The sequence below is a fragment of the Leiobunum rupestre genome, chromosome 1, assembly GCF_980474605.1.
Source record: "Leiobunum rupestre chromosome 1, qqLeiRupe1.1.hap1, whole genome shotgun sequence".
NCBI lineage: Eukaryota > Metazoa > Arthropoda > Arachnida > Opiliones > Sclerosomatidae > Leiobunum > Leiobunum rupestre.
This window is the reverse complement of record NC_143384.1, coordinates 93,820,561-93,892,386: the sequence shown is the minus strand read 5'-3', so window position 1 is coordinate 93,892,386 and position 71,826 is coordinate 93,820,561. Positions and strand designations below refer to the sequence as shown.

The following is a 71,826-nucleotide window of genomic DNA, read 5'->3' as shown; positions in this document are numbered from 1 at the left end:
AAACAGGGAAAGCTTGTAGAATGTAGTGCAACATCCTCACCGCTAGGAGCAAATTCAATGCCAGAAGAAAATAATGTAACATCCTCAACATTAGAAGTTAATTTGGTCCCAGAAAAAAAAAGAATCTTCAAGCATAGCGTATACCGATTACATTCAGTACCTTGCCGGGAAACCTATGCCCAATGGATGGGTTGTAGGAAAAATTCAGGATGCTGTTGTGTTTTCAAAAATGAATATTGAAATGGGTATAATCATTGAATCTTTTACAATCAAAAATGGCTCCTCCCAGGGAATTTTTAGGGTTTATGGTAAAAGCCTAGAAGAAAATACATTTATAAAACAGATTCTTCCCGAAACACATGATGTTGACACACTGTTGGTTGTGTTAGAAATAATTGATTCTTTAGAGGTATGCTCAGGAATTTTTGAAACTCCACTTGTAGAACACTTTGATAATAAAGTGAAAATGAAAGGTAATAAAAACTTAATTACGAATGCTGTTCACGCGCAAGACTGCAAATTAGTTCTCCAAAGTGCTAGAGGGTTCAATGGGAAGAATGATTCAACCACCAATTTATGTCAAAGTTGTATAAAATACCGACAATCATTAATAAGGGGCAAGATACGAAGTAAGCAAGAGAGCCATGAAAAAAGAAATAGTTATATGTCAAGAGCACAATTAGAAAAGAAACTAAAAGAACAGAAACAAATCAATTTAAAATTAAAAAGGAAGATTAAATACGTGAAGAATCGGTTGCATTTGCTATTGAAAAAACATGGCCAAATATTAAATCCTGAAGATTCAGATTTTTTTGCAATTTGCTTGAACAGCACAAAAATTATCTTCCTAAAAACACTTTCAAAAGGTTATTTGTGGAACAACAAATATCTGCATTACGCGCTAAAAACAAACGTCTTAGACGGTGGCATCCAAAAATATTACAGTGGTGTATTTATTTATATCGTAAGTCACCTGCTGCTTATCCTTCAATTGTATCATCAGGTGTAATTGAACTCCCATCTAAAAAGACTCTATACAACCATTCTTCTCACATTGGATTGAAATCTGGTTTCAATACCGAATCATTTAAAAAAGCTAATCGAATGTTAGATAAAGCATGCTCCGAAGAACATCAGCGTTATGTAAGCTTAATTTTAGATGAAATGAAGGTTAAAGAGGATATCATATGCAAAGCGCATACCAGAGAATTAATTGGCTTTAGCAACCTTGATGATGTAGGAAACCAGTTATTAAAATTGAAATTTGAAACAAGTGACTCTGAAATTCCAGAAGTAGCTACTCACGTTCTACAATTAATGATACGCAGTGTCACTGGAAAATTTAAATTTCCCATTTCGTATTTCCCATGCAAAAACATGGACAGCGACAATTTAAACACCATCATATCAGAAGCTGTTAGTAAATTAGAATTTTACGGCATCAAAGTGATATCTGTTATTGCTGATGGTGCAAGTACTAACAGGAAAGCTTTCAAAAATTTTGTAGGAGATGATTATAAATGGAAAAACATATATGCCCAGGATGAAGAAAGATGGGTTTATTTTATCTGCGATCCACCACATTTATTAAAAACTGCCAGAAATGCTTTTGCTAACAGCAATTTTCATTCCAAAACAAAATATTTGTATCGCAATGGTGAAAATATTTTATGGACGACAATTATCAAACTTTTTGAAGAAGATTGTGCAAGATTAAAATTTAAGCTTCTTCCCAAGTTAACGAAGGACCATGTTTTTTTTGACAGCTATTCAAAAATGAGAGTCCGATTAGCTGCGCAAATCCTATCAAAAACGTGTGCTGATGCCATAGAGCATGAATACGGTGCAAAATATTCTGAAACAGTTCAATTTATCCGTCTAATGAACCGTTTCTTTGATCTAATGAATACGAAAAATCTTAAAACAGGCCTGTTAAAAAGAAACCAAGATTTGGAGCCATACAAGGATCCGTCTGACCATCGTTTAGAAGTAAATAGTCATTATTCAATAGTTTATTCCTAAAACCTTTAAAATAAAAAATATTTGCTCTTATTACAGTGGCTGGAAAATGAATTTATCCAATATTTCAAGGATTGGGAAAAAGAAGTGGCAAATAGACCAGGTGAATTCACCGCACAAGAGAGAAAAAAAATGATTATAAGCCGGGAGACAATAGAAGGTCTAGTTATAACAGGTAACTTTTACCAGAAATTGTGCTACTTTTGAAAATATATAATACTCATTAAATGTTTTTTAGCCCAATCTGTACCAGATATAGTGCGTTTTCTATTATCAAAGAATGCCAAGTTCGTAATGACATATAATTTGTCCCAGGATGTATTAGAACAGGAGTTTGGAAAACATAGAGGTGCCTGTGGAGGAAATACAAACCCAGATGTACTACATTATGCGCAAAATGTAGACCGTTTCATCGAATTAGAAAATGAAATAATTGCCCCAAAAGAGGGTAACACTTTAGTCAGCAGTTAAAAAAATATGCAACTTTCATTCAAAATAAATATTTATTTACTTTCAATTAATGTACTTTTTTTCAATGCCAATGTTTTATGTAGGAACTCATTTGAAACAAGTGCTTTTTATTAGGAACTACTTATTATCACAAGTACTTTTAACTAGGAACTCCTTATTTTCACAAGTGCTTTTAATTAGGGACTCCTTATTATCACAAGTGCTTTTAATTAGAAACTCCTAATTATCTGTCAAAATTTCCACATAAACAAAAATATAGAAACTAAAGTAATAGTATGTATCAATTGTAAAAACTTTAAACCCCTACTTAATATACTTTTTTTAAAAGTTATTGGCAAAAAAATATTTGTACTTTAAACCCCTACTTTAACGAAACTAAAAACTACGTTTTCTCATTTCCAATCAAACCTTTTCGCAAAGCTGGCTCTGACTTCTGTCGTTTGTTAATTTTACTAAAATGTTTTGCTCTTAAGTATAACATTAACCCTTTGCCTCGCACCTTAAGAAAACTTTTTTTTTGATACCACCAAATCGCTAAAAATGTTTTTCCATTCCTGCTGTATTAATTCATTTTCAAGCAGGGTATCGCAAGCTCGCTTTTTTCCATCTGAATTAAAATCTAATAAACTAAGGCCTTGTCTACCATCATAAAATTTATCAACAGCATTATCCATTACCTGGAATAATTTATAGGTATTTTTGTTAACATAAAGTAAACCCCCTCGGTTAGTTTTGGTAACCCACGCTGTAATTTGTAAATTAGAAAATTCTTTGTTTAAGTAATCTTTAACAGTGTCATACGATCCGTTTAGAGCTACGTAATTCCGAAATTTATAACTTTTTGAGTTACTAAAAACAGATCTAACGGTCGCTCCAGCAACGTAATATAGAATTTGTTGGGTCTTTAAGTCATTTTCTGGGCTTCCCACAACAGGTTGATGTTCATCTTGATGATTTCCAATAGATTTCGTACTTTCCATTTCATTTTTCGTCATGTGTATTTGCAATAAGACTAGAATTAACCTCAAAAATTCTGCTCCGCATGACCGTTTTAGGTAATTGCCCAATATGTTCTTAGTAAATAAGACAAAAGTTTACTGGTGGGGCTATTGATGATATGTATGTAATAGATTCGTGCAGTAGATAATCATTGGACTGTACTCTCTGAGCTTGTGACCAGAAGTTTTTAGATGATTTAACATCACTAAATTCATAGTAAATTACATTATACCCTTGGTTCCAAAATTTGGCTTGCTTTTTTTCCCCAACTTCTATTAATTCCTTGAAAACTAAAACCAAATCAGTATTTGGAGTTTCCAGTAATTCGGAGAATTTTGTCAAACTTTCATTTATCATTTCTTTAAATTTGTCGTCTGTCAGAGCTATAGAAATGGAACAGATATAATTAAATTTATATTGAAACTAACCCAGAATTAAATACAGGTGCTCAACCTACTTAGAAGAACTCCAGATGGTTTAGGTTTTCTTTTCATTTGAATACCCTTCGGTTGATCAAATACTGGGGCTAGAACAGCTTCCTTTTTTTCAAAACTGGATATTTCAAGTTTAGATGAAATATCAAGGTCAATGTATTGTTCTTCAATTACATAAATAAATTCTGGTTGATGATTCACCACTCCAAGGAAATTTTCTTTTGATATATTATTGGAACTGTAATCTGGAACGTATTTCCTATAAATACATAAATATTTGGCAAAGGCTTAAAATAAAACATAAAAACGTACTATTTCTAGAAATATTTTAATACATATCTAATTGGAAAAACAAGATTCTACAAAAGTAAAACTAAAAACTAACCTTTCTGTATAAAAATGGTCTTCGTGCGGCTCATTAATCTTCTTTTTTGCATTTGGAAAACTCGACACCTTTCCAATGCGAGCCATTTTTAAATTTGGACGAAACAACCTTGAAATTACTAATTTTTATGTACAGCCAACAAGTTTTGGACGCGCGAAGTTGGCCGCAAACGGACTCTTCTATTGACGAATAAAATAGCTGTATAACCCGTCCCTTTAGATATAATAGAGTCCATGATTTAAACCATAGAGATAGAAAAGAAATAGAGGCCCTATTGTATCTGACGAAATGACCGCGAGTGCCGACCCCCTTTTCGCCAATGTAGGCAGCCATGAGATGGGCAGATTACGTGGCGCCATCGATGCGCGGTGAAATGAAATACATTATTCCTTTTTGAAAATCAACTGTCATTTGATGCAAACAAAGGAAGGATAGATGGCGCTGCAAATTCTGTCCATCTCCGCTTTTATACATGCGTGGGGGGGGATGAATTTTCCCGGTCAAAAACAGGGGTGCCTTAACGCGGTAATCTTCCCTCTATTTATTTTCTATCTCTATGATTTAAACTATCCGTATAATCCGTTTCCATTAATCTAAAAACTGAACACGATCGGCTAAAACTTCGACGGACATTTATCTACGATTATTACTACGTTAGTATCCACCGGACTCAAGAAAGTTAAATTCGTATTTAAAAACTTGGTTAATACTAATACTTTCTTCATTTATAATTATAACCGATTTACCGAAAAATCTTTTCCTAAGGACTGAAAACCGTGTGCCGTGATAGAATAAAATAAAATCAAGGCTATAAAATTAACTAAAAAGGCGCCCTCTGGAACTCCTCAGGGCCGTGCTAAGTCTCAACAAATCTTGTGAAATGATATTTTTTTGATTTTTTCAATCTTTTGGAATTGTTTTTTTAATTTTTGTGGGGACCCTCTTTTTCGTGGGGGCCCTCTTTTTTCGTGGGGGCCCTCTTTTTTCGTGGGGGCCCTCTTTTTTCGTGGGGGCCCTCTTTTTTGTGGGGGCCCTCTTTTTTGTGGGGACCCTCTTTTTCGTGGGGGCCCCTAGGCATGTGCCTAGGATGCCTACCCTCACTACGAGAAAAGACTAAACGTTAACAATTACTAAAAACACGAATTTTTTCTTGAGTGAAAAATGCCCCCCCCCCTAAGTACGCCACTGCATGGGATAACGTTATTATAACATGTTTGAATTTTCGGGAATAGAGAATATCTATAAATTATAAAAATCCATTTAATTAATTTTCACGGTTAACATATATAGGATAAAAGTAAATACAAATTCGAAGAAATACCCGTGAATTAAGTATAAAAAGAAAATTGCAATTTTATTTAAAAATTGTTGAGATGTTTCAAGCCGTGGCTCGTCGTTTTTAAATAAAAATACTGGTTTATTTTTGTCCTCAGTTCACGGGTTTTTCTTCGTATATTTATTTACATTTATCTTAATAACTATTGAGGTTTTAAAATGAAATTTTCCTGTCATAGCCTAAGTAGAATCGTAGAATTTGCACGAATTAAAACGTATTATCTATAACGGTAAATTAGTATTACATAAAAAATATTATTTCGTCTTGTGTGGTCGTGCACCCTACTACATCATAATTCATTAAAAAATATGGAACGTTTGAGGGAATTCAGGAAAACGCTAAAGATTTAGTTTCACTTTCGAATACGTAACGTCCACGGTCCACCCTCGTTTGGCTTTCGATTTAAAACGGTTAATTCAGGATTATTACACTTTGAAAACCAATTAATATATGTATTATCAAAATCATGTAAATTTAATGAATTAATAAAAATACAGAAAATAACAAGTTAGCAAACCAAAATATACCTCTCCTCGAAAGAATGGTCCATAGTGGTATTAATTTCTCGAGACGACCCTTTAAGATATCTCCGCAATTCAGAGTTATTTACTAAAAACGTATTCTCGGTTCAATCCCGCCCAATATAAAATTTTAATTTTAATTTAAATAATTGAGACGAGTTTGATTTATTCAGAATATTATAAATTAAGTAGTTACAACAGCGAGTTAGACTTACTAAAACAATGCACAATTGAATTTAACCCTTTTTACAGTACATGTTTATCAGTTGAATATAATACGAAGCAAATTTTAATGAAAGAAATATCTACAGATGGTATTTGTATTTTTCTCGCTTACGAAATACTTGCCGCATCTTTAACGCTCATTTTATTTCAACACTCGTAGACTTCCAGTTGACGTTGTGACACATACCGCATGAAAAAGACCAATACCATCCAATTTCCAATATCATATAATGACTGCGTTAGAAATCGTAGATATCCAAATATCCACACCAAATATATTTACAAGAAGCAAAAACCTTACCATCAACAAAGCACAGAGAGCCAATTTACTAACCGACAGCTCTTAAAGCAATAAGAGAGAAAACGCCCATACAAACTCAACATCCACAACCATCATAACACAAACTCAACACTCACAACCGTCATAACACTAACACCACATCCACAACAATCATAACACAAACTCAACACCCACTCACAACCGTCATAACACTAACACCACATCCACAACAATCATAACACAAACTCAACACCCACAACAGTCACAACACGAACTCAACATTCACGACCTACAACATAACAATAACGAAATATCCGGTGAGCGTTGACGAAAAAAGACCAACCAAACCCAACCGCAAATCAATCCGTTAACGCTCACCGTCACACGGTGGTTTCGCCAACCCTTCGAGAAACTGCGTACGCAGTGATTACACTTTGCACCGAAAATGCGAACGCGTTCGCAGGCTTGACAGACAGACCCACAGACAGACACGGTGGTTGTATAACCCCTCCTAGGGGACATAGTCTCCTCGGAGAGGTAAAAATAACTTACAAATATAAATGTCAGCTAGTGACAACTGCCAAATGAGTGATGTACAGAGTAAAGAGTATCGAAATAAAACTATCTGTATTTTCGGTTTCCATTATAGTAATCTAAAGACTGAACATGTTCGGCTAAAACCATAGAAATCTCATAGGTAACTAGAATGCTGCCGCCTACGGCCGAGCTTGTCGCCAGTTCGTTTTGAACCTTCAGCCAATGAGAGGCCGTAGAGTGGTTCCACCAAGGAGGATAATAATCCTCCTTGGTTCGCTACTATCGCGGGAGATAGGTGACGTCATTCTCTCTGGTGACATTAAATTCTTGGCAGAACCACTCTTTGAGCTCTGATTGGCTGAGATCTGGCTATCGTCTGCCAGTCCATTTGCCAGTTACACGGCAGCATTCTAGTTACCTAAGTTGGACGGACTTCTATTTCACGGTTATTACTACGTTAGTAGCCGCCGGACCCAGGAAAGCCATATTTTTATTTGGATAATAATAATATGGATGCATTTATATATATGTTTTATTATTTTCGAGTTACTCACATTGGTTTTATTTAAGAGTTTTGGTGAAATATTTTCATGGCCCGAAACTTTTTGGCCAATTGACCCTAGGGCGATTCGCGATCGGGGGAACTATGCTCGGCGCTTTAGGGGCGCCGAGCCCTTTTTTACCCTTGGGGCGCACCGGGCGCGCGCCCGATCGCCCTTATGGCCAGTCCGGGCCTGCCTTAAATCAATTTTAGATTCCGTGATTAATCTTTGATTCCGTGATTCGAACGAGATTCCGTGATTCACACGAGATTCCGTGATTCGTATGTGATTCGTCGATTCGAGTAGGATTCCAAGATTCCGAAGATTCGAATATTTTAGATATTCCTGATTCAGTGGCGTAGCCAGGGGGGGCACAGGGGGCACATGCCCCCCGAAACGTATGGTCGTACGTAGAAATATTTTTATTTTTTTACTTTTTTTTACGCCACTGTCCTGATTCGGAATCACGGAATCAAGGTCCGTACGAGATTCCTCGAAGTGACGGACCCCTCGGAAAAACAGCGGAAGAGAGCGCGAACCGATCAAAAAAGGGGGGTTGCTGCATATTTTGTGGATTTTTTCCACTTGGTGGTGTTTTGTAGCGGACACTCTGAAATCGGAGTTATAACGTTGGCATTGTAGTCCAGGCCCGGACTGGCCAGGTCGGCTGGTCGGCGATCGCCGAGGGCCCCGGCTTAAGGGGGCCCCAATTGTTTATAATAAATTTTTCCTAAAGGTCCGTTAGACGCGTTTGACTTTTCAATTACTGTGCACGTAGAATCTAGTACACTTTAACTAAAAACGTTTAACCATTTAGGTTTTTATTCCATACCCCCATACCGCCCGATAAGGGGGCCCCTCTTCAGTCTCTAGCCGAGGGCCCCCAAAGGAGCCAGTCCGGGCCTGAGTCCAGGTGTAAATAATCTTAGATTTGACAAAATATCATTTCATCAATAGACACTTCAATAAAAGTAATATTTCCCAGAGCCAGGACCTGTATTTTACGGTTTATATAGTGCTTGTTGAAATAATGGAAACTTTTAACCAGTACGGTATGCAACAAGCGTTTCCTTGTAATCACAAAGCTATTTGTCGATATGTTCAGGCTTAGCGAAAACACGGCGTTCTATTTACAGGTGAAACGCTTCCAAAATTGGAATACAAATGTTTGGGAAAAAAGTGAAGAAAGGTCGCGACGTTTCGCACGCCCTCCGATAGAGTTCACTGCATCCCGTACAGAGCTCAACACGTCAGCTGAGAGCAAAATACACGTAATTTCGTAAGATTTGTATACATTTTTACGTGGATTTTGCTCTCAGCCGATTTTTACAGCTACAAGCGGTGTCGGTGGCCCGCGGAAGGGGGAGAATGTGCTTTGTTTCGAAAGGATTAAGATTGTCAGAAATCGAGTGAACCGAATATGTCATTCGAGTACAGTCAGCTTGTAATAGATGGACTTGACTATATTGTGAGTTGTTTATAAAATAACTTTGGTTTATTAGTAATAAAAGCTATTATTAAATGCAATCCATTCTCGTTTGTTCAGTAAGATAATTCTAACCAGGAGTAGAGTACGATAGATAATTTACATGTAACCGATGGTCTCGATTTGCTCGCTTTATTATTGAAGTAAGAACAGAGACCGGTTGCATTTGGCACTCGAACTGGGGCTCGAAAGGATTCCTGGTTGGTTTAAAATTAAGAACGAAGATTAAAGTGGATTTCAATGTGTTGGCCCAAATGTTGGCGGCCGCCTTACAAACGAGCCGAGGTCTACCTGAACCACCGAGAGATCTGTCCTATAGATGAAAGCGAAGCGAAAACGCGCCTGAATTTATTATGGCCCTAAATGATTTTAATAATTACAAAGGCTTATCAGATGAAACCATGTGGCGGATGTTACCCTTAGTTTTAAAAGATCGCGCTTGAGCCTGGTATCGACCAAGGTTCGTAGAAAAGGGAACTTCTAACCCTTCAGGTTCACTTTTCCCCTACATACTTACTTTTTTTTATTTACCTTTGTTATTACATTTTCCCCACACTATGACTACCGCTTCTCAAAGACCCCGAGTCAGACCTATCTGGTCTTGAACATATTGTTTGGTATTAATTTAATCAATTTTAATAGATATTCTTGACCCCTCGTAACGAACCATATACCAAACGTTTTACAATTTGAAGTTCTAGGACATAATAATAACCCCCGCGAGTTAGAAATGATTAAAATTAATCTAAACTAAAGAACTTAAATCATTTATGACTGGTACATAGGAATCCCGTATAATTTACGTAGCTCATAGGATCTGGTCTAACCTACCCTTAAATACAAAAATTAAGTGAATCAATTAAACCGTTCTCTTAAAATAAATTAAAAACTAAATTCCTGCCTTCAGCAATACTAAGATTAGAGCCTCGCATTATAGAGCTAATTGGCGTGTTTCCCTTCGTCGTATTACCGTGGTGCAATACCTTCCGAGCCATCTCGAACCAGATTTTTCCCAAAAACTTTCCAAACTAGACCAATAATATCCCCTCAGCTAACAGCGATCCCATGGAAAACTTATCATGTTCGCGAGCCTCTGACCCACTACCAGGTAGTGATAACCCAAGGCCAGGCCGCAGAGTCGAAACGGCGCCCGAACATTTCCGCTTGGAAACAAAAAAATCAGGAACCTCGAGATTCTCTGGCAAGAAACCCCCCCCCCCCCCGCAACCCCGAGCGACCTTTTAGGTCAGACGACGTCATACGTCCCATGACAGGACACGAGTCCTAGGTGCACCAATGACCCAAATAAACTGGGAGGTCACCAATTACTTTTCATTTCCGATCCGCCACACAAATCCCCGGAACAAAACCGAGAGACAGAGCCCCAGGTTTCAAAATAGAGAAGTTCGGATTCTCTCGAAAAAACACTCCAGGATCCTAGATGAACTTCCGCAGCCCAAGTCCGGAAAGACCGTCCGCTAAATCCATGCGCGGTCTCGCCCGTCAGATCCCACAATACCGCAAAAGCCACCACTGATGGAACAGAATCTCCGAATAGTCAACCAGAGCCGTTTCATTAGTCTTTTCGAACGAGTCAACTCACAGCTGACCGCCGATTCTCCGATGATCCCGAGAATAAGCATCCGACGATATGAGATCCGATCCCTCGCCTAGCCAGATGTTCTAGATCAAAACCCGAAGTACCCACGCCCGCTTGTAAGAAGTTCGTCGTCGTCATCCGGACATCCCTACCGTAATCCGGCTCGTTAGTTACCGTAATCCGGGCATCCGTGCGGTAAGCGAGATGAACGGACAGTTTGGAACTGTCATCGCGAAACAAGAAGTCCCCCGTCGAGCCTCTCCAAGAAAACTCGTGCGCGTGTGTCTTGCATAATCCGGAACCCCGTAACCCGGAAGCTCCCGTAACCCGGAATCCCGTAAATCGAAGAGCAGCCACGAAGAAAATCAAGTGATAAGTACCAAATTTCGTTCCCCCGCCCCCCTTGTAGAATACCCATCGTCAAGTCTGAAATAACTGTTTAGAACGTATAGAGAAAATGTCTAAGAAAGGTGCAGTCCCTCGCTATTGTCCGAGGAAAGGTTAAAATAGACCCCCGAATTCGAGAGCTCATATCCACTTTGTATCGTTGTACTGTTAGGAATAAATTTTGCCGTTCGTGTTTTTCCCCTCGCTGTAGTATTTGGTCAAGTTTTGGAGTCAGCCATAATTGTAGTGTTTCATTTTAATTGTAGTTATCAGAGTTTAGTGTATATTGTTTATTTTATTTCCCCCCACTGATCAGAATGTCAGAACGAAAAGAAGTTGGAACTGACCCTATTGAGAATCGTAGGAAAAACTTTTAATTAATCAGTTAGTCAGAGGGTTTCATTTTTTATATCTATTGTGTATGTTACCCCCCGCTTAAAAGTTAAAATAATAAATAGTAATAGGGATGGCCTAACTATCCTACTAATAAAAAGAACCATAATATCTGATTTCCCCCAAATTGTATTACTTTGTGTAGTGTTTATCCTATAGGCGTAAAATAAAGGGTTTCCATTCTGAATTCGAATCTCCCCCAATTTTTCATTTTTTTTATTTTCCCCCTATGTAACCCCCTTTAAATTGCAAAACCATTTCTGGCTGAACAAAACGATCGAGTAATATTTAAACAACTTTACAAATTAAATAAATTATCAAAATATCAAATCCAAACTGGTTTCTGCGTCCTCCTCAACGCGATACCAGTGGCACCATCTCTTATCCGGATCCTATGGGCATTTCCCCCCAGAAAAATTATTGACTTTTTGAAAGAGAGACGTCTCTCTAAACTACTTACGACACTGACACTCGTCCAGCTCGCGACCGAAGTAAGTATATATAGTATATTATCGTCCTTGGTAGTAATATATTAATTTTTGCCTTGGGCATATTTAGACACTGTGCTGAGCTAAACCTTTACTGCGCAATAACTCTGAAAATCAGTTCGATTTTAATTTTTGCTAATTGTCATACTTATTGGTATTTAGTTACTTATGATGTTATTATGTTACTTATGATAGTATTAAATTAAAAAAATTCACAATTTTATATTTCCAAGGTCGAACCTTGGTTACGGCATTTTACTTCATAAAAATAAACTACAGATAAATTTACTTTTTTTAAATTGTCTTTAAAATAATACGCTGTGACCGATTTATTTAAGTTCGTTATTAAGGTCCTTTTTAATTGGCGATTCATCTGGAGGAGAGTCGTCATCAGATGACTGTTCTTGCATTGATAAATGTTTTCGTTTCCTCAAAATGCGGTCAGAAACATCAATAGTTTCCGCTTTGTTGGCAGATTTCTCAGTACTGAGTTTGGAAGTATTTTTAAGTTTTTTCGAGAAACCAGAGGCAGTTTTCTTATTTCCCAGTTCTTTTTCACTAGTAGATTTCTTAACTTTTTTGGGCTTGATGCGAGTTTTCTCAGGGGAATTTGAGCTTCGGTTGCGTTTCTTATTGGAATGAGACGGTTTAGAAATAACCTTGGACTTCGAATTGTCCAGGGTGTCTGCGTCACCCTCTTCGTCACTAATATCCTTATGATGTTTTCGTTCATGTGTTTGGACGTAATAAGCAGCCTTGGCTGTGTAATTGCATTTGCTACATTTGAAAATTTGTCCGTCCGAGTGGCAGATTTTTTTGTGAGTGTACAAGTATCTTGGTTGTTTGAAAGATGCACCACATTCATCACAAAGATGTTTTGGACCATCTATGTGAGTTTGACTGTGCTGATATAATACCGTTCTTGTTTTACCAACAAAACTACAAAGCTTACAAGGGTATTTGTAAAAGGAATTCTCAGAATGCTTGTGTGATCGTTTGTGTTTTGTTAATTGTTTCCCATTTGCATATTCTTTCCCACAAAACTCGCATATAAAAACACGATTCTGATTGGTGGAATGAGATAATTTGTGTCTAGTAAGATGATTACGGCTTATGTAACGTTTTCCACATACATCACAAAATAGTTCTTCCTGTTTGCGGTGTAGTGCTTTATGAGCCTTTAGGCTTTCAACCAAACTGAACTTTTGACCACATTCTTCGCAGTAAAATGAGTTGTCATTTTGCTGGTTAGCTGTCCCGATGCTTTTAATATTCTGCTTGTCAATACTTATGCTAGTTAATTTTAAGTTATCATTATTCTTCAAAATCACCGCATCCAATGGAGTTTCAGAGGGCTCATCCACACATTCTTCTTCGTCTAGAATAGGCTCGTGGACATTTTTATCAGCACTTGTTGCTGTGACATTTTCAGAAGAGTTAACTACATTTGACTGTTTGGATAGGTGAACCCTGTGTATGTGGTCCTTTAACTCAAACTTGTTAGCGAAAGAAGAACCACATGCTTGGCATTTATTCCAATTTTTATTTCCATGAGTTTCCAAGTGATGAATTAAATTTTCAAATCTTGCAAATAGTTTTTTGCACTCTTCACAGCGAAACCATTTGGGTGTTGTGTGTGCTTTTTGATGACTTGCCAAACGGTCTCGCTGGTTAGTTTTAAAAGCACACATGTCAGAGTACAAAGACTCTTGATCTACCAATGATGATTTATTGATATCAGTCGAATTAATGCTGTTATCATTTGTCAATGAATATTGGTTTTTGTTAACAGCTGAACATGTGTGTAGCTTTATGTGTGCTAGTATTTCATTATGGTCTTCAGTCTTGAAATTACACTTTTCCTTTTTGCATAAATAAAAAATAGCCGTATTAGAGTCACCGGGGTGTGCCTTGTTTACATGGTCGAGTAAATTACAGCTCTTGGCATAAACTAGATCACATGATAAGCATTGATACATTTTCCTATACAAATGGTTCCTCATATGACGATTAAAAGAATTCCAAGATACAAAATTCTTAACACATTCAGCACAATGAAGCTTTTTCAACCTGTAGTGCAAAACTGTCTTTTGATTAGACAATAGTTTATCTTTGACACCTCTGGAGATACTAGTTGTTTTTTCACCTTGTTTCACTTTGGTATTACTACTGTCAACAACCATCTCACTTGCATTTTTATCTACACTGATAGGAGCATCTGAGTCGACTTCTACATGGTTCATTGGTTTCCCCTTTGAGTGAGCAAGTTCTTTATAACTTTCAATAAAGTTCAATTTTTCAACCTTCTCATTTGGGTGCACCTGACGTATGTGGTTCCTTAAATAAACCTTATTGATATAAAGCACCCCACATACCGGACATTTAAACTTTAACATATTTGAGTGAATTCTTATATGTTTCTTTAAAGCACATGTTTTGGTGAAACATTTCCCACATACATGGCATTTATTGAGGCATGAATGCATTTTCAAGTGACGAACTAATGCATTCAGGTCTGAGTACTCTTCATCGCATTCTTGACAACGTAATACATTAACATCATCGGCTGGAGGGGTTTTGTCAAGACTTGTTTTTTCCCTTTTTAATCTGGCATTATACAGTGTTCTCTTTCTACCTCTTTTATCTGTTTTAGAAGATATATTGTCAGAAACATTTAAGTTACTGACTCTTGAATTTTGATCTTGGTGTGCTGTTAATGTTTCGCGGTTCAACAGATAATTTTCTTTCAAATGAGAGTATTTGTGGTGCATTTCCAATGTTGAAGACGAAGTAAATCCAGAGCCACATTCTCCACACTGATATGGTTCATCAATAGTATGGACTTTAAATTTGTGTGTGATTAAATTTTTTCGTTGCTCTGTGGTGAATATGCACCCTGTGTAGTTGCAGGAGTAGTATAAAGTTTTTAAGCTTTTATCTGCAGTTTCAATACTAAAATTTAAGGTTTTTACATTATTAATGGTATTAGGTAAGTGACATTTTAAGTGGGAATTGAAGCTATCAAGTAAAAGAAAACTATTGCAGCATTCTTCGCAATAAAATGGTTTATCCTTCGTGCGAAGTTCATTTTCTCGTCTCCGAATGTCGTTTATTTTGACATCAACTTCCACCTTGGTTGACTGATCAAATACTTGGCTTTGTTCAAAAGAACAGCTCGAGACTTCTAGTAAATATTCCTTATTAGAAATATTTAAGTTCCTGACTTGGTTCCCTTCTTTGAGTGCTTGGTGGAGCTCTGTGTGTGCTGATAGATCTTCGTGGTTCACATGAGAGTATTTCTGGTGAACTATCAGAGTTGAAAACAAAGAAAAACCAGAACCACATTGTCCACATTGATATGGTTTATCAGTAGAATGAACTTTAAATTTGTGTGCTATTAATTTTTCTCTTTGCTCAGTAGCGAATAGGCACTCCGTGAAATGACAGGAGAATTTTACAATCCTTAGGCAATCAAAGTCATATTTACGGTGTGAATTTAAGCTACCAAGGGAATCAAAACTTGTGCAACATTTTTCGCAATAATATGGTCTATCGCAGGCAAGAATTTGTATTTGCCGAATGTCATTAATTTTTACATCATCCTTCTCCTTGTTTGAGGAACAAATCACTTGTTGATCAGCAGGAACAATTTCTTTTTTCAGGTGAAAATCGTTTTGGTGTTTCTTAAGACATTCCGAATTAATTGTAACGAAATTGCATTCATCACAGTAAAATGTCTTCAATAGGGAACCATTTTGATGTCTTTTTAAATGATTAGAATTATTTGTGGTGTAACCACACTTCTTATTCGTTGTTGTTGTAACAACACTGACATGGTTGCTTTCTTCAATTGATTGATCAGTGAGATCATGCATAGACTGGTGCCTCAAAACAGTACTCAAATGGCTCGAAGTAAAATCACATTGGTTACAAGAAAAGGGCTGAATAGTGCTCGTAGGAATTTTGGTATTTTTAAGAGAACAAACATCAGCTGGGGTTAAACCAACTGCTGGATCACACTCATCCCCAGATGGTCCTGAAGAATTAACCCCCTCATTCCACTCATCACCTGAAGATACTTCCTCGCTACTGTCTTCATCAGAAAAAGTCTCTTCTTGAACTTCCTTTTTGTTACCATCAGTATGGCCATTTTGGTGACTTTTCAAACTACCAAGGCGCCTTGTACTAAAGCTACACTGATCACAAGTGTATCTCTGAGCACCAATCGGTACGCTGCTCTCCATCTTCTTATCTTGGACACGGCTGTTTTCGAATGGTATATTTTCTGTACTTGAATGTTGGTTATTATTATCATGAGAATTTTTGTGTTCTTTGAGAATCTTACATTGTTTTGCATTTTTAAGGGAACAAATAGCAGGTGGGGTTAAACCAACTGTTGCATCGCACTCTCCTCCAGATGACGCTGAAGAATTAACCTCATCATTCCACTCATCACCTGAAGATACTTCCTCGCCACTGTCTTTATCAGAAAAAGTTTCTTGAACTTCGTTTTTGTTTCCATCAGTATGGCCATTTTGGTGACTTTTCAAACTACCAAGGCGACTTGTACTAAAGCTACACTGATCACAAGTGTATCTCTGAGCACCAATCGGTACGCTGCTCTCCATCTTCTTATCTTGGATACTGCTGTTATCCGATGGTACATTTTCTGTACTTGAATCTTGGTCATCATCATTGTGAGAATTTTGGTGTTGTTTTAGAATCTCACAGTTGTTTGTGCTGAAACTGCACTCGTCACAGTAGTAAATCACAACAGCACAAGACTCAGTTGTTTCTCCCATTTTGTTTTACGTAAGAATTGTTAAGGAAACTTTAATCCAAATTCTGTTACCTGAAAAACAAAAATTCAAATAAAATTTTATTGTTTAGAACTAGGCACATAAAACTAAACAAATGAATCAAAGTTTAACGCCTACGATGCCGCTTCCGTGTTGGTTTGGAAATATAAGGATAGGCTTGGAATATGTTTTAATTTTTGATCAGAAGCGTTGCTGCCTAACAACCGAGTTTTAATTTAGTACGTCAAAGCTGTTTGCTCGTTACGTCAAAGCTGTTTGCTCGTTACGTCAAAGCTGTTTGCTCGTTACGTCAAAGCTGTTTGCTCGTTACGTCAAAGCTGTTTGCTCGTTACGTCAAAGCTGTTTGCTCGTTACGTCAAAGCTGTTTGCTCGTTACGTCAAAGCTGTTTGCTCGTTACGTCAAAGCTGTTTGCTCGTTACGTCAAAGCTGTTTGCTCGTTACGTCAAAGCTGTTTGCTCGTTACGTCAAAGCTGTTTGCTCGTTACGTCAAAGCTGTTTGCTCGTTACGTCAAAGCTGTTTGCTCGTTTAAGATTCTTTCAGTAACAGCAGCTGAAAGTTTCATTATAGAAAAATTTCTTAATTTATAAATAGTCTGGCATTTATTGTATTCCCATGGAACTGTTGTAGACTGATATTGTTTTGGTGTTATTATGTTCCTTATGGTAATAGATATAATAATGTTATTTATAACATGCACAAGATTATTTGCAGTGCTGCTGTGGGTTTATACCATTTGGAAGAAGAACTTTTTAGGGATACCACGGCCCCCACTCAAATTTTCCATTTCTTTACAGGAAAAATAGGATTATATTTCTAAAAATATAGGTCTATTTTTCAAAATAGGGCCATATATGCTATTTAATTTACTAACTTTATGCATTTAAAAACCAAATCTATATTTAGTGTAATAAATCTTTGATTTTCACTTAAACTATTTAACCATTTTATCACAAAAATATACTAGTAGCTGCTAACCATGCTTACAGTCACAAAAGGATAGACTAGTATAACTTTGTATAGGAATTTATCCTTCAGCTAAATCTAGCAATTAACAGTGTTTTTGAAATGAGCAAAAGACATTTGGGGGTTTTTGCCAAAAATAAAGCATGTTATAGGACATTTTTTTAAATATAGGACAAAATTATTATTAAATTATGATTTCTTTTTGTAACCATGGTTAATACATATTTAAAATCTTTTTTTTTAAATTAACTGAGCATACTTCATAATTTCATATAAAATTATATTTCAAACTCGGGAGCTTTCGGAAAATGGTCCTTCATATAAATAAAACCACAAAGTAGCAGTTTCTTTAAAAAAAAAACATTTTAAATATGAAATTGATTATGATTAATGGGAATTTTGAACAAATTTCATAATTTGAAATTTTTTGTAGCCTAAGATTGAATTTGTATTACATACCAATCATGCACAGGGACACATTATTGTATTAACTAAAAACAAGAATATATTTATTTATAATTTGGGATTATGACTTTGTTAAGACTGGTATCATTGTCAAAATGTTCTCTGGCACAAGAGGGAGCGCGGGAAAAAAATTACACCAATATTGTGCTTTAATCATGTCGGGATACCTAAGTTTGTGAAATTAATGAGATACCAGCTGATTTGAATTTTTAAGGGTGAAAATTAGTTTTGTAGAAGAAAGGTTTTCAAGATATGCATTCACCAACTAACTAAAATTTTCTTTATTTGTGAGGCTCGTTAAGAAAATCACTCTGGGTTTCCCTTTGTGTATGTATGCACATAAATGATTGAGTGGATAGCACTTTCACCTCGCAGCAAGAGGAGCCCGGTTCAATCCCTACTTGTTTACACTCGAAACCCCCGGTCTAAAAAAATGATCAAGCTTCTGAAATCTGGCGTACGTGGCGCGGCCAATCACTCTTTAGGGTTTTTAAAAACGTTCTTTGGTCTTACGCGCTTAGTGGCCAAAACCTCTCAGACCTCAAATCCCTAATAGCGATTTCCACTGGGCGATTTCGAGCGCTTTTCGAGTGTTCGTGATGAGATTTTGTCCTCCACTGGTCAAATCGCGAGCAGCTCGTGACCAGATCCGCATCTTCCACTGGCGAACAGTGATGCACAAAAAAATTTCTATCTATCTTTTTCGTATCTTTTTACATAGATGGCAGCAGTTATACTATACTTTCAATTTTTTCCCTCTGAAATTTCTGTAAATATCATTTTATTTTTGATATTTTTGAGCATAGATGGCGACAAAATCATTCACAATCTTTCATTTTATTCAGTTTTGGCCCTTTGATTTTTTCACGATCTTTCAAATTTCTTTAAGATATGAGAGTTTCAATTATTTTCAATTCTTTTTTGCCCTTGCCTGAAAAATTTCAGAAGAAATCTTTAAAGATTTAGATAAGTATCATTTCAAATACTTCTTTAGTTTTCATTATTTTGAAAAGTATATTTAAAAATATTTCAAGTACGTTTCACGAGAAAGTAGAATCAAATTTTTTCATATCAAAAGTTCGAAGTATTAAAATTAATATTTCAATTTTTATCTTTTGATTATTAATTCAGTAGTAAACCTTCCAATATTTGATTTTGATTTTATGGATTAGAATCGATCTTAATTTTCGTATTTTCAAAAACTAAATTATGGAAAATAAATAAAGCTATTGCATCGCCACAGCCCACGCTGCCAGTTTGCAACACACGTGACACTCTAACTGCGTGGGAGTTGGGACGGTGGGAAAAATAACTTTTGGAAGTTTTGGTTTTAGTTTTGAAATCGCCTTTCAGTCTACGCGGCGCAGCTTTTTATCGCTAGAATCAGTCTTTGCTTTCCCTCCTCTGTCTGCCTAGGGATAGAGGGAATTATCCCCCCCCCCCGTTAAAAAACAGCCAGAAAAACGGCGCGACCTTTGACCGCTCCTCTCCCTTCTATCACTTAACATTGTTTCGGGTTTGGCTATATTTCGGTATCACGTGAGATACGTTCGCCGCTCAAATAGTGTATATCGGCATATCTAGATGGCGCTAAAATATTTCCTCTCAAATACAAACAAAATTGAAGATAAACCAGAAAAAATCTATCGTGTAATTTCTAATACAAAAAATGGAAGCACTAGCTCTATTCCGCTCTTTTTTTCGCTAGGCTAGGTAAGAGAAGAATCTTTTCAAATATAGTTCGCTCCCGAATTTATTTCTTCAAAATTCTATCGCGATCATTTTGCAATGTAGAAGATCATATCAAAATCGTATATTTTAATTTTTATTTTTCGGATAAAGTATCATCTCGTATCCTAAAAGTATCCAAAGATACGAGCGCGCCCATCACTGCTGGCGAATATGCTCTCGCATCGAGCGCTCCGAGAGCGAAAAAGTTGATCCGAGAAGACGGTGCAATAAATCTCGAGCAAGTTTAGGGGTTTTCAAAATGGCGGAACGCAACATGCAAAGATATATTCGTGTATTTCACTGAGAAAATGCTCGCTCGGAAATCGCCCTTAAAACGAGGTTGAACTTCACTGGTAAAAGTCGATTTTACGGTGCTCTGAGAGTTGCCCAGTGGAAATCGGTAAATCACTAAAAGGCAAGCAATGTTTTCGAATGGTGGCGCGCCAATAAAGAACGATTTCCAATCCTTGCCAGAATATATCTATCGGCACCTGCATCCAGTGTTGATAGTGAAAGGCTACTTAGAAAATTAAGAAATAGACTAAAGCCAAGCCTTGTTGAAGAACTTGCTTTTTTAAAGGGAAATGTCCGGTTGTGGAAATAAAATATTATCATAAGGTAGCGGAAGTAAAAGAACCGAAGTTATCAGACTGCTTTACTCCCCATATTGGAGGCGTTTTCTTTATGAAGTTACATTTTTAACTGGAATTTGAAATTTTGTTTTGTTTTTATGAAACTATTTTTTATACATAGAAATAGCTATACCAACAATTCCCAAGTGCAATTTATCACGTTAAAAGACGGGGATGGAAATTAATTTTTATTAGACTCGATTTTCTTATCATTTTCATAAGGAAAACTGGAAAACGCCCTCCGATTCTGAGCGCTATTTCAATAACTTCGGTTAATTTACTTCTGAAGGTAGTTAATCGAGTATTTTATTATTTTTAAATCTTTTTCCAGCAAATATTGTTTGAATACCAATAGCGGCCAATATCAGCTTCGTTTAAGCCGATATTGGCCGATTCCCGGTATTAGAATAGATATATCGGTGCAATATCTAGCGAAAGCAAAAACGCATAGAAGAAACTAAGAAGTATGTAAGATAACATTGTCCCCTGCTACCATAATGTTCCATTTCTTAGAATGGAAACGCCCCCACAACTGTCAGTAGCGCCATCTGGAAAATGCAAAAGTGGCATATTTTTTGCCCACTCTGATTGAACATTCATAAATAGGAAGATAATTTATTCAATTTTCATTCGGTGACTGAAGTATTACATAGAATTATAAAATAGGAAAATAATAACAATAAATACAATTTTCCATGAATATATGAATATGAAGAGACTAGAGTTTGAGAAGTAGAAATTAATGTTGCCAGTATTTTCTATTTTCATAGTTCTTAGTTACTTCTATGATTTCTGGCTCAAAAAAATAAGAAGCAGACAACAATTAGAGACGAGTCATCACTGCAGATTCAAACCGAGGTTAGGAATGCACCGATATATCAGCCTATTTTTCGGATATCGGTATTGGCCAATATCGGCTTAAACCTATGTAATGCAATCAGAAGTATCGGATTATTTTACGACTTTATTTGTTGAACGCAGCCAACATATGATAAGTGCCTGCACGATTTTACCAAAGATAATGTAACTACGTACCCTAGATTCGAAATCACGGCGTTTCTCGATAGCGCGTTTTCTCGTCAGGCTTTTACTGAGTTCGCGCCGGAAGTCGGAAAAATCGTGCTCCATAGCAGGGTGAGAAATAAGGAATTTCCATAGATAACCCAAGATTATATTACTCACCTTGAGTTTTCTTTCGTTTAGAAACATTTTTACAGCTACAGGCATGATCCATTATTGATTTAAAACAATATAACGCAAAAATATCTGGTATCTTGAAAACCGCAAGTCAAAAACCACGGCGCAATTTTCACTAAACCTTTACGTTTTAACTAGATGTCGGTAGCCCCGCCAGCTCCATGGAGGCAGTTTTTCCCGAGTTCCGCCTGCTTGATTTCGAATCTAGGGTACATATCTTTGATTTTACGAAACGTAAGCAGTAGCAGTAGCAGACCATGTATTTTCTTCTCGCGACCTTGAAAAAAGGTAGTATTTTTTCAATTTGCTATGGGAAAATATATTCGCGACAGAACCGAGTCAAGGTGGCGTATCGGCGCTAGCTCCTCCGAGGTTGCGACCAGCCTTGGAAATAACGGTGGTCAGGGGTCAAAGACCAGTTTATTAAAGGGAAACGGCCAAGCTTTTCCAAATAGCGCCTTATTTGCATATCAAAAGATCAAAAAGACGTTCAATATACTTACACCTAGGAGCAACAAACACAACACCCCACGCAAGGAGAACGCAACCCGTCAAAAGTCGTGGATTTTCTTGTGTACGGTTTTCATTGGTTAGACGCTTTAGCACCTGCTACCGTCGGAAGGGGAAAATTCGGAAATTGTCTTCCCCCCACCCGCCAGCAGTACCTTAGTGAGCGATTTGCGAACTATCCTAACTTTTAAAATCGCGCAATTTAGGCTTAGGTGTCGTATAACTGGAACACGCCGCGCTTGCAAAACAAATCTTTCGCGTCTTCAGCAGCGCGCGCTTTTAAGTTGTTTTTCTGTCTCACCAGGTGTCGCAGCGGACGTGCGCTTTTCGATTTCCCGAAAGTTCTTTATTTTATTAAAAATTAACCGTTTAATATTTTTATATGCGGTTTTCGCCATAAATTTTAGTTTTTAACGGGCTATAGGGCTATCTAACCGGTTAAAGCTTGACCGTTCCCCTTTAATTGCTCAGACCAGTTCACTTATTTAGAATTTGGGGGATCACTGGTTATTAATTCGAAATAATATAAAAACATTGGAGATGGCCAGTTTATTAATTCAAGGGGTCTCTCACGTCAAGGCCCGTTTAAACAAGAAGTAACTGCACATCTTATTGGAGCCATACCTGTAGAAATACATTTCTTTAATTTAACTTTTTAAAACAAAATTATTAAAACTCCGTTAACGCCAAGCAGCTAACAACGACGCGACGAGTGCGGCGCCTCAAAAGAAAATAAGCCGTTTTTACTCCGGCCGCAATGTGAATCTGGCGCTGCATTCGCTTACTATTTCCCCCCCCCCTTTTTTTGGGTCTAGGAGAAGAGTTTCACATCTCCTAAGAGCAGCGTATTTATTATCTCTGCAGCGTTGCCAGGCGTACCATAATTATGGTACACTTCAATAATTTTACTTCGAAATCTTGGTCGTACCATAATTTAAGCCGTGTACCATATGGTACGCTTTTATGCAATAATTTCCTTAAGATGTACCATATTTTCAATAATTTTTACATAAATCGAATATTATGATTTTTATTCATGTACAGCCCCATACAAACAAAATTGTCTGGAGCTGTAACTCACAACTAAAGTTACTAAACTCAGTGGACGTGCGGCAGTTTGACAGTTCTGTAATCACTACAAATTAAATCATGATTTGAAGGTATCTAGTTTTTGCGATTTACAGCTATTATCAATTGAGAAAGTATTGTATATTGTAGGTTTAGATAAGGGAAACCTAGAGTTATATAATTATTTTTAATAAGAATGAATAATTATCTAAATAATATTATAATTTAATCCTACGTATGGAATGAAACATTTTCCCGTATTTTTTCTTGTTGAAAAGTTATATCAATGCGTAAAAACACAAATTTTAACCATTTATCCCAAATAAAAATAGATTTTCAGAAAAAAAAACATTTTTACTACTTCTTTTTAAATAAAGAAATGTCAAAAACTTGGGTATTTAATTATAAACATGTTACCTAAGTCATAAACGTACTACCCGTTTTTCAAATTCACCGCTAATGTTTTTGCGTCTGATTTTAAACCCGTGAAATATTCTTAAGCGTTAGGTGGCGTTTTACACGTAGTACCCCAGGAATACGGACCAACTGCCGGTTTTCTGCTAGTTATCGCTCCCATGTATTTTTCTAATCAAACTCCGAGTGAGGTGTCTATTTCTTTATTATGTCTATGGCTACGGGGCTTAGAGGAGATAAGAGAGAATTGACATATTTCAAAATCACGTTTTTGCACGTGACAGTACCTTTACATCATGAGGTATAGCCATAGAGGTAGAAAAGATATAGAGGCACTATTGTATATGGAAAAGTTGACGGCGAGTGCCGACCCCCTTTTCGCCTATGTAGTAAGCCCGAAGTTCTCAAAAATGGATAAAGTTCGTGAATTACTAAAAAAAGCCTTTTAAATTAGCAACCACTATTAATAAATTTACAAATTTAATGATTATTTAAACAGCGGTAAATAAATTTAAGACTTGAATTGGACTCGTTAAAAAAATTCCCGACTCGTATTGGACTCGAAAGCTTAAAAACTAGATCTTTAGAACTCGAGGACTCGATCAAGTCCTTAATATTTGGACTCGAGGACTCGCGAGCCTAAATTTTTAGGACTCGAGACTCGACTCGAAATTCAAAAAACAGGACTCGCACACCCCTATGAAATATACTCATAAACTTTGCTTACTAAAAATTTATAAATAACAAATCCCATAATGTAGAACATTGACTTACCTCATAAACATAACAGAATTTTATGGTTTGTAACCAGAACGTAGTGACTATTTTCTTCATAGGTGATTCAATTTTTTGGGCGTAACAATTTTCTAATGTACCATTAACAAATCTTCGAAAAATAACCAAAAACGTTTTACAACTCACAGCTACGTGGTGAATAGTCAAGGTTAATAAGAGTCGTTATTTGCTTTGACCATATCGCAGTCTAAAGTTTCACTACAGATAATCGAATAATATCTAAATAAGATAACACCCACATTTTAAGTGTTTTGAAAAGGGGGGGGGTTGATAATTTTCCATATAGTTAAGTCAAACCCCCCCTTACACACAATCTGCCATATCAGCATTCGATAGGCGTTTCCCCCAAGTTTACGCAGAGAGTTGATTGGTAGAATGTTCGTTGAACGAATCATCAAAGCGCCGACGAAAGCTGGCGGGAAAGACAAAAGCGCCCTAAAAATTGGACAAAATCGATCCTAGGCTCCTACCGGAAAAAAATCGTGAAATTCGTTGAACCATGGACGTAATATAAGAGCAGGGCCGGCGGATCGTGTTAATCTCGGGTGGGTAGTCAGACGAAGGTGGGGGGGGGGGGGATTTATTGGGTTATCCTACATAAAAAGATAGGCCTATATAATACTAATTAAGAGAAATTGATAGAGGTAAAAACTGCAAAAATTTTGTATTAATCAAATTTATTATTACATAGTATTAATTGCGCCATGCAAAAACTGTACTGCGCTTTGCATTTTTGGAAATGAACTGATTCAACAATTTTTCCAAATATTTTGACGCGTGATTTCATGTAGCTCTTAAAATCCATATGACTCTACGTGTAACGATGTTTGAAGGATCTGAGTACTAATATTTAAACTCAATTATATAGAAAGGTAGAGACAACGTTATAAAACGTAGTACTGACAACTGTGGGTACTTTCCCTACCCCAATTTGTGGTAGAAAACGTCGTTCCTTAAAATTAGGCACTGATTATTTAAATTACAATTATTTAAAAAATAAATGGAGACTTTATGGCTTTGGTGTCAAATAAGCAGTTTTGGGAAAATCAGTTATTTATTATTTGAACACTTACATTAGAGCCCACTACTAACCGAATAATAAACTCAATATCAAATATGTAGTATACATTTAGTATCGTTTACCTTCTAAAAGATATAGTGTATGCATTGCACTTATCAATCCTACTTCACAACGCGAGTTAGAAATGTAACAGCTAATAACTATTTCATATAAATGTTTGATACAGAGAGACCAATGACGACAAACATTAACGTTTAAATTCATTTATGAAAATTATGCTTTTATCATTTTATGTATTTTAAATTTGGATTTTGATGATTTATTTAATCTAATTTAATCGGGGCAGTGCTGCGTGCATAGTGTTCAACAGCACCGATATCTAAAGCACGAGATAAAGATAGTGTTGTATTTAAAGGGATCCATCACTCACAACAGGGGAGGCAGAGGGGTAACATAAAATCCAGACTTGCAGTGTGCTTCAAAACCAGTGTTTTTGTGACCCCTATGCCTTCCCCTGTTGTGAGTGAGGGATACCTTTAACTTCCGCATCACTTCCCGATATAAGTCAGTCTTTACCGTATTTTCAGAAATAGAAAGGGGGTTGACGCGAAGGAAATAAAAAAACTTGTCAAAGGTCTATGTTTAAGTTGTCATTAGCCCTTTTGCGAAGACTGCGATTTATTATTCACGCTTGTCTCATTAGAATTAAAAACTAATATTTAATAACCTATTTTACAAATTTACTTCTGCAGTTTTTATACTGAAAAGTGTCACTTATCACCATAGAGATAGAAAAGAAATAGAGGCACTATTGTATCTGGCGAAGTTGACCGAGAGTGCCGACCTCCTTTTCGGCAATGTAGGAAGCCTGAGATGGGCAGATTACGTGGCGCCATCGACGCGCGGTGAAATGAAATACATTATTCCTTTTTGAAAATCAACTGTCATTTGATGTAAACAAAGGAAGGATAGATGGCGTTGCAAACTCTGCCCATCTCCGCTTTCATACATGCGCGGGGGGGGATGAATTTTCCCGGTCAAAAACAGGGGTGCCTTAACTCGGTAATCTTCCCTCTATTTCTTCTTACCAGGAACTGAAATTTCACTGCACAACGCGTTACTCGGACCACGGCCAACTTTGATATCTCGCGCTACAGCGGCTATCTCATTCGTTGACGTTTCTGTGTTAACCTATGAGCAAAAGATGTGTATGACGTGAGCGCCCCTAGCGGATTATTAATTTTAGAATAGTTTCTACATTGAAGCCATTATAAAAACCGAGCGTGGCGCTGAACTCCTACACGTTATAGTACAGTTTATAGGGGGAAAATCCCTGCTCGCGGAATTTCGACGAATGTGTTGGCCGCTGTAGCGTGAACAGCGCATGCCGAGCTCGGACTCACTCCAACCATGGACTAATCAATACAGGGACGGAAGGCAGAGTAAGAGTTCCCATAGAAAGCCGCGGCCAACACTATTTTACCCCCTTTCACTGTAGTTTTTGTCTCAGAAAAGTTTTTGCTGAGTCAAAAAGGAAATAGTATTGCCGTTTGTCGTCTGCTATATAGCCTGGCTGTTGAAAGGCCCAAACTTTGCTCTAACGGTTTCTAGTTGACTTTAATTACAGAATTACGGCGGAAATATTATATTTTAATAGTTTGATTGAACATTATTACGTAAAATTCTCGTTTAAAATATGAGGAAAAAGTTATGTGTCTACCCGTTTTGCAAAAGTGATTCAAGGTATAAACAAGAATGTATTTATTTATACCTAGGTGGGGGAAAGACAAAACGTCACCGGGATTTGATTACCATCGCGTTAGGTGACGTAAATTTTAAGCAGCCAATGAAATACCGGGACTATTCGTTTTATTTTAAGCGGAGGAGCGTAATGGAGGGGACCAACGGGTGGATTGAGAGAAAGGCTAAAAACCGTCTCGACGAGGGAAAGGCGTTCAACGTGCCCGGCGATTGTCGCAACATAATTATTCTTCCTAAATATAAATAAATACATTCTTGGTATAAATCTGTTTTATTTATCTTTTATTCGGGTGAAATAGAGAAAAAAGTTTCGTATGTATATGAAGAAAATTTCATATTTCTAAATATACGACTTAATCTACATGAAATTAAAAAAATCAACCTTACACATCGCGCCATGCTTGCTTTTCAAGTTGACTAGAATTCCCCTACCCCCCTTTCGTTTCATCCCCTTGACTCATTTTGTCGTTAGTTCCGGAAAACGCCACCAGAGCCCACATTTAACAATCGCTGTCCACGAAAATGTATCTGCCTTCCGTCCCTGTATTGATTAGTCCATGCTCCAACAATCGGGCGAAGAAGAAGGGGGGGGAAAACCGGGAAAGCGGTTCTTATCTCAGTAACGAATTTTTAATTGTGGCCGGTACAACAAAGGCCATTAAATACGATCCCGTTTATGAACTAACTTCATCAAGGAAAGGATAGGAAAAACACTTAGTCCCGGAAAAATTGTGCAAATATTGTAAGCGCTCATTTTTGAAAAGGCCTTGCAAGGCATATTCAAAAATGAGCTCTCACAATTTTTGCCCACCTCTGGGCGGCATGGCTCTATTATTCGTTGTAAAACCGTTTCGAGGAGAGTGGAAACCTAGCTATTCTGGGACAATGGCCGTGGCTCTATCCCCAAAGTACCGACTTTGATGACATCAATGGCGCGTGTTTTTCGGTCCTGTGGATTTACGGAGAGTAATAAAAAGCCCAAAAATAATTTATACGCAATTAAATACGTATTATTATTTTCTGATACTATTATTTAATGCTAAACAAAATAAGTTGATTTCAAAACGTATTATATAACTTTATGTACGATTATCTTCTACAATTTTGTTAAGCCTTACATGCTACTCAGATTTTCTTTTAATTTTGATATGTAATTCTGTTTATAGGCCCGAAAATAAAGAAGAAAAATTAGAGCTTACGTCCATGATTGAACGTCCAACTTTATACTTCCTTTAAAGGAAAAGTCCAGGTTGGGTAAAACTTGGGCCTATTTGAAAGATCATGTTTAAATATACTCAAAAATATCAGTCGTAAAATTGTATATTTTTTTAATGACGATAAATTAATTTTTAAAAGAGCGAAATTTACCCGTAAAGCGAGCTGCCATTTTCTTTCGCCTTCCCCCCGCAGACCGCACACGGAGCAAGCGCGCAGTGAACAGAGCGCTGTGCTGTTATAGACTCTTAAACGCGCCTTCCCAATCGACCGCCATTACCTTACAGTCTACGGGGAGGGTGATGAAAAAACCGGTTTTGGGGGGATAAAATGTCTGTGGTAGAGGGCTGGCTCGTTGGTTGTCTGTACGATACAACCAAATTTTGGTAACTTGGAACATGTGAGTCTCAAAAGCCTAATTTTGTATATTATTGTAAATCTAACCTAGTTACGGTTTTGAAAGACCTCGAAGGAAAATTTCCCAGAATTCTGAAACGTACTCAAATTCTCCTTAAAATTTTAAAAATGTACTTGGTTATTTCAAATCGTACCGAAAAAGTACAAATGTACCAGTTTCGGCAACACTGTCTACTTATCTGTGAGCAGCCTTGGAAATAAGGTTTTTTATTTAACTGGTCCTTATGAACAGTGACCTCCTAGATTATGAAATATTAAACTGGTCTTTGTGACCACTGACGCCCTAGATTATAAAATATTAAACTGGCCCTTATGACCAGTTACCCCTTAGCTTATGAATTATTAAACTGGTCTCATAAAATGTTCTAATGTTATTTTATAAGCCTAAAAAAACGGCATGGAAAATCCTAGTACTTTCTCACCTAAGACTACTGCCGAAGCCTACAAGACCATCTGAACTTCCGGTATTCTCTCTCTATCTCTCTCTCTCTCTCTACTCAAGGGAGATTGTTCTACTCTAGGTCCCGTAGCATGCTCCCGAGTAGTACGCGGAGTCGCGGACGCGGTACATAAATATCCATTGAATAGGGAAATCAAAATTGACAGAAACCTTGAACTAATAAACTGGTCACCTTCTATTTTTTTGGTATTATTTCGAATTAATAAACTGGACACGGAGACCATGATTGATCCCCAAAATTTTTAATAAATGAACTGGTCTGACCAATTCGTAAACTGGTCACCTTCTATTTTTTGGTATTATTTCGAATAAATAAACTGGACACGGTGACCATGATTGATCCCCAAAATTTTTAATAAATGAACTGGTCGGACCAATTAATAAACTGGTCTTTGGTCTTTGACCACTTGACCACCGTTATTTCCAAGGCTGTCTGTGAAGCCAAAGATAATATAAACTCGTACCCTAGAATCGAATACTGAGAGCTTTCCCATTGACGGTTTTGTTACGAAGCGTTTACCCTTTTCCGGCACGTGACGTCAGAAAAATCGGGCTCCAACGGTTGCGGTAAGGCGCAAACCATGGAGTGAATTTTTTCTGAGTTCCGGCGGGAAGTGGGTAAACGCTATCGGCAACGCGCGAGAGAGTGATTTCGAATATAGGGTACGAGTTTAAATTATCTTTGGTGAGGCCTATAGGAATTTATAATGACCAATGAAAAATTTTGAAAACCTCTTTTAACTTAAACAGGTGTGGCCCGTGTGGGGAATAATTTACATACTTCGTTAGTCTTAGACTTCCGACGGGAACTCAGTAAGAGCCTGCGTTCAAGTTCAAGGAGCTTAATTTCGAATCTAGGGTACGTAGTTATATTATCTTTGATTAAAATGAATAAAGGTAGGAAAAAAATGAAGCTCTATGTTTTTGGAATGAAGACTTTCATGGTTAAATTAATTGTGATAATATTTACGAGCATTTTAATGTACCCGATCACGATTATATATAAAAATATGTAAACTTTGATGCTGTAGTTCGATTACTGACTGTCTCTTTTATAATTACAATAAAGATTTTATAGGCTTTGCCTGGTTAGGTGCCATTTATTTTCGAATATAATATGGAGGAATAAAGAGAGATTAAAGAACATATAAATTTAAACGAGGGGGGAGGGACGAAAAAGGATGGAAGAGTCGAAAAAATAGATCGGCGGAGGGGTCCGGGTCCAGTGGACTCTCTTAAAAATATACACTATTTACAAGTCTGTAAACCGAGCTTCAAAATAGCTACCGCAGCGCCATTTCGGGAAGAAACGAAATTCTTCTAAAATAATTATTACATTTTCTAAACCACGCCTTCGGTTGGCATTTGGAAATTGGTTGATAATAATTGTTTAAACTATTTTCAGAGAGTGTAAAAAAGCGTACTAACTTTTTTTATCAAAAATGTCCACTACTACCGTAAGAGCGATGGCGCCACCAGTGGCTCCGGCTCAAAGAGTGCGCGTTTCGGTGTTAGGTTTAAAAGAGACGCAAAAACTTTACTGATTTTTAATGCAAGTTTTACAAGGTTTTTAATTAGTTAAGTTTGCCTGGGGTATATTGTTCCGTTTCAAATTGTAAAACATTGAAAACAAGAAATCCTCATTAATCTTTTTTTAAGTTTCCAAAGAAAGAAGACCGGTAAATTCGCATTTTCATTAGATAGGCTTATTGGTATATTAACTTAATATAAATTTTGTGGCTGAAAAATGTAAATAATGATGGGCTTACAAATAAAACTACGGAATATTTACACGTTAGACATCGCATTTGCGCGAATCATTTCAAAGATGACAGTTTTATGAATATTAGAACTAAAAATAGGCTCACACCATCCGCTGTTCGAACAATTTTCAATCTTAATGACTCTACAACATTGGAAATTTAAGAAAATGGTAATTCAAAAGAGACTTTGTATCCCTGATAGCTATCATATTTTAATTGATAAAACATTACAATGCCTAAAAAGAATAAAAATGGAAAAATAACTTTGGATTTAAACCCGGATTTTACAGAGACAGTTAAACGCGTACAACTAGATCACAGTTATAGCTTTAGCGATCCAACAAAAACAATCAATCCAAATAACACCTACGTAATAAATAACCATATTGAATATGGTATCATAAATTTAATTTTTTAATTTAGGGCATTTAATTAAGGGCTTTTCAAATTATTTACAGCACATCTAAATGTAAGAGCCGAAGTTGAAGTTTCAGTGAAGCAAAGCAATGGTCAGGCTGTCCAAGCAAGGATCCTATATGTTAGAAGGATAGGTAGCCCTCCGGCCAGCCCGTGTTTTCAAAACGCCGGCAGGGCCGTCGATATTAAGAGAGCCTCTACACGTGGGACGTCTTGTTTCTACTCCCTCAAGGACAAATTTTGGCGGTGCTTCCTCCATGTTTTGTCCTTGACGGAATCTAAAGACGGATTCTCTATCGCGCATGACCCACCGACGGCGCTGCCATTTTTCGTCCCTCGCCTCATATCCGTCTAACATATAGGATCCTTGGTCCAAGTAAAAGGATTGAAAACAAAAGGAGAGTCAAGACTTATTAGAAAAACAATATGCAAAATGCCAAAATTCAAAGAATAAAGAAAAACTGGCAGACAATGAAAAGATTGGCTGGTTTTTCGAAAGAACTCTTCGATTCAGAGTTGAAACTTCGACAAAGAAATAAAAAGGGAAGGCGGTATTCCACAATGCTTAAAGGGCCCCACCGGCGTTTGAAATTCGTCAGTTTCCCGCGCGAATCGCGGACATAGGGAATGCTACTTCACGTCGTCTGCTACCTGATTTTCTGGGTGAATTTTTGAAACACCGGTGGGGCCCTTTAAGAAATGGTCACTTTCTCTATTCTACCATAGTCCCCAAGCATATAGGATGTAGCAATCTGTATTATGTCTTCCAACGAAAAGGACTTTGGAGAAATGGCTTGGTCGCGTGAAAATTCCTCCTGGTTTTGCGAGAAATGGCTTGGTCGCATGAAAATTGCTCCTGGTTTCGATGATATAACACTTGAAGCCTTGAAGATAAAATTCCAGAATAAGAAACTAAGTGAAAAAGTGGTTTTAGTTTATTTTGATGAATTGAGCTTAAAGGAAAAACTCACCCTTGACCAGTGCAATCATATTATCGAAGGCTTTGTTGATTATGGGCCATATGGAAGAACCAAGCAGTACGCAAATCAGGCCCTTGTCTTCATGGCTTAAGGTATAAAATCAAATGGAAACAAACAACCAATTGGTTACTTCCTCACTAAGGATGCTTGCTCTGGGCAGGCTTTGGAACTGCTCCTTAATTAAAGAATGTATAAAACACTTTGAAAATATTGGCCTAATTGTCAAAGCCGTAGTTTGCGACCAACGAACAGGCAACCAAAATCCATTTAAAAATCTCGGATTAACCACAGAAAAGCCTTACATTGAAATTGATGGCAAGAAAATATATTTCTTCTTTGATCCGCGTCAGCTCTTAAATAGCGTTAGAAAAAACTTCAAGAAATATCCAATTATGGTAGAAGGCAACATAGTTTATAGGAAGGACCCAGAATTGTTTTTTAGTTAGACCAAAAAATTGGAAAGTTAAAATCCAAACATGTCAAGTTACCGGCATTTTCCAACATGAAAGTTAGCTTAGTAGCCAAAGTTTTCAGCCGAAGTGTTTCCAACTGTATCCAAACAGCGTGTTCATTGGGATTAGGAAAACTGACATTAAACAGCACATTCACAGCCGAGTTCCTTCTCCACATGAATTATCTTTTTGATTTATTCAACAGTAGGACCCTTAATAATGAAACGCTGTGTAAGAGAGGCAGAAGCGATTCGTCAATTCACTTACAATGCGAGCTCTCCTAGAGAAACCTTCCAACAACGCTCCCACCTCAGTTCCAAAAAAAATAAATATGTGCATACTGTCCCCTTCCCCGTTGTAAATAATGTACATACTGTAATCCCATTAACTATTCGGAGCCGTGAGTCTATCAACGGACTTAACTCCACCAATAGTGAAACTGCCTCTCCGCACTACATGAACAGGCCTTAACCTATTGGCTAAGCCCTTTCTTCCCCAACTATGCACTCTAACCCGTAACCCCACTGTGCCCTCTACCTGCGTTTCAACGTTATAAGCCCCCACCTACTTTACTGTGCTCCTCTCAACTCGATTCCCCACGCTGCCCTGCTTGAATCCCTACATGATGCGGGAATAACTGATGATGCCCTCGCCTGGATAGAGAACTACTTAAGCGATCGGAAGCAACGGGTCATTCTAAATGGGGTGTTGTCTGATTGGAGTGACGTGGGTAAAGGGGTTCCTCAGGGTTCGGTCCTGGGTCCCCATGCCCTTTAATGTCCTCATTAATCCTCTACCTAACGCAATCCTCATAGCTCTCATCCTCCTCTTTGTGGATGACTCCAAGCTCTTCAATAAACTTAAGGATGTATCTCACTGTCAGGAGTTCCAGGCTGATCTAGACAGGGCCTTCCACCTAGGAACAACAAAAACAAGGAGAACGCAGCTAGCCTTGGAGACTGACCAAAAATCGCTCCAAAAAGCCCAGAACCAAATTACTAAATTGGCAAACAAAGTCTCGGCCCTACCAGCACCCGTTCGAGCACAGGCTCTTAAAATCCAACCTGTTATGACTCGTCACAACCTCCACAACCTATGCCTTATACACAAATTTTTCCACAATAACTTGTTTCTGGGCTTTTGGAACTACTTTTCCCTCAACACAGGTTCTCGAACCAGGGGTCATTCCCTCAAGCTAGTCAAACCCCGTGCGATAACCACTCGACGGCTAACTTTTTTCTCCCACTCCGTTAATAGTGATTGGAATGCTCTCCAGTGGTGTAGTCCTAAAAAATAAGAACCGGGGCGCTACCTACGTACAGCCAACTTCGATTTCGCGCGTAATCGAAGGTGGCTGTACAGGCAGCTAAAAAAGTACATCCAACTTCGATTTCGCGCGTAATCGCAGCTGGGCGTAAATAGGTAACTATTTGAAATTGTTAAGGTATTTTCCTGTGGACAAAATTTATAATAAATTAACACGCCCTTTATTCCTGGCAAGTTAAAAAAAGAGGCAGGGCGCCCCCTGGCAAAATGGAAAAACCAAGCCGGGGCGGCGCCCTGCCTTTGAAAAAAGCACCGGGGCGGCGCCCTGCCTTTGAAAAAAGCACCGGGGCGACGCCCTGGCCCGTCCTGGCCCGACTACACCACTGATGCTCTCCCACAAACCGTTGTCCGAATTACTAACTACGCTAAATTTCATTCCGCCTTAAGTGTCCACCTGCAAACCACTTTGTAATCTCTTATTTTATGTATGTTTACCATATCTTCTCAGTATTTCTTTATTTTACTATATTCTGAATTGTTTCTTTATTATAATATTATTTTGTACTGTAACGGCTTATCGGCTTGGCAGGCCTCCATTAATCAATAAATAAATAAATAAATAAATATGACTTGTTTACTTAGACGTAAGGAGAGTGTAGGCTTGATCATGTTGAAACCAGTGTGAAAAAGAACATTAAGTCACGGCACCCGCTAAAATGCGCTTTGCCATATAGGACGAAACGAGTCCGGAGTCGTCGAGGAATTATCGGCTCGTATTAATTGCTTTCGACTATTAATTTTTCTGAAAATAATTATTTCCACCAGGACATTTATATAGCATAACGAAGAGGAAGTTACAAAGAATATTTAGCACTATTTTTGGGAACGACAGTTATTGAGGGCAGCTATTCTAGACTTCACCCATTAACTAACAATGTAAGTATAGCCATGCTTTGGTGTCTAAGGCCTTTGACCGACACCATGAGTTTGTTTTAAAAAAAAAGTATAGCCAAGTGAAGACATTTAATTTTCTGATGTCAATGGGAATAAGGCTTTGAAAATGTCTCTCGTTACTGAATAACACACTAACACTTTCTTAATAGAAAACTTTCCCAAATATATGATTTGGAGTGAGATTCTTTCTTAGTCCCTGGAAGCGGAATAATGATTGACAAAAGCCGCTTTTGAGACGGCTGATGAAAAAACCGCTTTATCCCTTCTTATCCATCGAAAACCAAAGGGAAAATTTTTAAAAAATTTAAATTGTTTGTATAGTGTTTGTTGAAATAATGGAAACTTTTCACTTGTACGGTATGCAAAAAATGTTTCCTTTTAACCGGATAGATTTTTATTGACATATTAAGGCTTAGCAAAAATACGACGTTCTATTGAGTAGTTTCAGTTCGTAGCTTTGGCTATGGCTGCCATTTTGTGCGGAATTTTTTCTCCATGGGAAAAAGCATAGGTGACGTCGTGTCACGTGATACTGAAATCACTGTTTCCATTTTATTAGAGGGAAGAATTACTACTACAAGTCTGTTTGTACTCTCTAAAGTCATGACCTTTTACGAAATTAATATGAACTTTCTTTTTTAAATCTTTTAATTGTACAAATTACCATTACAAATAGTTCATAATGATTATATTTATTATACGTATAATTTTAGTTTAGCGAAATCTTGACTTCAGAAATAAAAAATATTTTTCCTAAGAACGTGACTTTAGTAAATGTTTTATTGAGAGCTATTACCAGAGTAACTTATATAGAAAATCTATACGCGCCGTTAAAGGTTACATGAGACGTGAAAGCGAGCGGACACAAACCAGCGATGAAGCCCACTGTAGAATTTCAATCGTGAAAAACTCTTAGTTCGATCAAACTAATATTCTTGCTTCACCACAATTTTTGAAAAATCACTGTCGGCTGTTTTTTCACCAGAATTTTCAGTTTTTATGACAGATACAAAATCCACATTAGGTTCGACTGCCATATACCTTCCATTAGTTATTTCTGACAAGTTTACCTTATGTTCTATGAATTTCGGACTAAATATCTGTTCATCCACTTCCTCACTTACTTCCGATTTCACGACATTAAGTAAGTCCTTGCGGTCATAATTTACAATAACGGAGGCCACACTGTTCTCGCACTCCTTTATGTTTCCAGAATGGTCCATAGATGGCAAATGCGTGCCTTCTTGTGCACTTGGAGCAACGGACTGGTCAAAATCAACATGGGAATTATCTTGTACAGCTTTCTCGGGCAACTGCTCATGGCAATTCTTTCCCTGTTGAAAGACGTCAGTGAAAGTTGTAGCGTTACTACTGTCAGAGAGCCTCGATGCTAAATCAGATTCCTCGTCCAAATACTGAATTACTGCTCGTTTCCGTGCGGGCTTCCTTAAATTTCTACTAGATGAAGGATTATTGGTCCAAATCTTCGCATTCTGCTGAGAATCTCGCGAGACGATACTGGCGTCTGAAATTTCAAAATCGCTTTCCATTGTATCACTATCGCTTTCCTGAAGTGAGGTCGAACACGAATCGTCATCTGTACCTTCCCGAAAAGAGACCTTCGCTTTCCGTTTCCTCAAAACGCGGTGATGCAATTCAACTTCCGGAACCTCGATTGGCAACTTGGAATTGTTGGACATTGACTTTCTACGCTTAATTGGTTTGGTTTTAATCTCTTCACTAGCCAATCTGGCGTGCATTTTCTTATGAGTCGTTAAATTACTAGGGTTGCTGCAAGAAAAATCACAGATTTGGCACTTGTAAGGTTTTTTGCCCGAGTGAATCAGTTTGTGTTTGTGAAGATTGGACGTTATCCTAGTTTTGTAGGCGCACTGATCGCACGAATAAGGCTTCTCGCCTGTGTGACGTAATTTGTGATCGTTCATACGCAGCTTAGTTTTAAAGGTAGCGTGACAAACATCACACTCGAATACTCTATTTTTAGCAATCTCAGTGTGCATTTTGAATAAGTGTATCGACAAATCCGGTTTAATGTAAAAGGCTTTGTCACATTGATCGCAAGCGAATTGCGGTTGGGCACCAGAATGAATGAGAAGATGCTTGTCGTACGCAATTCGCGTTCTGTAAGACAATTGGCAATCTTCGCATTTAAATGGCTTTTCGTCAGTGTGACTCAGTTTATGCTGGTCCAATTTTTGTTTCGCGATGAATGATTTGGGACATTGTTCGCAACGAAATTCTTTGTGTCCGATGTGAGTAGCTCGATGATATATTAGCGGCGCCCTCATCCTTGATTCAAAATCACATTCCGAGCATTTGTAAGGTTTTTCTCCGGTATGGATTCTTTCGTGTCTCTTCAACGCGGAACTGACCCGGGCGGAGTAGTCGCACCAGCAACATTGGAAAGGTTTATCGCCCGTGTGGATTCTGGCGTGGATCTTTAAGGTATACGGTCTCTTACTGCTGAAGTTGCATTTGTCGCATTTATAAGGCCTCTCGTTCGAATGACAAACTTTATGCTTTTTCAAGATTCTACCATTTTTGAAGTGCATGTTACACTCTTCGCAACCGAATGGCTTCCGGTTGGTGTGGACGAAATTGTGCTTCGTCAAATTATTTTGGTACTTAGTCGTGAAACTGCATTCGTTGCACGAGTAAGTTCGAACAGCTTCCGGTTCACCATCCTCAATGTCTGTGGTATCAGAATCAGACATTTTCTGCATTCGAATATCTGTAATGAAGAATGTCATTTTTTAAATGGCATGATGAGATTCGTGAATTCACTGGCTGAAAGCTAGGAGCAACATTTTTCATTGGCTAGACGCTTTGGCGCCTGCTGCCGTCGGAAGGGGAAAATTCGGAATTTGTCTACCCCCCCCCCCCCCGCCCGTAAAACGTTCAGCGTAAAGGCTCGTGACGCTCGTCCAATGAAATTCGTACAAAACCCTTCGTTAGCGTGTTTAAAGGCTAGCTGCGTTCTCCTTGTGTTTGTTGCTCCTAGCTGAAAGCAAAGACAATACAGACCTCGTACTCTAGATTCGAAATCATTGCCTCGCCCTTAGTCAATAGTGTTTACCCACATCCTATCGGAACTCCAAAAAAATAGCTCCCTAGTTATATTATCGTAACCAAGTGCCGGAAGTGGATAATCGCTTCGTTACAAAACCATCATTCGGAAAGCTCTCTGAATTCGAATCTAGGGTACGGTATTCTATATTATCTTTGCTGAAAATGTATTCTTTAATTTTTATTCTATATTATCTTTGCTGAAAATTGATCGAAAAAGTAGCTAGATGGATCAATAGATATGAAGTGGTTTTTAACGTTGCGCCGTCGCGGTTTTGGGCATTTTTCGAACGCTTCTTTCACGGGAAAACTAACTCGGTTCCGCTTTTTTGGAATCTCTCCCAAATCTACTCGAGTGATTTCGGTGCGCTCTCAGAGTTTCACCGTGACCGTGGCACAGCCAACTTCGAACGCGCGTACCGCACATTAGCGGCCGTGTCACTCGCCTGAATTTAACGAGTATACCCGCTACCTAGGGTTCATACAAACATGGAAATCAGTGAAAACCTGGAAATATCATTTAAATTTATTTAAAGCAAAAATGTCAGGGAAATATCAGGGAAAATGAAAGTTATCCTGAAAAATCAGGGAAATCGGGGAAAATAATTGTGAGAACTCCAAATTATGTGCAATGGACCTTTCTATAAAGTAACATTGGCCTTCTTGTTTAGATGTATCGGGCGCGTCACTCGTGACGTAGAAGTGACGTTTCACTATGAAAATTCGACGAGTCACCCTTTTCAAAAAGATCTAACCTTCAAAACTGAACTGAACTCCTACGTTTCTCGTGACGAAAGCGACAGACTTGGAATTAGCGGGAGTCTTGGGGCCATAGAAATCTCATAGGTAACTAGAATGCTGCCGCCTACGGCCGAGCTTGACGACAGTTTCGCCTTGAACCTTCAGCCAATGAGAGGCCGTAGAGTGGTTCCGCCTAGGAGGATAATAATCCTCCTTGGTTCCGCTACTATCGCGGGAGATAGGTGACGTCATTCTCTCTGGTGACATTAAATTCTTGACAGAACCACTCTTTGAGCTCTGATTGGCTGAGATCTGGCTATCGTCTGCCACGGCGTTTGGCCCATTTGCCAGTTACACGGCAGCATTCTAGTTACCTATGAGATTTCAATGCTTGGGGCCAATGGCTCTTAATAATAATCAGTGGGCTCTTAAAATAAATCATTCGAACGTTGGTTGCGGGCCACCGGGGCTCTCAATTTAATTAAAAAATATTTATTAAACATTTTACGGAAATTTCTGGAACATGATTTGTACGCCGTTTTTGAAACTGTTTTACTACCCTATACGAGAGCGGGATCTAGCGTTACAAATCATAGAGATAGAAAAGAAATAGAAGCACTATTGTATCTGGCGAAGTTGACGGCGAATGCCGACCAGCCTTGGAAATAACGGTGGTCAGGTGGTCAAAGACCAGTTAATTAATTGCTCAGACCAGTTTATTTATTCAAAATTTGGGGGGTCACTGGTCACCGTGTCCAGTTTATTAGTTCGAAATAATAACAAAAAAACAGAAGGTGACCAGTTTAATAATTCCAAATAATCAATCAATTTTGATTTCCCTATTCACTGGATTTATATGTACAGCGACTCCGCTTACTAGCGCCACGGGAGCACGTCGAGGTTTTATGTAGAGTCCCTTCGCTCGCATCTCTCGAACGAGTCGAACTGTCTAACCCCCCTCTGGCCTCAAACCCTCAATCCTCTAGTCTCGCTTTCCCTGGAGTACGGTAGGCTACCTGGCTACGCGGTAACGGACCGGAGACTCTGGAGTTACGGGGCCTAGAGAAAGGGAGATAATACGGTAAATTACGAGCGTCTTCTAGGCTATGGTAGTAGTCTTAGGTGAGATAGTACTATATTGTACTATTCTTGTGGTACTCATAAAATACAGTTAACTATTTTGAATACGTGTAAAGTTAATGTTACCAACATAATATAACTTCTAAACATGTAGTATAGGTTTTTTAGGCTTATAAATGACATTAGAACATTTTATATAAGACCAGTTTAATAATTCCTAAGCTAGGGGGTCACTGGTCATAAGGACCAGTTTAATAATTCATATGCTAGGGGGTCACTGGTCATAAGGACCAGTTTAAAATAAAACCTTATTTCCAAGGCTGGTGCCGACCCCCTTTTCGCCAATGTAGGAAGCCATCAGATGGGCAGATTACGTGGCTCTATGTAAACTGAAAAGGCTAATTGGAGCAATCGTAGTAGCCCAAAGAAAAAGGACATAGGTTTCGTGCGTAATTTAAATTTTGGTCATAAGCAGTGTTGGAAATAAGGCGGTGGCGTCGGTCAAAGACTAGTTATTTTGGGCTATGACCAGTAAATTAAATGGAATCTGGGGGGTTAACTGGTCATAATGACCAGTTTATTTTTAATAAAAGTATAATTCTATACCGAAAAGAGAAAATGATAAAAGCGTTGCGCTCTCAGCTTCTCACAGCCAATGAAATGGCGGATTTTGACTAATTTCTCCTAAATCTAACGTTTTTCGTGGCATCTGGCAGTAATGCAATTTGACGTTCTTCCGATACAATCAGTCAGATTCGTCGAGCTAAATGTGAAACATCTAGATCTATCATTAAGAATTTGTTTAAGAAACATAAGCATAGAAGACATTGATGCGTATCCTGCAATTTCTGAAAGTCAGAAAGGAGTAAAACTGTTTTTAATCGAAGAACTAGAAGATGATGTAAAACTGTAAATACGGAGAAGTTTTATTCAAAGAACAAGAAGATGATGAAATATTTTTTAAAGTTCCTTAAGAAATGTGATAAATATCAAAGCTCTTTGGTTTCTGATAAAAAAATTATCATTATAGTTCCTAATCGCTATTAACAATTCACTTTCAAAAAAAATAAAAGAGGGAGGGATATAAGTGGGGTTGAAAAGAGGGGTCATGACCAGTAAATCATTTTTTAAGTAGGGGGTATTGTGGTCATATTGACCAGTACTTTTAAAAAGCTTATTTCCAACACTGGTCATAAGTATCGTTGCCTACCGCCCTTAAATTGAATATACGAAAGCTGTCTGCTCGTTCAAAATTCTCAACAGAGCTGAAAGCTCAACCGAAACCAGGGGGCCTATTCTGTAAATATTCGAAATCCAATTTTCGATCGAAAAATAGATTTCGAACTTCGAGATCTCGACGAATGGTATTCGGTAAAGATTTCGAATAAGCACAAATCAATGTTAATTGTCGAAGTCGATCTCGACATGGTATAGGGTATCGAGATCGAATACCCATTCGATTTTTTACAGAATAGCCCCCCAGTGTGAGAAATAAGGCACTATCACAGGCCAATCGCCAGTTTAAAAATTAAATGCTTGGGGTGTTAGTGGCCCTGGTGACCACTTAATTAATTCAAAGTTTTTTCCCTTCAAGATTTTAGTTCAATAAAAAAAATACTATATTAATCCCTGAAATGAAAGCCTGATTTTGAAAGTTAAGAATGGTAAGCGGCCAGTGGCCAGTTTTTAATAAAAATTCCTTATTTCTCAGCCTGGCCGAAACCATAGACTAAGGAAGGACATATTCGATATTTAGTTGACGGATAGTAAGCCAGATCGGGCTATGTTTCCTAAGCTCGAAGCCGTCGATTTTTAATAAAATATAAAAGTCTATCAGGAATGTGTGGTCATTCTAGAAATAGTTCCAAGTACAAATTTCAATATTTATTACCTGGAAATTTAGTTATGTGACATATACTCATAAACTTGCTTACTAAAAATGTTGAAATAACAAATCCAATAATGTACAACATTGACTTACCTCATAAACAGAACAGAATTTTATGATTTGTAACCAGAACAAAATTCGCAGTGACTATTTTCTTCGTAGGTGATTCAATATTTTGGGCGTAAAATTTTTTCTATGTACCACCACGGTATTATCCTTCGTACAACTACTTACAAATCTTCGTAAAATAACCCAAAACGTTTTACAACTTACAGCAACGTGGTTAATAATCAAAATAAATAAGAGTCATTATTTGCTTGGACCTTATCGCAATCAAAAGTTTCACTTCAGATAATCGAAAAATATCTAAATAAGATAACACCCACATTTAAAGTGTTTTGGAAATGGAATTTTCCAGAGACTTGAATGTCAAACCCCCCCTTACACACAATCTGCCATATGATTGGTTACAGTGCAAATATACACTCTTTTTCGCACCATTTCCCCTCTCTTATACGCCCCCCGCGCTTTCGCCATTACCTATACCAAAGATAATATATAACTACGTACCCTAGATTCGAAATCACGGAGTTTCTCGATAGCGCGTTTTCTGTTGAGGCTCTTACTGAGTTCGCGCCGGAAGTTCGGAAAAATCGGGCTCCATAGCAGGGTGGGAAATAAGGAATTTCAAGAGATAACCCAAGATTATTTTACTCACCTTTAGTTTTCTTTCGTTTAGAAACATTTTTAGAGCTACAGGCATGATCCATTATTGTTTTAAAACCATATAACGCAAAAATATCTGGTATCTTGAAAACCGCGAGTCAAAAACAACGGCGCAATTTTCACTAAAACTTTACGTTTTAACTATATGTCGGTAGCCCTGCCAGCTCAATGGAGGCCATTTTTTCCGACTTTGGCCGGGAACTCAGTAAGAGCCTGCGTTACGTTCAAGGAGCTTGATTTCCAATCTAGGGTACGTAGTTATATTATCTTTGCCCAAGGTTCGTAAATCGTGCATATGATCTTTGCCTATACCCTCAGCGGGGACTCCAGGCTTGGGTCTTTAGTCGGTGGATATGGATAATGGGGGCTAAAGGGGAAAACTCCAATGGAGGCGTCCAGCAAAATACCGTAAAAAAGAGTGTATAAGCAAATGATGTAAAGATTATATTAAAATGCAAGTATCATTATTTATTAAGTCAAATTTACCAACAGCGATGAGGAAAAACTAATACCGTCTGCTTTAGCTGCTATATCTATCTAGGTTTCAATGGCGAACCATAGAGGGAGTAGCGATAGTTTTCGGTTGCGAATTATAGAATGCAAATATCATCCTTTTATAGCTTCTATTTCATCTCCAGGAATCCATACCTCTACTTAGAATGCTTATTGCGGCAGATTTTTTGACGTAACTATGGTAACTTAACAAACAACAACTTGAGAGAGGAGCGCGCAAAGGGGATTTTTCTCTAGCGTCAGAGTTATCTTACCATACGCGATACGGCAGGATAAGCATTCCAAGTAGAGGTATCATAACCCTCTAATACCAAAAGCGACGCAAAACACAAAAGTGTGTCAGCCCAACTTTTGCGCCATTGGAAATATACCGACTAAAAAGCCAACTAGATGGAAATATATTGAAAGCTTTCTCTTTGGTCTATGGGCTAATTTATATTAAATTTATTTTATTAAATTTAATTTATGAAAGATGTCTACTCGTTCCAAATTACCTTCCACAACAACTGAAAATTCCACCGAAAAACATAGAAATTCCAAAGTCGTCTGCTATTTCTTCACATGTTTAATTGATGGATATTAAGCCGGATGGCGCTAAATTTCCTTAACTCGAAGCCGATACGCCTAAATCGGGTAAATCATTACGCTACTGGCTAATAGCGTCTGCTAAAACGCTACCTACCTTGTTTTCGAAGTCCTAGCGATAGTTTTAACTCGCAAACTTACCACTGACGCGTTTTAAAATAAAATTAAATAAAAAGAATCCATGTAAAAAAACAGTAAAATGAGAAGGATTTTTTACTTCGACTAGGCTGAAGATAGCGCTACACAACGTTAGAGGGTTTTCCCGCTTCTATTTAATAATACCACGAGACGCATGCTTCGCGGCGCTTTCTAATGAACACGTGACACCCAACGTCCATCGTTATTAAATGGAAGCGGGAAAGCCCCAGTTTCTAATAACAAAAGTAAATGAACCAAAGTCAGACTGATATACTCCGCATGTTGGAGGCGTTTTCCTTATGCAGTTACATTTTGACGCGCTCCTAGGCCGAAAAAAAACATTTTGTTTTTATGAAACCATTATTTATACATAGAAATAGCTATATCCACAATTCCCAAGTGTAAATTATCGCGTTAAAAGACGGGGATGGAAAATAGCTTTTATTTGTCTCGATTTTCTCATCATTTTCATAAGGAAAATGCCCTCCGATTCTGAGCGCTATTTCGATAAAATTTTGATTAATATTCCCAACTCAATGGTATCGTTATGAGCAATCGTTTAGGTTAAAACTAATATTTACACGAGGAGCCACAACGGGATACTCCTGTGTCCGAACGCAGCCTTCCTTATCATTACAGGAAATATTCTAAAATATCTCTTGCAGCCTGGTTTTCGAAGTTAGTTGCGGACTCGTGCTGCAATGCCAGATTCAAATGAAATTAAAAAAGAAGAATCTGAAAATGTCAAGAAAATAATACATTCGTACCCATTAGTCAAAGTATGCTTTATTTTTAACAATTGATAATTTAACCATCTACTACGATAAAATGTTTCTCTGTGAGATACGATACTCAACTTTACTCGCGCTAATAGATGCGTGACTAAACGTAGCAACGGTTCTTGATTTTAATTTCAATTACTTAAACGCACGAGCCAAAGTAATTTATCAAGCGAAAGACGAGCAATATTACTTACAATCCACCTGTTTTAAATTAAGCAAAACTTACTGCAAACTAGGCTTAGCAATACAATCGTAACAGCTCAAGACTTGGAACTATTGCTACATTTAGCTACTTCTAAACAAATTGACTAACCTTCTGGGCCTTTGTCTGTCAAAAATAATCCTTTCATTTGTCAGGAAGAACCAAAAAGCACACCACTTGAATTTATGAGATAGTCACCTGAAATATCTTTTTCTATAACTAAATTTGGCTTAATGGGCAAAACCAAATCGCTATCATATTAAACTAAGGAGCAGATAACTTCCTTCGTTATTAGGACACGATTAAATTTGATCATATTAAAATTGCACTTTTTATATACAAATATTAACCAATAACTTAAGTGTCCAACTTACCAAGTCTTAATATAAAAATAGGTTGTGTTTATAAATAAAGTGTTTTCTCATCAATGTGAAATATTTAGTTCTATACACAATCCTGAACGAATAAATTATTTTTCTATTATTTCTAGCACTGTGATATGAATGAAGAAATGACAGTTGAAACTGTTGAACTTTGCGTTACTGCTTGCGAAAAATATTCTTCCAATAATGAGGTGAATAAAACAACTTAACCTTTTTAAATCCCTATCAGCGCCAATAGTTTGATCAGCGATTTCAGGGGCAGCTCATAAAAGGGATAAATTATAAGGTTTTTGAGCCTCCAAACCACCTATGAAATCGCCAATTGCGTGTATTGGCATTAATAAGGAATAAATCATTAATTTTCAAGCTTTAACTTTTTTCAAAATATAAATAGATGGCTGCAAAAATAATAAAAGAAACTATGGATAAAAAGTATGGCGTTGCCTGGCACGCTGTAGTGGGTGAAGGATTTGGTCTGGAAATTACTCATGAAATAAACAATGTTCTTTACATGTTTTTTGCTGGAAATCTGGCAGTTTGTGTTTGGAAATGTTCATGATGTCCATGCAAAAGAGGGTTGGTTATTTATATTTAAAGGGAGTGCATTCTTAATCAAAAAGTAGTCTGCTAACATGCGTTACATTTTGTTTTCAACGTAACTAGCACCAGTTACCCCTATCTTCTGTTAAAACTAGCGAGATAAATGTTAAATTAGGAAATCCACCATAAATATTGAATTGTATACTCCCTTTAAAGTTGCCGATTGGTTTGGATTTTTTTATGACAATTCCAGTTTTGCCACTGGAAACATTCCCAGTGCGACATTGCTTTCCCAAAACCCTAGTTGATAGCTACAACACTAAAAGAAATTATTCAGTTGAACGGGTAATATAAGAATAATAAGTATTACAATTAGCAAAAATTATCACCAAACTGATTCTCAGAGTTATTCCACAATCAAAGTTTAGTTCAACACCGAGTCCCCTCGTGTTTAAATATGCCCAACATGAAATATACTACTCAGTTTGTTGGAGGTCCAAGTCAGAGCTTGGCTAGAGAGTCAGTGTAAACGGTTCAGTTAGAAAATTAGCATGAACGTATATTAGTTTATAATTTAATAAGAAATGATCCATGTAGACTGATCATGGAGGAAAAACCCATTCTAAGACAAACCAATGAGATAGCAGGTCAATTGGACTTTAAGGGAAGGAGGGTACTGGCATGCCATGAGGTGGATGGGATAAACGCAGAAAATCACGTCTCCCTTATTCTTATTGGAAAGAACCTAGCCAGGCTAGTTCAAACTATGATAAAACCATATTTTTTTGGGCTTGTATATTTTAGCAATAATTAGCTAATTGTAACTAACTCAAAAACCAATCTCTTATCACGTGTTTTTAAACAGGTATAACCACAAGTTTAAAAATAGCAAAAAGCTAGTATGGTTTAAATAACACTGTGGAAGTATTAACTTAACTTGTATTGGGTTATTTTTTCTTGATTATGCCTCATAGGTTCCTACAACCTTTGTGTAGCAAATTTTTTGTAAATTAAGTCAATGATTTGAACCACTATCATATGCACAAGTCGCCTTTCACAATGTTACAACAGCCAATTTGAAATTATAAAACTAAAGAGTATTAGAAATCTAGTCCAAATGTTGTTGCCAAAACTGTAAAGCATACGTTTATAATTACATTTCATAAGTGTGTCCGAATTACTGATGTGGAGTGATATAGAATTGACGTCATAACCAAAGAGTTAAGCGCCGATAGGAAGAAAAATAAACTTAAAAAATTATAATGCGCCACGCTTAAGCCTTCAGACTGAGGTTATTCTCAGTAAAATTTAACTTGCGTAAAATACAAAACTGACACCTGATAAACATAATTATATTCTTATGGTAAAACTGAAGTAGTAATTCAAATTCCGTCAAAAATTTGTTGCCAAAACTCTTAACGCACTAGACTAATCAAAAATTGTATTTTTAAACTTTACCGGAGACTGAAACTATTTAATGCAAGGAAAACTAATATTTGCATCAATATTTTAAATGTACGCACATAGTAAGAAAATAGTGTAAAACTATTTTAATATTGTACTATAATTTAAAAGAACCTATGCCAGAACACTAAATATATTTATTAAGAGTAAAGAGTAATATTTGATCGAAAAGTTTACATAATTAGATAGTTGAAGACATATAGATCAACCAAAAAAAGAACTACATTTATATACTTTGGGCTTTTGAATTTTTTTTAAGTTATGGTACTGGTTGGAAATTTAACCTAGTCAGAGACAAACCAAAGATTTACTTAATACAATCGAGCTTAAATGATTGAAAAACATCTTGCCATACATAGCACATTATATAAAATCCTTGAGCTTAAACATTTTGCCTTCTCAAAAATATTCCATGTACAAATATTTTGGTTGTAAAAAAATGAGTGAATAAAGTATTATTTTAAATTTTACCCAGCAGGCTGATAGCATCATTGGGAAATTCTTAATTAGATTTAGTTTTAATAAAGCACCACAATATTTAACACCAATTAAAAAGTTAAGAAACGATGACTTTGACCCATCTTAGTTGGGGGAAATTACTTTTTTGGTTAAGGTACGAGTTTCTAAGAAACAGAAATTGGATGTTTTTAAGTTATTTACCCTTGTTTGTCCTTTATCTGTTGTTTTGATAGACCATTATCTTTTTCTTAACTGGAAGGTTATTCGTCAATTGGCACAGTTGGCCCGTCCCACTTCTCATGTCTACTAGGAATGGTGTGAGTAATCACGACATGTGTCGCCTGAATTTTTTCATTTTTTGGAGGAATTAGACAAGTATGATATGCGACTGCATCTCCTGGCTGTGGAACAATCTCGCCATCAATGCTATAGAAAAAAGTCTTCGATCAGTGTCTACTCTGATAGATACATATTCCATAATTGTAAGCTTAATGTGAAGCCTTACACGTGTTTAGTACTGACACCTCCAGTAAGTATAGGTAAAAATCCCTCATGGATGCTGTACAGACTAGTTAGGATGAAATAAGTACTCTACAGCTTAGGACATTGCCACATCATGCAATGTCAGCCATGCTTTTCCCATTGAGAACATAATCGCCTAAAATGGCAGCCATGACCAAAGCTACAGAGTGATATTACCACAACCATGCAATGTAAGCAGTAACAGCAAACTTAATTTGTATACATTTTGAATGTCTAAGGTGAGGTGGCAAAGTGGTTAGCACTTTCACCTTGCAGCAACAGGAGCCAGGTTCAATCCCAGCTTGTGACACTGGGTGGAAACTCAAAACAGCCCTTCTGTGTTGAAAAATGTGAGGGACCGTAACAACAATGACTAGAATTACCCCAGTTCTCTATTTGAAAATGAACTCTATGGGAGATAGTTAAGGAATTCTGAGTGTTTTCAATATCCACCTTATTAACTTCAGTTTCTCATCTTTAACGCCGCTGATATTTTTTCATGGAAGTGACAATTTATGTCATATACCATGAACAAGGTTTCATTAAAGAAAGTATGATCTTATCCCATATTTAAAAGTTATTATGTTACATATGATGGAACTAATTAATGGTTGGGCTTAGAGACAATTAGTTTTTAAGGAGGAAAATAGTAGTTTCATTATTTCCTTGTGGGTAAATAAAGCACTAATGGATATAACAGTGGGTGGTACAAACAAATTATGTTGCCATGACATTCTGACTTTTAAACAGCATACTTAAACTAGATAAAGTTGCATGATGCTATCAAAATCTGGAAAAAAACATAAACAGTGGTTTTATACAGGAGTAATTCGTCCTTAAATAAGGCTATTAATTACATCTGAAAAGTACAAACACAATAATCAAGGCAGTGAAACTACATTGACATCATGACATGTAACATAAGCCTAATGAAGTTTCATTTGCATTCTTCCCCAAAATCAACAGGACCATATACACATAAAAAGTGTTACCCTACTCTGAAATGTGGAAGAATATGTCACCAGTTCCTTCATTAGGAGTTATGAACCCGTGTCCTTTATTTCTCGAGAAACACTTCACTTTTCCAAAGCGTTCAGGTGTAGAAGCAGCCCTCTCTGATGCTGAAAATGTTCTGGTCCTCCTGGTGATAATTGGGCTTGGAATTTGAAAATGTTGTCCAGGTGATCCAAATGGAGATTTTGTTGGAGATGTTAGATCTAAACTTTTGTCCGAGTGAATTGTCAATTTGTTTGGTTTATTTGGAATGTTAACAGGATCCGCCATAGCAACCTTTGGCCTTATCAGAAAATGAACATTGAAAGACAAACAACAACTTATTTTAAAGGCCAAAGATCATTCGAAAAATGACAGTCGCCGCTTCTAGTCATGCAACCCCTCTGACCCAAACTTCTGATCAGTGTTATCAGACGAATATAAAAATATTTCCATTTTTGTTATAACAAAAATGGAAATTTTTTATATTCCCATGCATTCCACCATAGAAATAGAAATTAGACTAGAAGCACGATTGGATTGGGCGGGGACGTACTAGCTAGAAGGCTGCCATCAGAGTGGAATCGCGATAGTCGCGCCATCTCATAGAAACAATTTAAACTAAATAAATCAATATGGTCACGTGGAATAACATAAAACAGATCGTAGGCATTGTATTAAAAACTAAGTTATTTAAACAGCTTTAGGAAAATCATAAAAATCTCAAGAATCTACTATATCTACCGTGTCAACCTTAAAGTCACACGTTAACTTTGCGCAATCATTGTTAGTCTAAAATACCACAAATCATCACAGTTTAACTAAATTTAATTATTTCAGTGTGGTTTAAAATATGCCTACATGAGATTCCAAAATCTTGGTTTCAGTGTCTTTTAAACTATCATCAGTATTAGTCAAGTCAAATTGAGTGGTTTCCGGTAGTTCACTTTTTCCGTAAGTTTTCTGAAATAACCTCTGATAAATAGGGAAACTAAATAACAATTACTAAAATCAATAAATTGGCATACTCTAGAAGATGTAAATATTCTTTGTTCTGGAATAGAAATTTTTGGGAGCTCTTTCAAATTCTTGTTTTAATAAAGAAATTATCCATATTTCCAGAATTTCTGATATTTCAGTTAGTTTTTTATTTCAGAATGTATAGGGTAATTTTTACTTGTGTAGGTACCGCATTTGCTTTCAAATGGTGCCTTCCATTTTGAAAGTAAATTTCATCCGGCAGAAAATGTTTACTACACACAGTCATATGAAGTAATTAAAGATGGAGTCCAATTTTCGCGATTTACCGCTAAAACCCATTTTCCTAGTAATTCAGCATTTCTCAGAGGAAATATTAGTGTAAAAAAAATCTCTTATTCTGAGATTATTATAAAATATTTACTATAATATTACATACTTATGAAATTAGAATTTTATTTATTTCCCAGATCTCTCTTTACAATGTGAAAAAGCGCAGTTTTTAACCATTTTTGCGGATATGCTTTTAGACGCAAAAATTTAAACACGAAAAGACCACCGCTGCCCACGACGTGATGCGCAGCGGATCGCCTTTTTTTTCCTCTTCGAAATTCACGTCGTAGCCATGGCGACAATGTTTAATGCGTTTGTCAGATGGCGCGTACATCGCGATTCCACCCTAATGTCAGCCTTCTAGCTCACCTGTTTCCCTTGGGATTGGCGGAAAGGGCAGTGCTTCTAGTCTAATTTCTATTTCTATGCATTCCACATCATTTCATTAAAAACCCAATTGGAAAGTAATGGAAACAGGGCCGTAACCAGTGGGGGGGGGGTGGTCGGGCCGTGCCCCCACTGAAACGTATGGTTGTATGTACAATTTTTTATTTTTTGTATCCATTGCGTGCCCCCCCTGAAATCAAATCCTGGTTACGGTGCTGAATGGAAATGTATTGTGTCCTGCTGTTTTTTCCAAAAGGGTAGTGATCCACCGTGCCATCTGAAGTTATATTTAATATTTTAATTAACAATGTTGACCAGGGTTTCCAGGATGTCATTACCGCTACCTGTCCAGCTAAAATAGCCTGGACTCTTCAGAGTTGCATATTTTTTCTCTGGTGTTTACGTGGTGTCAATTTTTACTCTACTTGTTATTCTGGACCTAATGAGAATTCATAAAGCTCTGAAAAAGGTTGCATACTCATTACTCAAACTTTTCGCTTGAATCCAAAAGCTTCTAATATATTGGTGAAAATGACCCCCCCCCTATTGTAAAGACTCACTTCGCAAAAAGAATATTCGCGACCGAATCAAGTCTAGGTGGCGTCCGAGGTAGCGCCTATGATCTCGCTTCTGCTACAAACCAATTAAAATGTCATAGGAACGTTTTTTCCATAAAATTATCAAAATATAAGAAAATGATGCAAAAACTATATTAAAATTCAAGTATCATTATTAATAAAGTAAAATTTACGAATAACGATGAGGAAAAACTAATAGCGTCTGCTTTTGCCACTACCTATTTAGGTTTCAATAGCGAACAAAAGGGGGCGTAGCGATAACTTTCGGTCGCCAATATTTGAGCGGCGGCGCGTGACCTATGTAGTTTGATATCCATGGTAGAAGTGAATACTTTCATTAAACTTCTCAATATTCCGAATCGAGCGCTGACGTAATAGCTCTTTATATAAAATACGAGAGGTCACGTGATTACGTTAGATTCATCGTGCAGTTAAAGTTAGAGAGCGTGCATATTTTGGTTTTTATTGAGCTCGCGCGAAAACGCACGATACCCTCTACACGGGCTGCAAAAAATAACACTTTTTATACATGTATGCGTATATATTATTTTATAGAAAGAGCTATTGATCTCACGCCGATAATATGCGTTGAGACGAGTTTTAGTTATGGAAAATGTCTTTCTATAATACAAAAGTAAATGTTAACATCGAAACCATTTAAATAGACGCTTCAATAAAAAATCTTCAAGGAAATTGCCAAGAGGTAATATTTCCGGGAGCCAGGACCTGGAAAACTTTTCACTTGTACCACGGTACGCAACAAGTGTTTCCTTCTAACCAGGTAGGTTTTTTTACATATGAAGGCTTACTTACCTGGAAGTTAGACACAGCGCCAAGTAGAAGCTTCATAATCTAGTGGATAATTTTTTTCGTATATTAAAGGAGTTTGAATTTGAGCTGTTTCACGCGCTAGTTTCCAGAAAGGATTGGTCGTATCTACCACGGCCAACTTTGATCATGCGCTGTTCGCGAGAGATCAAAGTTGGCTGTGTATCTGCTTACCCGGTGCTAAATTAACATCGCGTTTAAAGGGCATCAACCCCGCACTAGCTTTTGAATTTTATTGGTTTATCAGCCTGATATTCAGAAAAGGGCTAGATAAAAACTGGGATTGGCTGGATCTGCTATCATGAGGTCTGAGGGGAGGCACTTTTCTATTTCCACCCAGATTTTGCAAACGCTGGTGTGGCTCTTTAAGCTCAGGAGCAATCTTAGAGAAACTGGAAACCAGCACATAGATTTGCCATTGAATCTCAATCTCAAGACATCACAAAGGGTCATAAAACTGGGAACCCGAAATCTTTAAATGACGTTTATTTACAAACCCATATTTCACTTATTTATTTTACATTTTCATAAAAAATAAAACTTTTCTCGCACCAATAGCATTTCTCTTAATAGTTGAAGCTGTCATTTTCGTCAGATTTCCATGTTTATATCATAGGGATTCAAAAATGGGTTCTATAGTTATTAAGTTAAATTTATCACTTTTATTCTAAAAGAGTTTTAAAAATACATGTTATTTCAATAATGCGATCTATTTTATTACAAAAGAATGAGGAATAACAGGCACTTTTTAAGTTTGAAATCTTTGGGATTTACACTTTTTCTTGACAACAATTATAATAAATAGGGAAAAGCTAACTCCTTAAAAAATCCGTTTGTAATTAATTACAAAAAAAATTAGACTTTGAACATAATATGCAAAATTTACAATGTAATTTTTTTTAAAATACTTGTACAATCTCTTGGCACGTTTAAAATAGGGTAAATGAAGCTATCGCAACTATTATGAGGTGGTAAACTCTCAATCAATAGTTAATCTGCAATCGGATCAATGGTACAGAATATTTTCCCTTCCCATAAAGGAAGAACTTCATTGTCATCGGAGACCTCTTCATTTACAACACCCGTTCCAAATTCATTATTTGAACGTTTAAAAAAGTACCTGAAATTGCAATAATAAAAAATTAGTCATAGTGAAATCAAAATCACTGGCAGAAGTTTATTATACACCTAATTCGGGGATAAGTATCTAACATTTGAAAAAATAAAAAAATAAGACAAGAAAAAATTGACTGCCAAATGGCGTTTTCTGGATTTCTTATAAACTTATGGAGCTAAGATAGAAAATTTTAATTATTCAAACCTATAGTTTCCTTTCTTGCTAATGAGCGATTTAAACTGTTTCAGAGTGATATTTTTGCCATTCAGCTTCGTTCTATATGGCACAGTTTCACCAGAAAAACAATACCCAATGACAGTTGAATCGTTTGACCCCAAGGAAGTTGTCGATTGTCCACACACATTTGCGTTGGCAATATTTAATGATTGGGCCTGGGTTCTTTTGACAGATTTACTGAAATAAGAATTGTTTCATGAAACTTCTGAAGAACAAATGACTCTACTATGACCAACTAAGAATATAAGAGAAAATTCACGCATTGCCACCATAGAAATTTTGTTTTGTTCCATACTGTGAAACATTTCCATTTTTTAACTTCAACCATAAAATTTACTGTTCACTCAAGGATGTGATAATAAACGTGGTTAATTTACATGAAAAATTTGGTCCCAATTTTGAAGTCTTAATTGCGAATCTACATTGAACACTAAAATTGGTCCAACAACAGCAGATTTTTCTATGAGAATTCATTTTCACTACCCAGCTTAAGGAAATTGTGAAGTTGCAAAATAAAATTTAACACTAGCGAAGGCAACGACTAATCATTAAACAGAGATAAATTTTAATGGATTATTTTTGCAAATTTTTTATTACTCTTTCATTGGTTGGAATAGAAAACATAAGATCATACCGTAAGGATTCATCACTAATATCTGTTTTTGACACAACCCTGTTCTTTTGAGAATCGTATTTTTCCTTCCCAGATGAAGTCATTCTTAATAAACAATATAATTATTAACTCTCTTTTGTTGTCTTATAAAAACCAAAATTGTGAAATTATCATACTTTGGTTTGGGCAGTTTTCCTTTTGCAGCTTCATCTTCAAGTCTTCGCTTAGCTTCAAACAATTGAGTGGTTGTATTTGGAGGTGGAAGTATTGGCATGAATGGATCTGCAGCTACAGGTTGACGAGGGAAGTTGGTGTACTGATTACCATTTCCCACATTAGAGCTCATAGATGATTCATGTAATGATCTCGCAGCCGAATGCTCGGAAGAATTGGGACGAGAAGCATTGTAAGAGGTTGGCTTTTTTGAATGACTGAAAATAAATTCTGATAAGTTAGAGGTCAATGAGTCACTTAATGTGTAAAGTAAAATACCCTGGTTTGCCAGTGGCTGATGACTGTGTTGAAAGCGAAGAGTGAGATGACTTTCTATGCCTTGTTGAATCTTTTTCGGAATCTGAGCCATGCGTATAGGAGTACTTTTCATTATCCAATACCCAACTGAATACTCTGTTAAAAAATAAAATAATGGTGTCAAAAGGTTAATAAATAAAAAATACTCAATTCAAAACCATCTTTTACCTTTCATGGCTTGGTAAACTAGGTGGTGGGAATGGATCACAGACACTGACTCCACTATCTACGCAACTACTGGAATCAGTACCAACAGTGTTTGTTTTCTTAACAATGTTAGATCTTTTTGAAACTTCTTTCGGCACACTACCAGAAGATGTTGCGTGATGATGTAAATGCTTGTGAAATTGAAACTGTGCATTAGATAACAAGAAACCATCAGGCTCATTGTCTGGAGTAAAGTCGCGAACAGTTCCACTGTCACTGGAACAAGCGTCTCGTTCCTTAAAATAAAGAAATTTCCATATGAGTCTTTGAAAAATAACACAAGAGTACAATTTGATTTATTTACCCTTCGACTACGAACAGCATTATAAACAGGCTGCATTCTCGAACTAGCAAATTGCTCTTGAGTTGGATTGGCACAATGACCTACAGCGTGAGGTGGCAAAGATGAACTCCAGGAGGGGGGAGCGCCCGCTGGTGACGCCATTCTCCTCCTGTCCAAAGGATTTTGAGGCAAATGGGGACGGAGAAGCAAAGGAGGGGATTGCTGACCAGGAGTTTTGCTCAGGGGAGATTGGCAAGTTGAATCATTCCAAACTCGCGAAACATGCTGGTCTAAAATTGACTGATCATTTTCTTCCGTAACAGCAACAACTACGTTGTTGGTATTCAACAGCAGTTGAGGAGGTAGTTTTGTAAGTCTTTCTAGAGCAGATGGTATTTCGCCACTGCAAGAGGTAGATTTGGGAGTAAACTGAGCAGGAACTTTACCATCATCCGTCTGTTTGAAAAAAAAAGTGTGTATAAGATAAGTCTTATCATTTTAAAAAAACTTCCTTACATCTATTTGTCGAAGTGATTCATCTAATTTTGCATAGCCATCAAGATCCTTTTTCACTTTATTTAGTTTCTCAATAAGAATTGCGGCAAACTGCTCTGGATGTTTTTCAACCAACCTCTCAGGCAGAATACGCTGGGTTCTCTATATAAGTAGGTATTTTTTTTAGTAATGGTAATTTTGTACTGGGAATCTTGTAAATACGTACAGGAATAAAATTATGATGAATCAGGGGATCTTTGTTAAGACTGGCATTTCGTTTCATGGCTCTCTGTAATTTTTTGCACTGACTTCTAGAATTGTAAGCTGGAGTATATTCTCTAAAAAAACATAAGAAACAACGAATAAAATGTACTGATGTAGAAAATGTGCCATATAATATGAATGTTCCTATATTATACCAACCCGAGCTTCTACTGAACAAATCTAAACCAGGCTAACCTAAACATACAAAAGGGGGGAGGGGGATCCGAAGTTAAGGAAAACCGGGTTTCAATGCCCAAGACCAATGTTTAAGTGTTTCCTGCCAAATATAAGTTTAAATAATTGTGACTAAATCTACCAAAGAAACTTCTTCAAACTAAAGACAAACGATATGAATTGGTATTGTAGTAAGTCAATTTAACCTAAACCAAAACTAAATTTAAATCCATCAAAACATTGCGAAAAACTAGTCCTAACAATTGATTTGAGTTTTTCAAAGACCACAGATAAGAAACTAGCAGTAACATGCAGCGAATGAAATTGGTAACAATTGCTACTTCTAAGCGCGTGTTTAAAATTCATTAATATAAAAATAATGATAATACAATCCTATTATATCAATAAATATAAACAATGTAGTAACTTACATGCTACTTCCATCTGTTGTGACCGACATTGTGTCATCAGTTTGAGCATCTGACGAAAGTGACTGCAATTCACTGTCTTGAGCCGAAACGGGAAGATATCCAGAGTACTTAACATGTGAAGCATTGGAACGTCTTCCAGGGAAAACTTGTTCAGGTGAATACCGCAGAGCATCAGCGTATCTATTGCTTGAAAACCTATAGTGCCTTCCATCTCTTTGGGACATGTGAGCGGCAAATGACAGGTTTCTACCACTCTCAAGTTCTTTATCTTCGTGAAGAGTTGGCAAAAAATTTGAAGCAATAGTTTCTTTGGATGCGGAATTATTACTACTACTGGAAAGGCAAACAAGTCTGTTACAATCTTCATCATAATCATCTTCGTTTAAAGCTCCCGCTTCATCTTGCTGCATCCTTTGCACGTGTTGCAAATACATATCAGACTTGAGAAAATTGAAGTAAACATTTTGCAAAGTGTTTTCTTCAAGCTCTCGTTGGGCTCTATCAAATATTGTTTGGTCCATTCCCGTTTTACAATTGATTTTATCAGCAATGTCTTGCCTGGTCACTGCGTTGAGCATCACTAAACACATTTTAACGTACTTTTTATAAATCACTTTTATCACTTGATGAATATTTTTTGAACCCGGGTCATAATTTTTCAACCCTAAAAAGTAAAAAAGAAACATCAAATATCTATTCAATGATCAATGACAAAATTTTATCCACTATATGCTCAGTTCGAATAATATACCCTTTTAATTAATTGTATTCAGATAAGTTTATTAATATGTTTAACATAAGTGTCAGTCCCAATATAAGAAAAAGTGTGGGTGAGAGTGCTGCCAATCAGCAACTTCCCTGATTTTTAGGGGAGGCAACTTTGTGGCAGTTTGAATTTGGTCTCAAGGGGGTGTAAGACAGCACCCAAAATCCCACTGCACCTCAAGTGGTATAAACGCGCCACTCACCAACTTCCCAGTTGCCAAATTTTGTTTCATTTCATCCCTCCACCCCAAATATTACTTCACAGTAGGATTTTTGTAACATTTAAAATTTTTCTCATTATAAATTTAAGATTTTAGAGACTGGTATTCATTCAGATTTCTAAAATTTCTTTTCCCCATGAGAGTATACAGCAGTTTGAAAACTCCAGTTCAAATTTAGTTTATGATATAATTTTATATTTGAAGAGGGCTTCATAAATTCAAAAATTTTACAAGGGTTCCTTGAATGCCACAATGGACACCCATCCCTCTTTACCCAAACAAAATCTTTCCTTTACTAATAAAAAATATTGAAACTTACCTTGACAAGCAAACCAAAATTTCAAATCATGCAACCCAAATCCTTCCTGCATTAGAAAACGCTCGAAAAGTTCCACTCCCTCTTTGTCGTTCAAGAGACTTTGCAAATTTTGAGCCCAACGTAAATGGGGTGGAGTGATTCTCCCTGGTTCAGACAGAGGAGGTGTAACGTTTTCTCCGAGACTACCCACTGATCCAGTTTGAATTTCATTGCTCGGGGAATGATGGCCACGAGTTCTTTCACGGTGAACCAACTTGCTCAAAGTTCGCGGTGAGAAATCCATCCGACCGAAACTATTGTCACCACTCATTTCACCGTGTTTGAAAAATTGCGTATTGCCAGAGCCCTCCATAGTTTTCATTTTATAGCTACGTTCCATTTCACACAAATCCTTATACCCAGTAAAATCGCTTCCTTCGGCTGGCATGCGACGAGTTTCATAAGTAAGGCTGGGCTTGTTTCGACCGTCATCTTCAAGCCCATGATGGCTAGAAGATGAGACATGACGAAAGCTCATCCTATCACTAATAACTCTCATAAGGTGAACAGAAAGTCTTGATATTGTAGGATAAATCTCCCCAAATTGTCCTCCGGTTCTGATCCGTTCATCTGAAAAAATTTTTTTTATTAATTTTGGCTAAAATATTACAATTTATATTTTTGATTTATACATTAAATAATAGTTTCAAAACCGTAAACGAAACGAAACCCAAAAATGCCAAACGACTGAAATAAGTAGACTATCATTGAAAATAAAATATTGGAAAGCCACACTACATTTATGTTCCAGCAAGCTTTGATGAGGGGGTGGAAGTATTTTCCTACATACAAGAATTACTTTTTTTTTCCAAAGTTTAGTTGCTGTTCAGAATTTACTGAACAACGAAGAATAATCATTTTAAAAATTTCACTAAAGAATGATTTCAAAAGGTGAATTTAGGACAAAAAAGAATGTATTAAAAGCACATGAGTACCAAAGAACCGGATTAATCACTATTTTAAAAATTTAATTTGATGAGTTTGATTTTGGACATTACAAGCATGTGGCTACTTAGAGATCAGTGATAATTAAGCAAGAGTTACCTTTCTCAAGGGTAAATTATTTGCACGTTACATATTGTAACGCAACAAAGTGCGCATTTCCTTTTAACTAATCGAGAAAAAAACTATCGACTGAGGTACTAGAGTGAAGATTGAGGGGCAATCGGAGTAATTTTCAAAGATCAATTTATCATTGCAGAGAGAAATTCGAAAGAGATAATTATTCCCATTACCGGTACAAGATAAGACTATCTAAGGTTGTTAAGTGAAGTGACTTTCTTTCTTACTTTTTAAACTTGAGTAGTCTACGTGCAGTCTATAATGACCCACGCGCAAACACTTAAACGCAACTGCCCCATTCATTGTATACTATTTCTTATTGTCTTCAATTTAATATTGTTCTTGTTTTTAATGCGATTCGCGATTGTACAAGTCATTGACAATCATTGTTTCTATAAACTATTATAGCTGTAAGCTTCAAAGACTTCCACCCTATGGGAAAACAAAAATTTGGTACACAATACCGTCCCAGCTCAAAGCAAAATAAGTTTATTGCAAAGATCTCCATCAAAATAAGTTTATAGCAAAGATCTGCATCAAAATAAGTTTATAGCAAAGATCTGCATCAAAATAAGTTTATTGCGAAGATCTGCATCAAAATAAGTTTATTGCAAAGATCTCCATCGAAATAAGTTTATTGCAAAGATCTCTATCAAAATAAGTTTATTGCAAAGATCTGCATCAAAATAAGTTTATAGCAAAGATCTGCATCAAAATAAGTTTATTGCGAAGATCTGCATCAAAATAAGTTTATTGCAAAGATCTCCATCGAAATAAGTTTATTGCAAAGATCTCCATCAAAATAAGTTTATTGCAAAGATCTGCATCAAAATAAGTTTATAGCAAAGATCTGCATCAAAATAAGTTTATTGCAAAGATCTCCATCAAAATAAGTTTATAGCAAAGATCTGCATCAAAATAAGTTTATAGCAAAGATCTGCATCAAAATAAGTTTATTGCGAAGATCTGCATCAAAATAAGTTTATTGCAAAGATCTCCATCAAAATAAGTTTATTGCAAAGATCTGCATCAAAATAAGTTTATTGCAAAGATCTCTTTCAAAATAAGTTTATTGCAAAGATCTCCATCAAAATAAGTTTATTGCAAAGATCTCCATCAAAATAAGTTTATTGCAAATTAGATCTCCATCAAAATAAGTTTATTGCAAAGATCTCTTACAAAATAAGTTTATTGCAAAGATCTCCATCAAAATAAGTTTATTGCAAATTAGATCTCCATCAAAATAAGTTTATTGCAAAGATCTCTTACAAAATAAGTTTATTGCAAATTAGATCTCCATCAAAATAAGTTTATTGCAAAGATCTCTTACAAAATAAGTTTATTGCAAAGATCTCCATCAAAATAAGTTTATTGCAAAGATCTCCATCAAAATAAGTTTATTGCAAAGATCTCTATCAAAATAAGTTTATTGCAAAATTATCCTTAAAATTTTTTGTGTAATTTTTAAATCAATTGAATGGAAATTTTTTTGAAATTTTTTATAAATAATTATATTTATATATCAGTTAAAGTAACTGTCGGGTCTATCATTGCCACCTGTATTATGGCAAAGCCCTGTTATTAGAGATGACCACGCCACCATGAATCTTTCAGATTCTTCGAAAAAGAGCTACTTTAGCGGAGAGCGTGGTGCCATCTATTAATGTCAAAGGAAGTTAAAATTCAAAATAACAAAATGATAACGTTGTCAGAGAGACATTGTAGAGTATTATATTTAGACAACTTATGCTCTATTAAGTGGACTTTAACCTAAATTATATATCCCATGTAAAAAATATGGTTTAAAATTACTGTAATTTATGGTATTGACCAATTTACAACCGAGTCAATAAACGCGAGGGGTACCCATAAGTAACGCCTTTTGGGTCGAAAACTCGAAATGTAGCTTAACTATCTTGTTTTGATCTCGACGCTAGCGATATCTGTTGAAAAAGAGCTAGTACACGTAGAGCTGACACTTGCTTTAAGAAAAATCGGAAATAATTTAATTTATTAGTAAAATCTGTAAAAAAAATTAGAAATAAGTAGACAAGGCTTAACATTACCGGAAGGTAATACCCCTATAGTATAAAAATAAATAAAACGGCCAAGTTGTTATTACGCTTCTATATTTTCTGAATTGCTTTCACTCTTTGCGACCTAGGTTAAACTGAAATTTACCCTCAAATCAGAGTAAATAGAGACGGAGTAGGAACCAGGACATTTAACACAGAGTACATATAGATAGAGTACAACAATAATAGAGAGGAAAAAGCCTGTTAATGCGTGACGTTGAACTTGGAGGTTGGCAGTAAAATTATGACTAGGGATGCGAAGCGGATATTGGCTATATCGATTTTAGAGAAATATTTTCAGGAAAACATTTAAAAAAACTAAATAATAATAATATTTTATTTGATTGGCCGCGCCACGTACGGTACGCCAGACTTCTGAAGCTAGATCAAACCATTTTTTTTAGACAGGGGGTAACTTACTAGTGTAAACAAATACGAAACCACGATATTGGATTTGTGATAGAAAATATGTATCACGTAAAATGAAAATAAACATATTCGGATATGCTCTTGCAAACCTTTTTCATTAAAATTTAAAATAAAATGATATGACAGTGCACTGAACCGTCTTTTACAATGATTTTATCATATACACTACTGTTATAATAACAAATTCTTTGCTAAGCAGAGGAAAATTAAGCAGTTACCTAACTTCTCACGTTTACTACTATGTGGTTCTATGGAATAGCTAATTAAATTTTTTGAACGCATGAAACATTATTAGTGACCGAAAACAATCGCTACGCCCTCTTTGGTTCGTCATTGAAAGCTTGATAGGTAGAGTTTAAAGCCGACGCTATTAGTTTTTCCTCATCGTTATTCGTAAATTTGACTTTATAAATAATGATACTCGCATTTTAATATAATTTTTGTTTATTTAAGAAAAAAGGTTCTTATGACTTTTTAATTTGTCTGTAGCAGACGCTAGGTCATTGGCGCCACCTAGACTCGTTTCGGTCGCGAATAAACTTATGACAAACGCATTTGAATTAAAATGTCTTTAACAGCGAGAACATCCCGAAATTAGAAACGAAAGGAATCGAATGAGAAAATAATAAACAATTAAAGGGGAATCAAATGGGTTGAAATTCGAAGAGACAGCGAACATGTTAATGCACCTTAAATCAAAAATAAATTTCTCACGAACTGAGGGGGGGGGCGAGAACCGCGCGAGGTGTAGTAGCCTTGCAAAAGGCAAATGGCGGGGGGATTTAGGGTGTCAGGATGGGGTGGAAACGTATAAAACTCGTTACTTGAGTTTAAAAACGTCCTAACTCAAGTTTCGAGAAAATAATTAGGGCTGTGCGATTAGTGGTTTTAGACGATCGAGTCGGTTATCGAGTATCAAAATTTATCCAATCGAGTAATATTGAAGTCGAGTCGAGTAATCGACTACTTGATTAAGGGGAAAATTTCTCTTAATCGAGTCGAGTAACTCAAAAAAACTTTAGAGTAATATTTTAAACGAGTCGGGTTATCGAGTACATGATTAGGAGCTGGTTTTATTCCAGTAATTATGAAATTAAATTTATAAGTAGTATAATGTAACTTTCATTGCTGAGAAACATTCCTTTTATTTAGATAAACCACATTTTCCACAACTTTGTAAAAAACCCCTTTTTGAACTTTGAAACAACGAGGATTGAAAAAATCAATAATCGACTAGTTTAGAGAGCAGCTTATTCGAGTAATCGGGTACCCGACTATGCAATTTTTTGGTACTCGGTAATTGACGAGTATTCTCCAATTACTTATTTGATGTCGAGTTCGAGTACTCGACCTCAAAAAAGACTCGATGATGTTATAGTACTCGCACAGCCCTAAAAATCAACCTTGTAAAATTTTCATGTAGCGAATCTTTTAACAACCAGCAAATGGATAATATCAAGAGTACCTTAATAAGTTTGATATTTTTCAATTCACTCGTAAAAGGTTTCGTACACCCGTGTACATAAGTTATGTTTTTAAATTAAGAGGCTTCAATAAATATCTTCAAGGAAATTGCCAAGAAGTAATATTTCAGAGAGCCAGGATTTGCAAGTCTCTGTTTATAAAAGTGTTTGTTGAAATAATGGAAAATTTTCCCCTGTAACCAGAAGTGTTTTCGCTAAGCCTTATTATGTCAAAACAAGCTACCGGTTAAAAGAAAAACTCTTTGTACACAGTATAGATGAAAAGTTTCCATTATTTCAACAAGCACTATATAAACAATAACGTGCAGGTCCTGGGTCTCGGAAATATTACTTCTTGGCCATATTTACTTTAAAAATAATTTTAATTTTCTCTAAGCCTTGGTTGGTAATTGTAATGTCAGTTGGTCAGTCCTTGGCTACATTACGATTTACGCACTCATTGCATAGGAGCAACAAACACAGCACCCCACACAAGGAGAACGCAACCCGTTAAAGTCGTGCATTTTCTTGTGTACAGTTTTCATTGGTTAGACGCTTACACAACACTGCCTTAGCGTGTTTAAAGGCTAGCTGCGTTCTCCTTGTGTTTGTTGCTACTAGGGAAGACCAACTTAACTTTGGGATATGATATTAGTCATAAAAAACCGTGAACAAATTTTTTAACAATTTAAAAACTAAAGTATTTTTTTCGATCGTACGATAAATCAGATCAGAACGCGATAATTTGCCAGGTTGGCAACACTGAGAGTTCCGAACTTTTCAATTTCCAAAACTTTCGTGTTATTTTTCTAATCGTAAAAGGGATTTTCCAATCGTACGATAAATCTGGCCAAAACACAATAAATTGCCAGGTTGGCAACACTGATGACAATTGTGAACGTTCCTAATTTTTCAATTTCCAAAATTTTGGAGTTATTTTTCTAATCATAAAAGACATTTTCCAATCGTACGATAAATCTGGCCAAAACACGATAAATTGCCAGGTTGGTAACACTGATGACAATTGTGAGAGTTCCGAACTTTTCAATTTCCAAAACTTTCGTGTTATTTTTCTAATCGTAAAAGGGATTTTCCAATCGTACGATAAATCTGGCCAAAACACAATAAATTGCCAGGTTGGCAACACTGATGACAATTGTGAGCGTTCCTAATTTTTCAATTTCCAAAATTTTGGAGTTATTTTTCTAATCATAAAAGACATTTTCCAATCGTACGATAAATCAGATCAAAAACGCGATAAATTGCAAGGTTGGCAACACTGAGTGTCGGGATAAAGCGAAGACTTACGACGTTTCGCTTCTGAAGCCCAAGCGAACTGTTGGATTCTTGGCGCACGGGGGTGTTGGGAGGGGTTGCGAAATGGCGAGAAGCGGTAACCACCTAATTACAGGGCCCGCGTTCGGGATAAAAAAAGGCAGCTGGCCCAACGGCAATAATAATACACCTATACCACGTCCCCTGGCGGCGAAACACAGAACCCGAGCCAGAAAATTATTCTTTTCGAGGTTTCGCCTTTATTATAACTCCGTTTTCTTTTAATTTATATCTTATTACACCTTGCGCGTTTTGGCCCGTATCTGAAACGTAGCCCGCCCCCCCCCCAACATTGAAACATAGCCCGCACCCCCCTCACGTTCCCAACGTTATTTAAGCCCTAAGTGACGTCACGCATACGAAAAAAATAGGATGACGTAATATTTAAATGTTCGTATTCAAAATTCAAGTACGGGGGGGGGGATAATATAAGCGTTACGTGACTTACGTCATCATTTTTTCGAGGGTATGGGGTATTCAGGGGTTGCTGACGTTGTTAATAAGCAGGATAGTAATTACTCGAGGATCAATATTTTGTCGAACGCAATTTTTATCACGTTTTTTTAATTTAAAGGTTTTAGCATAGCGGCATAAGTGACATAATTAGTTAATTACAAAAAGTATGACGCTCTCTAAAATACGAAGAAAATATCTGTATACAGCCATAAGTTACATAGTTACTATAAGTATGACGCTCTAAAATACGAAGAAAATACAATGAAAATATCTGTATACAGCCATAAGTAACATGATTACAATAAGTATGACGCTCTCTAAAATACGAAGAAAATACAATGACAATATCTGTATACAGCCATAAGTAACATAATTAAAAATAAGTATGAAGCTCTCTAAAATATGAAATAAATGCAGTGACAATAATAATAATAATAATAATTATCAGCTTGGCTAATACCCAAGGTATCACCTTAGGCAGTGACAATATCTGTATACAGCCATAAGTAACATAATTAAAAATAAGTATGAAGCTCTCTAAAATACGAAGAAAATACAGTGACAATATCTGTATACAATAAATATTCAGAGTGCCCTATATTTTGACTTTTGATATCTGTGTACAGCCATAAGCAACATAATATCAATAAGTATGACGCTCTCTAAAATAGGAAGAAAATATCTGTACACAACTATAAGCATAAGTAACATAACACCTCTAAGTATGACATTATAATTTTTTTTTACTACATCCTTTCTTCACAGTGAAACCAAAATTTTCTAATTAGCGCCACTCAGTAGCGGCGCCATGAACTAATCTAACCCAACTTCCGTTAACGTGATATTCCCATAATTAGGCGCGCGATTTTGTTTACCGCCATTTTTAGGCTTAATGCGCATTTAGCCGCACTATAGTTACGCAACAGACGAAATATTTTTGGGTTACTATATGATTGGCTGAATTTGAACTCTGACTCCTGTTGGATGACCAAAAAAAAATTCAAATCACGGAGCTGCTAGTCGTTTTACTGATTTATCTTTGGTGAATAAAGGATGTAGTAAGAAAAAATGCACGAGCAAGGCTTCAAGTGTCATACTTAGTGGTATTATGTAACTTATGCTACAAGTAACATAATTCCCAAAAAGTATGACAATTGTTATTGTTTTGATGCTTATTATCTTACAAGACCTCTTTTCGCCCAGTTCCGACTTGAACTTACAACCGAAATGATACGTATATTATCGTACTTGGTAGTATTTCGGCTAAACTAACCAACTCTAAAAATCGGTTCAGTTATAATTTTTTTTCCAATTGTCATACTTATAATAGCTCGTGCTAAGAATACACTAGGTGGTTTCTTTTCGCCTGTTCTCGGACTAAAAGTGTACTCTTTTTAGCCTAAAACGTTTTATTCGCCTGTTCCGGGGATGAGAATTACTCCGGCCCATAAACTGTTCGCTTGTTCCGCAGTATTAGGGCTACTCTTTTTAGTCGTTCTGAAAAGGAGGTGTGAAGAGAGTAAATCGGATTTTGTCGTCTGCTAGCCTGAATTTATCTGCTCAGAAGGCAACAGGCAGCTATTTCGGAAAAACGTTTTTACTCCGACTCGAACTATTCGCCAGCACAGAATCGGAGTAAAATGACGTCATAGCCTTACTCTTCTTCCCCTACTCCGAAATCCCGGAACAAGCGAAAACAAACCACCTACTAAGAAGGAGACATCCCGAAGTGTAACCCACCGATTTCGTTCAAACTCGGGGGATTGGTAGACCTTCGTGTAACTTGAAAAATCCTAAAGGGAATTTATTCAATGGGCAACCGTTTTGCCATGGCAACGAAAAATGTTTTTGACAACAACAAATGGAAATTTTCCCATTGAAAATAAAATGGGATTCTGACCGATTCCTAGTACCCCCCCTGTGAAAAATTTTAACAAATTGAAAAATTTGGAAAATGCCAAAAATAGAAAAAATAGATAAAAATTGACGAAAAAACATCAAAATTGATCAATTTGATGTCAAAATCCCATGTTATTTTCAATGGGAAAATTTAATATTTTGTGCTGTCAACAAAAAATTTCGTTGCCATAGCTAAACGGTTGCCCATTGAATAAATTCCCTTTAGAATTTTTCATGATACATAAAGGTCTACCAATCCCCCGAGTTTGAACCAAATCGGTGGGTTACACTTCGGGATGTCTCCTTGTAAGTTACTAACAAAGTTGGGTCCTGTGACGTAAGACCAACATTTTAACAAGTTGGTTAAAACCACTTTCTATTTTATAAAATCAACTATTGAGAAACAAATAAAAGTTAACCAACGTAATCAGTAGTGACCATGTGAAAATCAAAGTAAATTGTTATGATTACTATATAAATAAGGTGTAGAAAATATTTCCAGTTATCAGGAGGTCCGAAACGGCAAACGACGTGTCCAAAAAACAACGCTAATTACGTAAAACACGCGAATGCATTACGTACGCACGAGCCTGTGGTTGCGTGTCGGTTAAAAATAGAGAAAAACTGTCGAGTTATTTTACAATCTTTGCGTTAATTAAAAACGAATTAAGGTCAGAAAAAAATAACCAGCGATACTTATAAAGCTGACCGAGAATATTGTATTATGAAGGCTGGTTTTCATTATGGAAACAACGTCGCGACCATGCGTCGACGCAAAAACATCGCGTTGGGCCTAACGGAAACTTTTAAAGCAACGACTAGACCTAGCAACGGTTTCTAATTTTATTGGCTTCGGATTCAGGGCATGAAATAAGCCCGGACACTGGACATTGTCCGATAAATTTTGCATATGTCCGATAACTTTTTCAAAATCTTAGGGGGGTCATTGGACATTTGTCCGATAACTTTTTCAATAAACTGGGAATGTTTTTTCTACAAATTAAAAAAATGTAAAATTATTTAAATGAGGGGGGGGGTCACTGGACAAATGTCCGATAACTTTAATTTCTTATTTCCTGCCCTGTGCGGATTAGGTCATAGGGTTAGTGATTGATTAGAAAAATTAAGTTGAGATAATTTTCAACCAATGAAAATTTAGCAACCGTTGCTACGTTTAGTCGCCGTCGCAACCATAGAAATCTCATAGGTAACTAGAATGCTGCTGTGTAACTGGCAAATAGGCCAAACGCCGTGGCAGACGATAGCCAGATCTCAGCCAATCAGAGCTCAAAGAGTGGTTCTGCGAAGAATTTAATGTCACCGGAGAGAATGACGTCACCTATCTCCCGCGATAGTAGCGGATCCAAGGAGGATTATTATCCTCCTTGGCGGAACCACTCTACGGCCTCTCATTGGCTGAAGGTTCAAGGCGAACTGGCGTCAAGCTCGGCCGTAGGCGGCAGCATTCTAGTTACCTATGAGATTTCTATGGTCGCAACGCGACTGAAGACGCAAAAAATTTCGTTATTTTTTTGCGTGTACGGTCGAAGTCGAGGTATTTCGGACCCAGTGAAAACAAGCTTTTACACTATACTGCATCGCCATCTAAGTACGTCAAAAGGTTTTCGGAAAAAACTATAAAATTAACAAGGAAATATAAAACTTGTAATTTTTTGCCTTAATTGTCTGTTGCGCTTTCTAAAATTCCCATAGTCGTATTCATTAATAAATGATAATTTTAAATTAATTTCGTAACAATTTGGTTAGGGTTGCCACAAAAATTTCAGTTTCAAATTTCCTAACTTTGGGGTAAAAATTTTCCATTTTGAAACTTTATATTTTACTTTTATCAGATTTTTCATTTTTTATTTCAGATTTTATTTTAGTGTAAGTGACTCTTTACGTTACAGTTTAAATTCCCTGACTTTTCACAAATTCTTAAAATTCCCCGACTTTGTAGACAATAAAATTATCCGTTTTCCCGGACCTGTGGCAACCCTGTTGGTTAGAAAATACGGGCGTTTTTGCCTTGAGCATATTATACGTGGAAAAATTATAAAATAAATTCGATTTTTACACAATAAAATCTTTTATTTGGACACTATAAAAGATTTTATTGAGTAAAAATCGAATTTATTTCTAATTTTTCCACGTAAACGTGTTGTTTTAAAGACACTCTACTTTCTGCACTGTCGAAAGTACCACACTTTACTTCCGACTATCAACTACTAGCTCCCATCCATACAACCAAAGGCGTAGCGAGGGGAGGGGCAGGAGGGGCATCGGCCCCGGGCGCCGATGGCTAGGGGGCGCCCAAAGTATTACGTGTAAAATGGTTTTGTTGGATTATATATTAAACTCATTTTTCTTGAAATTTGAAAAGTATATTTTTTAAATAACACAAAACGGGATGAGGGCTCCAATTTGGTTGTTTTGCCCCGGGCGCCAAATATCCTCGCTACGCCACCGCATACAACTACAAAGATGCGTAGTTAGTCAGCTTCTCCAAAATCCACCGCTTGGAGGAAATAGGAATAACGTATATTGAAGTTTTTGTCTATGGAAATATTACGCAAAGGCAGGGTGACCAGGAAAAGGCTTTGAAAATTTTATAGGAAAAATAGGAATTTTAGAGGCGAATTATAGGAAAATATAGGAATAGAAATAAGCGAATTATAGGAAAATAAAGGAAACTAAATAGGAAAATAATAAGGTAACTACCCATGAATTTATTCATTTACCCATGAATATGGATCAGCTATAGTGCTGTAGGCATCCTCGTCAAAACGAGGTTGGTCTATAAACTTCGCGCCATTCGCTGCTCCTCTGGTACGCGTCGTCTGCTATTCAAATTCCAAAAATAAAATCGTAACCTCCGATTGGTTTATTTAAAACGTTGAATGACGTAAATAGAAAGTTAGTCCAACCTCCTTTTGACGATGAAGGTACCATAGCTATAGCCCACGGATCCATATTCATGGGTAAATGAATAAATTCATGCCGCATATCGGTATACTTTGACTCGAATCACCTAGAATATTGATAATTGTTTGTACACTGCTTTCTTGCATTATTGGATCACTGAGCGGATTTCAAGATTGAGTTCGAAAGAGGCAGTTTTTCCACACGTACTTAAAAAATTATCATTTTCAAAAGATCGTGAAATTATAGGAAAATAGGTGAAAATAAAGGAATTTATAGGAAGGCATTAAAAATATAGGAAGTCTGGTCACCCTGCAAAGGCCTAGTTATGACTTACGAGTGATTATAGGTATCGCGAGGAAACACCCCCGGCTCGGGTTCGATTCCGTTAATCAACGTCCAACTGCGGCTGAGGCGCCCGCGATTAAGGTTCAGCCAGGCACGAAGGCCAGATCCAATTTGCCTTAAATAAAGTTAAGCGCTCTCGTCCGCAATCTCGTTAAAACCGGCGTCGAGTGGACCCCGCCCCGCCAGCGCCCTCTCTGAACGGGGATAAACCCCTCGAATTCCCCCGCGGGGGCTAAAAAGATTCACTTAATCACGTACTTTTCCGATTTAGAGATTTCCCTCGAGAGAACGACGCGGGAACAGTCCCTCCCTCTTACTGAAATCCCGACTCCGCTAGATTTAATAATAGAATGCTTACCCCCCACCTCATTCTTACAGCGACATTATACGTAAGAGTGGACGGACAATTCCGCCCCCGGGTTATGAAGATGCGGGGCTGCCACACCGGAGCGCGGAAATAGCACACTTGCGCTGGATTGGCGACGGATGCTAATAAAATACAAATTTAATTTATAAAAGGGACTAAATCGAAAAATCGTCTGCTAAACCAAGCTACGGCCAGGGTTGGACATAAGGATATTTGTTTTTTGTGTTTTAAGTCGGAAAATGACCCAATTTTTCAGAAAAAAATAAAAAAGGTTTAATTCCATGATATATTCAAGAATGTATTTATTTATACTCAGGGAGAATGAATATGTCGAGATTATTTTTAACGTTTCTCCAATTCCACCCGCTGGGGCCCCCGGTATGCTCCTCCGCTTTAATAAAATCAAATAATACGGCAATCTCATTGGTTCTTAAAAATTACGTTTTTCGACGCGATTAAAGCTTGTTTTCCACTGGCGCGCGCAACGACGCGTTTCTCAGCTTTGAAACGTTCAAACGTTTTTACGCGCGTAAAGAAAATAACATTATGACGCGCGCTAATGGAAAACAAGCTTAAAGGGAATATAACCTCAGGTATTTGGTGTGGAACACCAACATTTGCAGCTCTAGCCGCTCTTGCCTTTGGCTTTAGAAATGTTTGGCGCCACTGTACGGGAAATTTGAAAAATTGTAGGGGTCTTCCATAAAGATTGCTTTGCGGGTTATATTCCCTTTGACGCTGCTGCGAGGACGCAAAAAATAAGACCGCCTACTACCCCCCCCCCCTCCTTAGCGTGACGGGGTTAGGGCCTCAACGTGTCCGTCGATAGTGTCGACATATTCATTCTCCCTGAGTATAAATAAATATATATATATATATATATATATATATAAAAAATAAAAAAATTTCATTCTATGATTAGTCTAATATATATAGTTTGCAAATTTAAATGAAGCGGCATTTTCACCTCATTTTTCGAATCTAAAAGTAAAACTAAACATCTAGACTAGTTTAAACTGACTAATAATGTAACACTATTAATATTTTATAGTATGTTTACTTATATTAGACATTTCATATCGATAAAAAGTTAAAAATATTAAAAACCATTAAAAAGTAATTTATCTTTCAATTTTTTTATTTTTCCGATTTGCGCCAAGA

General features: G+C 36.8%; 5 protein-coding genes across 7 annotated transcripts; 1 reads left to right on the top strand and 4 right to left on the bottom strand.

The window, feature by feature from the left end:
* Window positions 1-12,327: 12,327 nt before the first annotated feature.
* On the bottom strand, window positions 12,328-24,774 carry LOC149968985 (uncharacterized). The gene is made up of 2 exons (XM_090155063.1): window positions 24,680-24,774; window positions 12,328-16,955 (listed from the first exon to the last, which is right to left on the bottom strand). The coding sequence occupies exon 2, from the start codon at window positions 16,903-16,905 to the stop codon at window positions 12,433-12,435; it is 4,473 nt and encodes a 1,490-aa protein (XP_090011189.1). The 5' UTR covers window positions 16,906-16,955; window positions 24,680-24,774; the 3' UTR covers window positions 12,328-12,432.
* An 11,339-nt stretch (window positions 24,775-36,113) lies between these two features.
* Window positions 36,114-42,800, bottom strand: LOC149968984 (uncharacterized). 3 transcript variants are annotated; one of them, XM_090174142.1, is made up of 2 exons: window positions 42,773-42,800; window positions 36,114-38,158 (listed from the first exon to the last, which is right to left on the bottom strand). In XM_090174142.1, the coding sequence occupies exon 2, from the start codon at window positions 38,148-38,150 to the stop codon at window positions 36,333-36,335; it is 1,818 nt and encodes a 605-aa protein (XP_090030268.1). In that variant the 5' UTR covers window positions 38,151-38,158; window positions 42,773-42,800; the 3' UTR covers window positions 36,114-36,332. The 3 variants fall into 3 exon arrangements, with proteins under 3 accessions (XP_090030268.1, XP_090030260.1, XP_090030251.1); XM_090174134.1 differs by lacking the exon at window positions 42,773-42,800 and adding an exon at window positions 42,296-42,390; XM_090174125.1 differs by lacking the exon at window positions 42,773-42,800 and having other exon boundaries at window positions 36,114-38,288.
* Window positions 42,801-43,149: 349 nt separating this feature from the next.
* Window positions 43,150-46,962, top strand: LOC149968983 (dynein axonemal light chain 4). Its single transcript, XM_090174113.1, has 4 exons — window positions 43,150-43,178; window positions 44,804-44,943; window positions 45,639-45,722; window positions 45,926-46,962. The coding sequence occupies exons 2-4, from the start codon at window positions 44,866-44,868 to the stop codon at window positions 46,088-46,090; spliced, it is 327 nt and encodes a 108-aa protein (XP_090030239.1). The 5' UTR covers window positions 43,150-43,178; window positions 44,804-44,865; the 3' UTR covers window positions 46,091-46,962.
* A 702-nt stretch (window positions 46,963-47,664) lies between these two features.
* On the bottom strand, window positions 47,665-50,001 carry LOC149968982 (cold shock domain-containing protein CG9705). The gene is made up of 2 exons (XM_090174100.1): window positions 49,514-50,001; window positions 47,665-48,420 (listed from the first exon to the last, which is right to left on the bottom strand). The coding sequence occupies exons 1-2, from the start codon at window positions 49,798-49,800 to the stop codon at window positions 48,255-48,257; spliced, it is 453 nt and encodes a 150-aa protein (XP_090030226.1). The 5' UTR covers window positions 49,801-50,001; the 3' UTR covers window positions 47,665-48,254.
* A 3,210-nt stretch (window positions 50,002-53,211) lies between these two features.
* Axn (protein axin) lies at window positions 53,212-62,143 on the bottom strand. Its single transcript, XM_090155062.1, has 12 exons — window positions 62,094-62,143; window positions 58,271-58,879; window positions 56,966-57,629; window positions 56,323-56,434; window positions 56,118-56,258; window positions 55,623-56,057; window positions 55,280-55,554; window positions 55,073-55,207; window positions 54,757-55,011; window positions 54,602-54,685; window positions 53,935-54,144; window positions 53,212-53,733 (listed from the first exon to the last, which is right to left on the bottom strand). The coding sequence occupies exons 2-12, from the start codon at window positions 58,806-58,808 to the stop codon at window positions 53,604-53,606; spliced, it is 2,979 nt and encodes a 992-aa protein (XP_090011188.1). The 5' UTR covers window positions 58,809-58,879; window positions 62,094-62,143; the 3' UTR covers window positions 53,212-53,603.
* Between the last annotated feature and the right edge of the window lie 9,683 nt (window positions 62,144-71,826).

Excerpts from the sequence above, each read along its gene's own strand:
- LOC149968984 (XM_090174125.1), bottom strand. The coding sequence starts at position 38,177 with ATGACATTCTTCATTACAGATATTCGAATGCAGAAAATGTCTGATTCT.
- LOC149968985 (XM_090155063.1), bottom strand. The coding sequence starts at position 16,905 with ATGGGAGAAACAACTGAGTCTTGTGCTGTTGTGATTTACTACTGTGAC.
- Axn (XM_090155062.1), bottom strand. The coding sequence starts at position 58,808 with ATGAGAGTTATTAGTGATAGGATGAGCTTTCGTCATGTCTCATCTTCT. Across the intron at positions 55,208-55,279 it reads AGTTTACCAAGCCATGAAAG|AGTATTCAGTTGGGTATTGG; the intron begins GTAAAAGATGGT and ends ATTTTTTAACAG. Across the intron at positions 54,145-54,601 it reads ATTAGTGATGAATCCTTACG|TAAATCTGTCAAAAGAACCC; the intron begins GTATGATCTTAT and ends TTCTTATTTCAG.
- LOC149968983 (XM_090174113.1), top strand. The coding sequence starts at position 44,866 with ATGCCAGATTCAAATGAAATTAAAAAAGAAGAATCTGAAAATGTCAAG. Across the intron at positions 44,944-45,638 it reads ATTCGTACCCATTAGTCAAA|CACTGTGATATGAATGAAGA; the intron begins GTATGCTTTATT and ends TATTATTTCTAG. Across the intron at positions 45,723-45,925 it reads AATATTCTTCCAATAATGAG|ATGGCTGCAAAAATAATAAA; the intron begins GTGAATAAAACA and ends AAATATAAATAG.
- LOC149968982 (XM_090174100.1), bottom strand. The coding sequence starts at position 49,800 with ATGGCGGATCCTGTTAACATTCCAAATAAACCAAACAAATTGACAATT. Across the intron at positions 48,421-49,513 it reads ATATTCTTCCACATTTCAGA|CATTGATGGCGAGATTGTTC; the intron begins GTAGGGTAACAC and ends TTTTTTCTATAG.